Here is a 72,089-nt window from a genome sequence, read left to right as displayed (position 1 = left end):
GTTCTGTTCAGTGGAGTCTCCCAGTTAGTCTATATGTATGTCTTGAGTTGTTTCAGTTTTGTATTGTAGTTTATTTGCCGGAGAAATGCTCCGTGTATCTGTAGTGATATTTGGTTGCTCTTGTGATGTCCTGAGTTGACTCTGTGATATTTATGATCTGGTGAGTAATTGGTAAGTGTTAATTCTGTTTAATTCTGGCCAGTGCGGCTATAGGTTGTTGACTTTGGTTTTGTTTTTAATGACTCTAGTTGTATATTTTGATATAAATTGATGTTTGATTTTTCGGGATGTCCTACTTACGGGGAGGTCATGCCGAATTTTTTTAGGCCCTGAGGTCCGTTTTAAAGTATTTTAAACATTTTTCCGCTGTATTTTTAAATCAAACCATTATTGTTTGATCATTAATTGTCGTTAGAGTAAATGGCCTCACAACTAGAGTGTCTTAGTGACCTTTCTTTATTACTAGCAGTTTATTTTCCCATTGTTGCTATATTATTTCAATCAGTACGATTTGTTTTCATTCAGTAATATTTGTTTCCATTTAGTATTCCTCTATATTCAAAAATTAATAAAGTTATGTTTCTTTATTAATTTCTGTCGTTCCGGCATAACTTATTCGTTCTAACTTATCGTTATGAACAAAAAATTCTTAGAAACATTTAAATTGTATGAAATGGCTGGTAGACCTCCAAGACAAAACCGCAACCCCCGCTATGCTAACAACAATAATGCCAACGAAGGAGATAATGGACCACCACCTGGGTTCAGTCTTAACCAAGCAGGCCTGATGGCTATAGCCATGATCGTGGCAACGACATTGCAAGGGTTAGTGAACCCGAACGCCAATCAGCCACCACCACCTCCACCACAGCACGAAGTCAAGTTCCACTATGAATCACTTTGCAAGAACAGGTGTCCAACCTTCAGTGGAGCTGCCGACCCTGAAGTTGGTCAGAGTTGGCTGAAAAGCGTAGAGACTCAGCTGCGACTGTTGGAAGTCCCTGAGGCACTGAAAGTGGACGTGATAGTGCCTTTCTTGGAGGATAAAGCAGGCAAGTGGTGGGAAGCAATCTCGCCAGCCATTACAGCTGCAGGACCAATCACTTGGCAGCATTTTAGAAAAGCTTTTCTGAAACAGTATTATCCAGCCGAGGTCAGACTGTAAAAACTGAGTGAGTTTGAAAATTTCAGCCAAGCTCCAGATATGTCAGTTGTGGAGTACACCTCCCAGTTCAATGCCCTTGGATCATATGCTCCAGCAATCATGATGGATGAAGTTATGAAATTGCACCGCTTTAAGAAGGGATTGAACAGCATGATCCAATCAGCTCTAGCAGTCTACCAACCTGCAAAATTTTCAGACCTGATGGGGGCGGCTACCGAGCCGAAGCTAATATTCGTCGAATAGAAAGGGAAAATAGGAACAAGCGAGCCCCTAGTAGCCAGCCTTCTCAGGGAAAACCAATGTTCAAGAGGCCCAATCAGTCAGGTGGACCTCCCTTAGGGCAATCCCTCGCCACTAACTATCAAGGACTCAAGCCATGTCCAACTTGAGGCTTCAGACACGCCAGGGAATGCCGAAGGGCCAGCGGTGTATGCTTTGGATGTGGAAAATCGAGGCACAGAATTGAAGAATGTCCTACCGCCGCCAACTGACCAGCAGGGCCGAACAGAGGAACTGGGCCAAATGCGGGAGCATACCCTAGTAAACCAAATGAGGACAAACCTAACGCTAGGGTCTTTGCCATGACTCAGTAAGAGGCAGACAACGCCAATGAAGTCGTGTCAAGTACCATACTTATTCAGCAAGTACCTGCTTATGGATTATTTGACTGTGGTGCTACCCATTCTTTTATATCTAAGATATTTGCTAAAAAGTTAGGATGTAAGCCCGAGAAACTAACTGAGCCCTTTCGTATAGCCACACCTACAAGTAGAAACGTAGAAACTCACGAAATCTACAGAGATTTGTAAAATCAATATCAGTAATCGGACTTTTAGCTCCGACTTGATACAGTTAATCATGGTCAATTTTGACATCATCTTAGGGATGGATTGGTTAGCAAGAAACAGTGCGATAATAGATTGTAAGAGAAAGAGAGTCAAACTCCGAACCCCGATCAGGACGAAGTCGTGTTCCACGGTAAATCCAAGGAACGGAAATCGATGCTTCCGCATTTCAAGCTTGGAGAACCATGAAATCCACAAAAGACATCTACCTAGCAATGATCGGTGAAATTAAAGAAGAAGTCGATCTGAAAATGGAGGAAATCCCGATAGTGAGAGAGTTCCCAGATGTTTGTCCAGAAGAACTCTCGGGGATGGTCCTGAACCGCGAAGTAGAGTTCGAGATCAATCTGGTTCCCAGTGCTGCACCAATCTCTAAAGCACCTTACAGAATAGCACCAGCCAAACTCAAGGAGCTGAAAGAACAACTCCACGAATTGGCATAAAAGGCAAATTCGACCTAGTGTGTCTCTGTGGAGAGCTCCAGTACTCTTCGTGAAAAAGAAATACGGGAGTATGAGATTGTGCATCGATTATAGAGAACTGAACAAGATCATGATCAAGAACATGTGCCCTCTACCTCGGATAGACGATTTGTTTGATCAGCTTAAAGGAGCCGCCGTCTTTTCTAAACTGGATCTGAGGACAGGTTACCACCAGTTGAAGGTCGGGGCTAAAGATATCCCCAAAACAGCCTTTCGAAACAGATATGGACATTATGAATTCATAGTGATGCCTTTTGGTCTTACAAACGCACCGGCAGCATTCATAGACCTGATGAACAGAGTATTCAAGCCATTCCTAGATCAGTTCATAGTGGTATTTATCGACGATATCCTCGTCTATTCTCCCGACGAGACGAGCCACGAAGAGCACATTCACCTTGCTCTGCAAATCTTAAGAGAGAATAAGCTTTATGCTAAGTTTAACAACTGTGAATTCTGGCTAAGGAGTGTGTCATTTCTAGGACACGTGATCTCGAGAGCAAGAGTGTCAGTGGATCCAAGGAAAGTAGAGGCAATTACAGAGTGGCCGAATCCTAAGAACGCCACCGACATCAGAAGCTTTCTTGGATTGGCATGTTACTATCGGAAGTTTGTCGAAGGGTTCTCCTCGATAGGCGTGCCACTGACTAAACTCACACAAAAGAATTCTAAATTCATCTGGAGTGAGGATTGTGAGAAGAGTTTCCAGACATTGAAAGAGAAACTCGCGTCCACGCAAGTGTTGATCTTGCCCGCAGAGAATAAAGATTTCACTAACTACAGTGACGCCTCTAAGGAAGGTTTAGGATGCATACTCATGCAGGAAGGAAGAATGATCGCCTACGCATCAAGGCAGTTGAAACCGCATGAGTAGAACTACCCTACTCATGATCTGGAACTAGCAGCGGTTATCTTCGCCTTAAAGATTTGGAGACACTGCCTCTATAGTGCTAAATGTGAAATCTTCATATACTATCAGAGCATCAAATACTTGTTCACCCAAAATTTGCTGAATATGAGGTAAAGACGATGGATCAAAGTTCTGAAGGACTATGACTTGACCATAATCTATCATCCGGGTAAAGAAAACAAAGTGGCTGATGCGCTAAGTCGGAAGGGCCCAGGCAAGGTGACTCTAGCTTCTCTCTCGGCCCAGCCATGTCTGCAGGAGACCGTCAAATTAAACCAAGATCGAGACCCGGTACTTACCAAACTTAAGGATCAAGTCAGAGAAGGGAAGTCTCAGGATCTTCAAATTCATAACAGGGGAATCTTATGGATAAAAGGAAGTCTGTGTGTGCCTGACAGTGATAACCTTCGCCAAGAGATAATGACAGAGGCGCACAAGTCTAAGTTCTCAGTCCATCCAGACAGTACAAAAATGTACATGGATCTCAAAAATAACTTTCTGGTGGAATGGCATGAAAAGAGATGTAGCGGAATTCGTTTCCAGATGTCAGATATGTTAGCAAGTCAAAGCAGAACACCAGCGACCTGGAGGATTACTGCAACCTCTGGAAAATCACGAATGGAAGTGGAAGCATATTTCCATGGGATTTGTGATAGGATTGCCAAAGTCCAGGCAAAGCCATGACAGTATATGGGTGATCGTAGACAGACTCACGACGACCGCACACTTCCTACCCGTCCGCATGAATTACAATCTCGACAAGTTGGCTTCACTATACATGGACAACATTGTGAGGTTGCATGGAGTGCCAGTGAGAATCTTATCTGATAGAGACCCGAGGTTCGTCTCGCGCTTTTGGAAGAGCTTTTAAGAGGCCATGAGAACGAAAGTAACCCTAAGTATGACCTATCATCCTCAAACCGATGGACAAACTGAGAGAACCATACAAACCTTAGAAGATATGCTGAGAGCATGCGCCCTTGAACTCAGTAGCAACTGGAGCACTTATCTACCCTTAGTTGAGTTTGTATACAACAATATCTATCACAGCAGCATCGAAATGGCTCCATACGAATCTTTTTATGGAAGGAAATGTCGATCACCACTTTATTGGGATGAAGTGGGAGAAAAAGCCGTGGTGGGACCCGAGCTAGTACAAATGACCGTGGACAAGGTTAAACTCGTTCGGGAAAAACTCAAAGCAGCTCAAGACCGACAGAAGAGCTAGGCAGATCTTAAAAGAAGGCCTGTAGAGTTCAATGTGGGTGAGAAGGCTTATGTTAAGGTCTCACCTATGAGAGGAGTTGTCCGATTCAGTAAAGCCGGGAAACTGAACCCTCGATATGTTGGGACATTAGAAATCTTGGAAAACGTGGGCACGCTAGCATGCAGACTGGCACTACACCAAGCATGTCAAGAATCCACAATGTGTTCCACGTATCCCAACTAAAGAGATACATTCCCGACCCAAGTCACGTGTTGGAAGTAGAACCACTCTTGACCGAAGGAAACTTGGGAGAAGAACTGAAATACAAAGAAGTCTCCATCAGAATTGTGGACACCAAAGAACAAGTTCTTAGAGAACGTATTATTCTCTACGTCAAGGTACAGTGGTCCAGGCTTTTTTTTAAAATATTATAAATTTTAAAAATCTTTATAAAAATATTGCAAATTGAGATTGTTTATAAAACTAGTACAATCCGTATTTCACTGCACCGGATTCTAACAGCGACGGTTTAACACCCGTCGCCAATAGTGACGGTTTATTAATCCGTCGCTATTTGCGACGGTAAAACCGTCGCTATTGGCGACGGGTGTTAAACCGTCGCTGTTAGATTCTCCGTGCCCCCTTTCTTTTTTATTTTTTTAATTTTTTTTAAATAAGTCTGAATCCGGTGCAATGAAATTTTTTTTTTTAAAATAAGTCTGAATCTGGTGCAGTAAAATGCGGATTGTACTAGTTTTATAAACTCTTTCATTTTACAACATTTTTGTAATGTTTTATTTAGTTTATAATATTTTTAAAAAAAGCCGACAAAATATTGCATTATATTACTGTAAATAATAATATTGACGGCGTGCGATTAAAGTACTCCTTTAATGTCTAGACACAATTTTTTTTTAAATCTTTTACTATTGACAACAGCGCATATAAACATGCACACTGTTAATAATACTATTAACGGCGTGTCTTTATTGTGCGCTGCGAAAATTGCATATGTTATTAACAGCACACATAAATGCATTTTGCGGATATTACTATCCGCAGCGTGCTTTTAATGCAGTGAAATACGGTAACGGAGTACATTAATCGCACGCCGTCAATATTATTATTTACAGTAATATCATGCAATATTTTATCGGCTTTTTTAAAAAATATTATAAATTAAATAAAACATTATAAAAATGTTGTAAAATGAAAGTGTTTATAAAACTAGCACAATCAAAAAAATTCACTGCACCGGATTCAGATTTATTTAAAAAAAAATAAAAAAAAATAAGAAGGAAAGGGGGCACGGAGAATCCGTGCTAGACTGCACCGTATTCTAACAGCGACGGTTTTACACCCGTCGCCACTAGCGACGGTTTATAGTTTTATAAACGATCTCAATTTGCAATATTTTTATAAAGATTTTTTAAATTTATAATATTTTTTAAAAAAAGCCCAGTGGTCCAACCACACAGAGCGAGAAGAAACTTGGGAAGTTGAATAGAAGATGCGAAAGGAATATCCCTAACTATTTGGAGATCAAGCCGACTCCAGTTTCGAGGACAAAACTTCTCATAAGGAGGGAGGGGTGTGAGAACCGAAATTCTTCAAACTTTTTTTGATCTTTTATTAATCATGTGTAAGGAAATGTAAGGGCTTAGGATCTTGGATTATTAAGTGGGAAATATATTGGAAATCCTTGTATTGGGAATCTTAAATCTGAAATATCAAGTCAATCAAATTAGGGCCAAGACATGCAAATTTCGAAAATATGGGAAGAGGATTTACAAGATTGAGATATCCTATAAAATCTAGAAGATTGAAGCATCATATTGCAAGCAATTTTCGAAATCCTACAAGATTATATGACTAATTATTGTGATGGGTAGATACATGATTAATTGGAAGCAAATCATCAAAGATTTCTCAAAATCCTTCCCATCTAGCAACCATATTTTCGAGCCAAATCAAGAGAAATGGATTAGGGAATAAAACCTCACAACCTAGGTAGCTCAATTTTCGAAGAAAGGCAAGGATATTGGAGTCAAAATTGATGAGATTGGGCATGATTTTTGGTAAGATTTGAATACCAAGTTTAGCTCCCTTCTCCTCTCTTATAAATACCACATCAAGCCTAGCATTCCCTACACCCTAAATTTCGAATTTCTTGCTGAAAAGTCACGAAATTTAGCAGCTTCTCCGTAGCCAAACTATGCTCGAAAATCGTCCCAAAGTCCTCCAAGAATTCAAGACGAAGTGCTGCCGATCGAAAAACAAAAAGTGATCCAAGTCTAGCATCGTGCACTCCACGTTTTTAGCAATTAAAAATATTGTAAATGGTTTGTTTTAAAGAATTAATTTCGATTATGCATTACTCGTGTGTTTTTTAAAATATGGTCGAGTACATGTTCTTTTCTATTCATTTTCTTGTGTCGAATTGTCATACTGTTATAAACACTGTGAGGAGTCGACTGTATATGGGTGGGAATCCCAACCATGACGTACCCTTACGCGGTGGGGGATATAACTGCTATACAGCCTCGCCCCCTTAGAGGAGTAAAAATTAGGGACTGACGTCAGTAAAACAGAGAAAGTAGATAAATCACAGTGGGTGGTCAATGTTATGCATGTGTTATGAAGTATGTATGCAAGTCATGAAAATCTCGAAATTTATGCATGTTGTTTTATTGTGCTCGATATGCCCCCACTTGCTGAGTATTCCCAAATACTCACCCCCATTACAACCCTTCCCAGATAAGTTTGAAGAAGAACTCAATGAAGAATAACCTGATCAATTCTGGGCATGGTGAACATGCAAGAATTTAGATTAAGTTTATTATAGTTATTCAGTTTTACGTTTCCGTATTAAACTTTGTCGTTTTTTAGATTTCGGTTTTGTGAAGACAATTGTTATTTTATTTGAGATTATGATATATAAACTGGTTTCGGTTTACATTGTGCTACAAATGTTTGTTGTTTCGATTGTGTGATGGTTAAACAACGCCGGTATCAACCTTGAGATTCGGGGCGTGACATAAAACATAAGAGAAAGACAGATGAATAGAGAGTGTTCATAAGATAAGAGAAAATTACTCATGTGAAATTTTCATTGTATTGAATACTCCTATTTATAGGAAAAAATTACAACATACAATTCTTTACATATATATTATCTTTCCATATTTATCTTGATCACAAATATCTTAAATCTAAGCAAATAAGAATATCATCTACAACAAAGAATATATGGAAAAAATTACAACATACATTTCTTTACATATATTATATTTTCATATTTATCTCGATCATAAATATATCAAATCTAAGCAAATAAGAATACTCACCTATAACAAGAATATATTTATAACACTCCCTTAGATAATAATTTGCATAGCAAAAGATTCGTCGAAAATATCCACTTGGTAGGATGGATGCTTGGTAAATTCTTCGGGATTCAAATTTTGTCTCGTTAAAATATTGACAGTAAAATTATGAGGAAAAAATCTAAGTGAAGGAAAAAAAATCATAACAATAAATATTTATTTGAATGTCCTCCTAATGATGGATATTCCTAGTTAAAACCTTATTAGGAAAAAAATCGTAACAATAAATATTTATTGATAATTATCATTGTGTTACTTCTAGAACATCAAATAATATATCATAAATTTAAGTATTGAGAGCACAACACGTTGTGCTTCTCATATGGGTCAACATAATGAGATTTATTGTAAGGCTTGAGATTTATTAGTCTTCATTGATGTGATATTCGAAGATATGAAAATGCATGACATGTAATGAGAGGTACTAGATTTATTAGTCTTCATTGACGTGATATTCAAAGATATGAGTATGCATGACATGTAATGAGAGGCACTAAGTGAGATGAGATTATGGAATATGGCAAGTAATGAAGACCGCACCCGCGCTAAGGAAGCTACCGCACCTGCGGTTGTTGGACAAAGAGTTGGGACATTTTTACAGTAGACACACCGCACCCGCGGTGCAGCTACAGTAGGGTCACCGCACCTGCGGTAAGAACAGGACCCACCCGCGGTCGACATTTATGAATTTTTGGAAGGCATGCCGAAGCTTGAACTCACCTGCGGTGGAAAGAGACCGAACCCGCGGTGCTGCATGCGAGAAATCCACCTTTGTTTCTTATGATGTCACATGGCATATATATAAGAATTGCGCTGAGTCTTCATTTTTGAGCATTCCATCAGATCAGCAACGAGAGAGAAAGGGGTTTCCAAGCTTTCCTTCCAGCTTTACTACTTGGTTGTGTAAGATTTATCCATCCAAAGTTTAATCCAAGTTGAGATTCTTGTTCCTCTTGACAAAGGCTTCAAAAGGGTATACTTTTGATATCTTTTCAGCATGATCGAGATCCCATGTGTGGGAAGAAATTACAATATGATGGTTATATTATGTTCTTAACATATTGAGCATAGTATATTCGCAACCATATCGATTATCGGATGTCGTATGCTATTGATATGAATTTCAGCATATATTGTATATAAGATTATACAGATTTCAGAAGTTAGGTATGATTTTGATGAAGATTATGAGTTATAGATATTGATTATGTTGTTATTGAGTTATCAATATCACAAGATTATGCCGTTGTATTGTCGAGGGGTATAGAGATTGATTATTGATGCATATATGTGTTGAATGGAGTTGTAACTTGATAAAGTACATATATACATTGCCATTTCAGATTTGATTGACGGACTTGATATTCGACTTCGAGATCTCGATTGATTCCAACGACAAGAAGGTATAATTCATGTGAATTCGGGAGATATGACTCGAATCAGAATTGGTTGGAGTTTCCCAAAATCACATACTAGATTGTTGTTTATATTTGATTTCGATTATGTCTTGTTTATAGATTTATATTCAAGCATTGAGATAGGAGTCATTGGCAGACTTGCCACACTAGACGTTCGGTGGTGTTGACGCATAGGAGAATATTGACTTCGATTGTAGACATTCGATACAGACAGGGCCGAAGTCTAGGAATAAGACGTACCGTTACCCCGATTGGGAGGGTAGGTAACAGACAGTGACGTCTTATTCACACCGGGATCCCTAGAGTTAGAGTTCGAGTCGAGTCAAGATATGAATTGATTTGAATTGCATGCTTATATTGCTTTGGTTTCATAGATTATGGAACTCATTGCTATTGCTCTTATTCATGTTAGTGTACTTCATGATTTATATTGCGTATATGCATGTATAACATGTTTTATACTGAGATTCGTTCTCACCGGAGTTTCCGGCTGTTGTTATGTCTGTATGTGTGCATGGCAACATGTGGGACATGATCTGGGTCTCGATGAGGATGAGAGATTGATAGAGTGGTGATCACGGGCATGGAAGAAGAACTAGTGGTCTAGATGTTTGGACACTGTTAATACTAGTTTGTATATAAATGTTGAAACAAGACATGTTTGTATTTATGTTTGTTGAAATAAAATAGAGACATCTTGCTTTATATATACATTTGATTTAATGTTCAAAGCAAAAATTTGACCCACATTTTTAGAAAAGATCCAATAAATCCCAAACAGAATTGATTTAGAGTTCGGGTCCCCATATTTATCTTAATTCTCAAATTTGTTACAATATCGTGCTAATAACATATAAATCGTAAGAGAAATAGAGATAAATATATAAAATTCATAAGAGAATTCATATAAATCAATAATATTCATGTTCAATTTTCATTAAACTCAATCTCCATATTTATAAAAAAAATTATATCATACAAATATTTATAGATATTATTTTTTCATATTTATTTTGATAAAAGGTATCTAAAATATAAACAAATAAAAATAATAATCCAAGTCAACAATATATTAATAACAATAAATTATGTATAATGTCTCCCAATAAAATTGGAACGTATTATTGTTATTATTATTATTTAAAAAATATTTATCGAGAAATTGGCAAATACGCAGTAATTGCTATTTTAGTGAACGGATAAGATTTGAGAGATCTTCGTCTAGGCTGCCGCGTGTTACGCCATTAAAATCCTTAAATCACTCGACGCAGTGTGGAAACTCCGTATCCCATTTTCTACTACGACCTTCTAGATTTCCCATTATTTATCTAATTAGAATCCCCACTGCCGCTTCAGTTTCCCTTCCCCCACTACGAAAACCGCGTTTATGTTACCATTTTACCTCTACTCTTGAAAAATCTACACGTAATCCCTTTTTCCTCGAAATTTCTAGTTTTTCTTCTCGATATATACCATACCTTCTGTTTCTTGTTTTTCCCAGCAATCCCATTTCGTAAAGTTAGCTTCTTTATTTGTTTAATTAATTAATTAATAATAATAATTTGATCTAGTTTCGGATTTCTTGATTTTTTGGGTGGAATTTTTGAGGAATGGAGAGCAACCAGTCTACCTTCTGGCAGTTCAGCGATAATCTTCGTCGTCATACTGATAATTTGTCGAATCTGTCTCTTAATGATTCGATTTGGAGTAATGGTTATGCAGCTAAGCGGGAGCGCCGGAACTTTGATTTCCGAAACGGTGGTGACGCGGGGTCGGTGAGCTCGCCTTTGGAGCTTGTCAACGATATTGAATCGGATCTGGAAAGGTTGAATCTTGGGTTCATTAACGAGGGGTGGAAGGCTCCAGCTCCGGCTCCGATTAAGGACAACGTTTCCGGGTTTGGAACTCCGAGGAACAACTTCGGGTTCACGAACGACTGGAAATCGCCGATCAATGCCGATCTTCCCCGGTTGAGGTTCAATGACACCATTTCCGGGTACGGGTTCGGCAACGATGTGTGGAAAGCTCCCCTCAAAGACGACTTATCAGGGTTCGGATCCAAACCCGCTCTACACGGCGGGTTGAACAAGGGGATTTATCCGATCACCCCATCTCTGAATATCAAGAGTTACAACAGAGGGAAAGGTCATTTTATCAACAACGTTGCGGTGAATAAGTCTGGGGTGAAGAACGAAGAGGAGATAGCTTACGGCGGCGCCGGAAAAAATGGGAAGAAGAACAAAGTTAATAAGGAGAATGTTGGGAATGGTAACGGGGAAAACAAGAATGGTTTGGATAAAAGATTCAAGACGCTGCCGCCGGCCGAGGCTTTGTCAAGAAATGAAACCATTGGAGGGTATATCTTCGTGTGCAACAATGATACCATGGCTGAGAATCTTAGAAGGCAACTCTTCGGTATGTTGTTAAATTTTATTTGCAGGATCTTCAGTATCTAATTTTCGGATTGTGGAAAGGGATCCCTTCGAGTTCCGTTAACTGGTGATGGTTTAGTTTCTTTAGGTGAAAATTATTTGTGAACTTTAAATTGGCTTTATACGAGTGATTCAGATAAAAAGATCTTTGGAATTTGAATGGAGTTTGCTTTGGCTTCATACTGTCGAAACTTCTTTCATTTGCAAAATTGTTCTTGAAATGAAACAATGTTTCTTACTTCTCTAAATGTGTCACACGATCTTGTTTTCAGGTTTGCCTCCCCGCTACCGCGACTCGGTCCGTGCGATAACACCAGGATTACCCCTCTTCCTGTACAACTACTCGACCCATCAACTCCATGGAATCTTCGAGGTTCGTGTCCTCTCTGATCTATGATAAGTCTGGATCCACTGATGGGTTTTCTTATTTATTGTGGCCTGACTTGTGGATTATTTGTGCAGGCCGCAACATTTGGTGGATCTAACATCGACCCAACAGCTTGGGAGGACAAGAAAAACCCTGCCGAATCACGATTTCCTGCTCAGGTTCGGTCCTACAGCACACACCATTCCAAAGAAACATAGCAAACTCATGTTTATCTAGGGAAAACTCAAACGTTATATTCACGTGCAGGTTCGAGTGATCACGAGGAAGATTTGTGAGCCTTTGGAGGAGGATTCATTCAGGCCAATCCTCCATCACTACGATGGTCCTAAGTTCCGTCTTGAACTGACCGTGCCAGAGGTGAGTGAATATACTCTTTCCCTTTCCATAGCGAGTGGGTAGATTATTCGAAAAGTTTGTATAAACTGGCCTAACATTCATACGGTTTGAACCTGCAGGCACTATCCCTCTTAGACATTTTTGCAGAAATCGATGCTTGAAAATGCAATAGACCTCCTACGATGAAAATAAACGAAGATCGGAGTCTTGAGTTAGAGAGATTGCGAGACGAAATTAGTAGGATACGGCAGTTTCTGTGAATATGAAATACAACGTTGCTGCAATGTGGGGATGGAATATGACACATCTCCCCTATAGTACTATAATGTATTAAGTTATATTTGTGTAATGTAATACATGAGGAAACGTTATATGTCTAGCTATATCCGCTCGTTACGGTTGCATCTTTTGTGATTTTGTGTATCTTAATTTATTAGTAGTTTTCCTGCTATTAGACGGACAACAAATATATAAGTTTGAGACGAGATATTGAATCCGAGATCTTAAGTAAATATTCATATTTGATGTTGGGATTGGATAAAGAAAAAGTAGGCTATTTTGATGATAAAAAACACGTGACTTTGTTATGAGTTGGATATTTTTTTGGGCAAATTCCTTCATTTAGATGGTTGTTAAATCAAATTTGTGTGTGTGTGTGTGTGTTTTTGTTTTTTTTTTTGGGTTTTAATAAATTTCTATTTTGCTAATAAATCGACACAACTGAAATTTGATTTTAAAATGATTTCTTTATTTCTTAGATAAGATCATATCTTTTGATTATTATGTAAAGACAAAAATTTGTGTTAAACGGTATCACGAATCATATTTTGTTAGAAGGATTTCTTATTTTGGTCATGTATGAAAAAATATTATTTTTTATACTAATAGTATTACCGATATATTAATATCTCACAGATAAAAATTCGTGAGATTATTTCACAAGAGATCTACTCTTATGCAACTTATTTTTTTTTTCTTTTGAATAAAAAACTATTGCGGGCATTTTTGAATTTTTTTTTTTTTTTTTTTTTTTATTGAGATAAGAGGTGAAAATCACCCTATGCGGCAAAATTACAAGTAACCCTAAGTATAAAGTGATGTGTAAACCCCAATTTTAATTTAAATATATAATTGTACAATAATTACCCAAAAGTCAAGGGGCGGGTCATCTCAAGAAATTAATTCAAAGGGAAGTTAAACGAGAGTGGGGGACAGTTGGTATTTCGATAAGGACGTGTTTGGTGGCACGTATTGTTTCTCACCATCTACCACGGGGATACTTTATAATATATTATATTATATAATATAATATAATAAATAATGTTCAAATTTTGAAAAGATCAACGATTAATTGTCACAAGGTAAAGATGATCCCTGGACTTGGTCCAAACAAAAATATTAACAAGTAGGTTAAAAGAATAAGTGCTCGCTTCAAAATATAAAAATCTTTCTATTTTTATATAATTTTTTGTATAATTTACTAAAAATTATAACAAGTAATAAATGTACAATTTAAATATTTTAAATAATATAACAATTTAAACACTATGTTTTAATTATTATTTCGAAGACAGAGACAATTGTCATATCTCAATTTTCTTCCCTTTCCTTTAAATATACTTTACTATAATATATAGATTTTTTCATTACAATTTTTTATTTTACATAATATACCAGCCCGTTATGGAATTGGCATATAATTTTTTTGTACTTGTGAACTCACTAAAAAATTTTGATTGAGAATTTATCACCTAATCAACTAATGTTACCAAGTTATAATAAAGAAAGCCACTTGCATTATAATTTCTAACCTACCCTAATTAATTTCCACACCAAATCCAATGGCCAATTAATTTCCACACCAAGTCTTTGTATTTTGCACCTTAATAATTAATCCAGTCATCAACCCATTAGTTTCCTCCTCATTTATTTGTTTGTTTATACAATATTTGTGAATTTAAAATAACTGGTAAATTGTTCAAAAATACTCAAAAGCAAACAAAAATGTGTTTTTAGTCTTCATTTCACTCCTTTCTTGAATAAAAAACTACACAAAATATTAAAAATATGATACTGATATATATCTGAAAAAACTGATATTTAAATATCAATATCATATCTTCTGTGTTTCGTACCGATTTTCAACCGAAAACACAAATATATAATTAAAATCAGTATAATTAAACAGTGGTCTCGCAAAACAGTCAGATAAAAGTGTGCACCCTTTAATCTGAGAAGATGTTGGCATAAAACTCAAACAAATTGTACATCACTTCTATAGTGCATGTTTCCAGTACACGATATCTACGTCAGTGATGGGCATGACATCTATATTAACCCCCAAATAAGTGAAACTTCTTGTATGATGATTGTGGTCTCGCCCACTGTAAAGTGAAATATATGTTTCGTGACGTCATATCTCAACTATGGTTCTAAGCAAGTGATTATCAAAAATTTAACGGGACCACACTGAATGACGTCGTCGAAACTCACGCGTGCTAGACGTAGGTGAACAGGAAGATGAATTCCTGCATAGTACAATCTACATAGATATTTATCCGACCGACATGGAGGTATGAGTGCATCCATATATTCGACAATGATATTATTCGAAATGTGTCTACCCTGCAAATAAAACATTTCGAGTCCAACTGGATTAGTCTCTTTTGAAACCACACTTGGATCGACCTAACTGGCCGAACACCCTTTTTGTTTTGATAGCTATTGTCCAAAAGTGTGTGTGTGAGCTCAGTGTACTAGAAACAAAATGTTGTTTCATTTTCCTGAATTCATTGGTCAGCCTGTATCTCTACTAAACAGGCGTACTTTTATGCTATCAGTAAGTCTTACCCTTCATGGGTTTTTTAGAAAAATAATTTAAATTTTAAAATTAATTTCAAAACTAATTTAAAAAAAAAGTGTTACAAAACTAATGCAATCCGCGCTTACGGAGCAGGTTTGAAAAAGGATCTTAGAGTGTCTAGGGTTGCGGATTCTTCCCTCAACTAACGAAGGGATCTTGGCTGCACAGGTGGAGCCACGTCTGCGCGATTGAATTTTTAGCGACAGAATATATTCAAAAAAACGTCGCCAAAATCAAATCTGCGACGGTTTTTTCCAACCGTCGCTCATTAAATTTGCGACGATTTTATTACCATCGCTAAATTTTGCGACTGTTTAGAACCGTCGCTAAATGGCAAACACCGTCGCTAATATTAGCGACAGTTTATAAACCGTCGCAGTTTCGAAATTTTGGAATTTTATTTAAGGTGGTACATTGCACGCTACAGATAATTGTATTAACAGCGTGCATATGTATACCGCAGATAATAGTATTAACAGCGTGCACATGTTCGCCGCGGATAATCTTGAACTTTCAACGGCTTGCATCTTTGCAGCATGCAATGTGCGCTGCGAAAATGAATTTGCGCGCTGCGAAAAACCATTTTTGTAGTAGTGAAAAGAGAGAGAAAAACAAAGAAAAATTCATCACGGTTTTTTTTTTTTCAGGAACCTCTACTATTCAACTTGGTTCTTTCAGTGATTCAGGGATGACTGAATTTCTTGTCTGTTTTTTTCTATGTTGAAAATACCAGTTTGAATAGTAGAGCTTTCTTTTATTTTATTTTCTCAAAAAAAAGATTAATTCGATGATAAAAACGATTGTATTTCGAAGGTAATTATTCTATAGATATAAGATATAATTTCATATTTAAAAACTTAAAATTTTTTTAAGTAATAATAATAAGAAACATAATAAAGTTCGTGCATAATATCTCTAGAGTAGGTTCTTGTGAGACGGTCTCACGAATCTTTATCTGTGAGACGCGTCAACCCTATCGATATTTACAATAAAAAATAATACTATTAGCATAAAGAATAATATTTTTTATTTTTAATTGATGACCCAAATAAGATAGATGTCTCCGAAAATAAGACTCGTGAGACTGTTTCACACGAATTTTTGTCATATCTCGGAAAATAAGACTCGTGAGACTGTTTCACATAAATTAATAATATAAATATATTGTAAAATATAATATGTTAACTTTTTACGTGTTTTCTTAATGAAATATTTAAATATAATGTCTAAATTAATTAAACAAAGAAAATACCAAAATTTCGAAATCGCGACGGTTTGTAAACCGTCGCTAATATTTGCGACGTTCGCAAATTCAATTTTAGCGACTGTTTGTACAAACCGTCGCGGATTTGATTTTAGTGACGGTTTTTGAAATATATTTTGTCGCTAAAAATTCCGTCGCGCAGCCATGGCTCCACCTGTGCAGCGTCTGCGCTTCGTAAGCGCGGATTGCATTAGTTTTGCAACACTTTTTTTTTAAAATGAGTTTTGAAATTAATTTTAAAATTTAAATTATTTTTTAAGAAAAAAAACTACCCTTCATAGAGTTGTATCATACTGAACTAAATTGGTGACCAGACTAGTTGGGCTTTTCATGCGCAGTCTCTGATGTATACCATATACCGAACTTCCGGCCCTTGTTCATTTGTTCGACATGATTCTCAACAGGACTCTTTGATTCAGAAGAATTAGACTCAGATTCAACCCACTTACTCTTACTCTATTCCGCCACCAACACCTTATGATCTCTTTTATTCTTGAATGACTTTTTGCATTTCTTTAATCTCTTCTTCTTATCATGAGATCTCATGTTCTTATTATTTGACCTCTTGCCACCCTTGTTCGATTTGGCATAGTCTCCTATGAAGTGGTTAGTTCTCGTGCAATTGTAACATGCATTGTTCTCATTAGTGGACTCCTTGTGATGATTTGTCCTGCCAGAGCTCTTGAAGTTTCCCCGATTCTTCATCAGAAACTTCACAAATTTAATGACATTGAATCATTAATACTTAGTTTTTTAGCAGACTTCTCTTTGGAAACTGATGGTTCGATTGTTGCAGCAACTAGTGCTTTGGTTATTTTCGAAGTGGATCATCATCAGTCTTAGATTCCAAATCAAACTCATAAGCTTTAACGAAATAAACAGGTACATCAGATAGTGCGAATGAAATCTTACATTTTTAACGAAATAAAAAGATGAAAGGTACAAAGGATATTCATCGGGCTTTTTAACAGTTTACAGCATATTGTAAAAGGTTAATAAAATAAGGTAAAAAAAAAGATTTAGCAAACTAATGTGTCACGCCTCTTGAAGAGGCGTGACTTTCAATTTTTTTTTTTTTAAAAACAAGTCACGCCATCTGAGATGGCTCAGATGGCGTGACTTGCTGACTTAATTTTTTTTTTTTTGAAAATGCAAGTCATGCCATCTGAGATTGCGTGACTTGCTTATTTTATTTTTTTAAAAGCAAGTCTCGCCATCTCCAATGGCGAGACTTGCTTCATTTTAATTTTTTTTTTAAAGTAACGCCTATTTAATAGGTGTGACTTACTGAATTTTTTTAAAATAATTGTTGGACGTTTGTGGTAAAGACCTCTGTCATGTGAAAGACAGACGATCCCTACACTCAATAATGCATGCATCTTTCTTTTCTTTTACAAAGAAGACGATAAAAAAAAATTGAATTAAAATTTGCGTGTTAAAGTGATGTGATGTAACACTGATCAGTACTAACATGGTGTGTTTTTTATTTAAAAAATTTCTTATATATGTTTGCCCTCGTTTCAAATGTATTATTCTTGTGCTTTTATCATTCTTCATTTCTCTGTATTTAAAATCGTTATTCTTCATTCATGTGGAATTTCGTTCGACGTTTGATCAAGTAATTGCAGCACATGAGGTCTGTATGTTTTAAATTAAGTTTATCCTTCAATGTTTGATTAAAACCGTTAATTTAGTTATTTGTGATTATATATTTGCAGATAAAATTTTGATTTTGAACTTCTATTTGAGATAAGCGTTGATATAAATTAATTTACTTGACTATTCGAATATAAATTATGAATTTATCATAATCTTACGTTTTTGAGTTTATGATTAAAATGTTTAATTATGTTTATATGTATTATTAGTTATTCTTATTATTTTATATTATGCAAATGATAATAACAATACTTATTGTTGTTGTTTTATAGGTAGTATAAAAAGAGTTTGAGTGACACATTAGTTTGATAAATTTTTTTTTAACCTTATTTTATTAAACTTTTACAAATTGTGCTGTAAACGGTTAAAAAGCCTGATATCGTCAGCTAGGATATGATCCTTAAAAATTCTTCTGTATAATCTTCAGAGTCTGTCCAATAAGTTGCTAACTGATTCAGTTCTGAAATGTTATACGGTGGACCATATGAATCAATGGCCTTCAACTGTATTAACTCTATCTTCTTTATTCAATTCTATTACAGTAAAAACTCGAATCACTTTTTTTATTATATTATCATCAATACATGAAAAATTCTTTTACATTATTTTATATATACATCCGTTATATTACCATGTGTTTCTTCTCTTGTTATTTTATTGTTGTCACAAAATTATTTATTAATATACTCTGGTATGACTCAGACTTAATGTTTTTTCTTTGTTTTATTTTTATTTTTCGCTACAAATACAAATACTTTGGTGTTAGATTGACTATATCTAAAAATAAATTTTATATTTATTATAATTAAAAATTATATAACTTGAAAATTTGGAAAACGTTTAAAACTAATAATTAGATATGCATGTTTCAGTTGTATAATTTTATCATTAATTTTATTTTAAAAATTAGACAAACTGAAAAAATAATCAATTCGTGAATCGTGCATTGAACAATATACGCTGTTCTGAATTTCTAATAGCAATTATTAATTGTCTTATCAATTTTTTTTAAAAAATGAGTAAAATAGTCATTTTTGAGATATAACTCAAAACACAAAATTATTTATTAATATACTCTGGTATGACTCAGACTTAATGTTTTTTCTTTGTTTTATTTTTATTTTTCGCTACAAATACAAATACTTTGGTGTTAGATTGACTATATCTAAAAATAAATTTTATATTTATTATAATTAAAAATTATATAACTTGAAAATTTGGAAAACGTTTAAAACTAATAATTAGATATGCATGTTTCAGTTGTATAATTTTATCATTAATTTTATTTTAAAAATTAGACAAACTGAAAAAATAATCAATTCGTGAATCGTGCATTGAACAATATACGCTGTTCTGAATTTCTAATAGCAATTATTAATTGTCTTATCAATTTTTTTTAAAAAATGAGTAAAATAGTCATTTTTGAGATATAACTCAATAATGCATGCATCTTTCTTTTCTTTTACAAAGAAGACGATAAAAAAAAATTGAATTAAAATTTGCGTGTTAAAGTGATGTGATGTAACACTGATCAGTACTAACATGGTGTGTTTTTTATTTAAAAAATTTCTTATATATGTTTGCCATCGTTTCAAATGTATTATTCTTGTGCTTTTATCATTCTTCATTTCTCTGTATTTAAAATCGTTATTCTTCATTCATGTGGAATTTCGTTCGACGTTTGATCAAGTAATTGCAGCACATGAGGTCTGTATGTTTTAAATTAAGTTTATCCTTCAATGTTTGATTAAAACCGTTAATTTAGTTATTTGTGATTATATATTTGCAGATAAAATTTTGATTTTGAACTTCTATTTGAGATAAGCGTTGATATAAATTAATTTACTTGACTATTCGAATATAAATTATGAATTTATCATAATCTTACGTTTTTGAATTTATGATTAAAATGTTTAATTATGTTTATATGTATCATTAGTTATTCTTATTATTTTATATTATGCAAATGATAATAACAATACTTATTGTTGTTGTTTTATAGGTAGTATAAAAAGAGTTTGAGTGACACATTAGTTTGATAAATTTTTTTTTAACCTTATTTTATTAAACTTTTACAAATTGTGCTGTAAACGGTTAAAAAGCCTGATATCGTCAGCTAGGATATGATCCTTAAAAATTCTTCTGTATAATCTTCAGAGTCTGTCCAATAAGTTGCTAACTGATTCAGTTCTGAAATGTTATACGGTGGACCTTATGAATCAATGGCCTTCAACTGTATTAACTCTATCTTCTTTATTCAATTCTATTACAGTAAAAACTCGAATCACTTTTTTTATTATATTATCATCAATACATGAAAAATTCTTTTACATTATTTTATATATACATCCGTTATATTACCATGTGTTTCTTCTCTTGTTATTTTATTGTTGTCACAAAATTATTTATTAATATACTCTGGTATGACTCAGACTTAATGTTTTTTCTTTGTTTTATTTTTATTTTTCGCTACAAATACAAATACTTTGGTGTTAGATTGACTATATCTAAAAATAAATTTTATATTTATTATAATTAAAAATTATATAACTTGAAAATTTGGAAAACGTTTAAAACTAATAATTAGATATGCATGTTTCAGTTGTATAATTTTATCATTAATTTTATTTTAAAAATTAGACAAACTGAAAAAATAATCAATTCGTGAATCGTGCATTGAACAATATACGCTGTTCTGAATTTCTAATAGCAATTATTAATTGTCTTATCAATTTTTTTAAAAAATGAGTAAAATAGTCATTTTTGAGATATAACTCAAAACACAAAATTATTTATTAATATACTCTGGTATGACTCAGACTTAATGTTTTTTCTTTGTTTTATTTTTATTTTTCGCTACAAATACAAATACTTTGGTGTTAGATTGACTATATCTAAAAATAAATTTTATATTTATTATAATTAAAAATTATATAACTTGAAAATTTGGAAAACGTTTAAAACTAATAATTAGATATGCATGTTTCAGTTGTATAATTTTATCATTAATTTTATTTTAAAAATTAGACAAACTGAAAAAATAATCAATTCGTGAATCGTGCATTGAACAATATACGCTGTTCTGAATTTCTAATAGCAATTATTAATTGTCTTATCAATTTTTTTTAAAAAATGAGTAAAATAGTCATTTTTGAGATATAACTCAATAATGCATGCATCTTTCTTTTCTTTTACAAAGAAGACGATAAAAAAAAATTGAATTAAAATTTGCGTGTTAAAGTGATGTGATGTAACACTGATCAGTACTAACATGGTGTGTTTTTTATTTAAAAAATTTCTTATATATGTTTGCCCTCGTTTCAAATGTATTATTCTTGTGCTTTTATCATTCTTCATTTCTCTGTATTTAAAATCGTTATTCTTCATTCATGTGGAATTTCGTTCGACGTTTGATCAAGTAATTGCAGCACATGAGGTCTGTATGTTTTAAATTAAGTTTATCCTTCAATGTTTGATTAAAACCGTTAATTTAGTTATTTGTGATTATATATTTGCAGATAAAATTTTGATTTTGAACTTCTATTTGAGATAAGCGTTGATATAAATTAATTTACTTGACTATTCGAATATAAATTATGAATTTATCATAATCTTACGTTTTTGAATTTATGATTAAAATGTTTAATTATGTTTATATGTATCATTAGTTATTCTTATTATTTTATATTATGCAAATGATAATAACAATACTTATTGTTGTTGTTTTATAGGTAGTATAAAAAGAGTTTGAGTGACACATTAGTTTGATAAATTTTTTTTTAACCTTATTTTATTAAACTTTTACAAATTGTGCTGTAAACGGTTAAAAAGCCTGATATCGTCAGCTAGGATATGATCCTTAAAAATTCTTCTGTATAATCTTCAGAGTCTGTCCAATAAGTTGCTAACTGATTCAGTTCTGAAATGTTATACGGTGGACCTTATGAATCAATGGCCTTCAACTGTATTAACTCTATCTTCTTTATTCAATTCTATTACAGTAAAAACTCGAATCACTTTTTTTATTATATTATCATCAATACATGAAAAATTCTTTTACATTATTTTATATATACATCCGTTATATTACCATGTGTTTCTTCTCTTGTTATTTTATTGTTGTCACAAAATTATTTATTAATATACTCTGGTATGACTCAGACTTAATGTTTTTTCTTTGTTTTATTTTTATTTTTCGCTACAAATACAAATACTTTGGTGTTAGATTGACTATATCTAAAAATAAATTTTATATTTATTATAATTAAAAATTATATAACTTGAAAATTTGGAAAACGTTTAAAACTAATAATTAGATATGCATGTTTCAGTTGTATAATTTTATCATTAATTTTATTTTAAAAATTAGACAAACTGAAAAAATAATCAATTCGTGAATCGTGCATTGAACAATATACGCTGTTCTGAATTTCTAATAGCAATTATTAATTGTCTTATCAATTTTTTTTAAAAAATGAGTAAAATAGTCATTTTTGAGATATAACTCAAAACACAAAATAGATGTTATTGACATTTGTAAAAATAAAATAAAATAAAAACATACAATTAGAAATTTTCAATATCAAATTTTATTGACTGAAATAAAATGTAATGTTAAATTTTGTTTACCTAAATTACCAGTTACTATGTCTATGATATCAAATTGAAAAAATAATAAATAATATAATTCTTTTTTGTAATTAGACGATAATATATATTTTTTTAAATAAAGTTATTTTATCTTTAAAATAATGGGTTCATATAGAAAGATAAATATTATATTTTACTTTATTTTCAATCTAATATTATTTTTTACGTTTATTTCAATCTAGTTAAAAAAATATATCATACTTGAAATATAAATTTTTTTGGGACCATTTGAAGTATTTCTAAGATTTCTATTATCAAAATCGCGCTAGAAGGGTCGAATCAAATGCCAACATATTTTTCTTTGAAAGAAAGGTTCAAATGCGGTCACGGACTCTTGCTTGGCGATGGTATGTATTAGGGATGTAAACGAACCAAACCGTTTGTGAGCTATTCGAAACTCGATTCGATAAAAGCTCGTTTGAGCTCGTTTAATGAGGCTCGTTAAGATAAACAAACCAAACTCAAGCTTTACAGTATTCGGTTCGTTAGCTCGTGAACATGTTCGTTGGTAAGTTAATGAATAATCTTTTAGATGAAAAATAATAGTTTTGATATGTGATTTATTAATTTTGCATATTATTTATGAAATATATAGAAAAATCTATTAAATTTATTTATTATAATAAATTTAAAATTTTAAATAAGAATAATATATATATTTTTAAATATATAATTTACTTTTTAATTAATTTAATGAAAATTTAAATGTATAATTCATATTTATTAAGCTTGTTTAGGCTTGAATAAGCTCGTGAGCCATGCATATATTCGTTAAATAAAGCTCAAGCTCGGCTCGATTATAAACGAACCAAGCTCAAACATTCAAGAGTTCGACTCGACTCGACTCGATTACATTCCTAGTACGTATGGACGTGCATGCTCTTAAAAGGGGTTAAGTCGATGCTATATGTGGGGGCGTTGTCCCCACATGGTTTGGATGGACAAGATACACAAACATATGTGATTTAAAAAAAATTACTAGACCCCATGTATATGTGGCTAAATTTGGGCTCTTGATTCTATCATGAAAGTAGTACCCCTATTTGTAGGATGAAACCCTTAAAAGGTGGATAAATTTTTGCTCCAATTTTATAGGCATGCCTCCTCTTTTAAATATTATAAAATTATAAATCTAGTTACGATTTTAGTTATATATGTTATCAATTTCAATTTTAGAATTTTTTCCTAATTTTAATCTTTTATCTATGTAGTATTGATGTATCTAGTATCACATAAAGACTTTCAGGTTCATTTCACCCTGTATTGTGAGGCACTGCCCCATGAGGTGATCAAAGGCCCAGATTTACACACATATACCCCATGAAGTGATCAAAGACCTAAATTTAATCACCATGTAAAATCAATGGCTGAGATCCTGTGAGGGCACTGCTCCCACAGGTAGCATCGACATTACCAGACTTTCATGTGAAAAGACTAACACCACGATTAAATTTTCAAAATTGTCAAAATCATTCTTATAAGATATCAGACTAAAATCTCAAAATGCTAAATATTAGAGATCGGAAAAAGTAAATTTCCTTATTTTATATATAATAGATGAAATTGCAGTTCATTACGTATATAGAGTGTAGAAATTTCATGTTAAACATATGATCTTTTCTCATGTGGTAATTTTATTTTCAATTTGATATCTCATAGATGAGCTCATTATCTCTGGCTCATTCTTAGCCCAAATGGAAGACGAGTTCATCACGGGCTCATATATTCTTCTATAAATATCATGTTCGTGTATATAACTCATTCATTCACGATATTATTTTTCATCAGCACCCTTAGTTGTTCCTTTTTATATCTTCAGTCTCTGAGTTGAGTGTCACGCCCCGAAACTCGGGACTTGACACCGGCGTCGTTTACAATCACACAATTGAAACAACAAGCCTTCTCGCAGCACAGTGTAAACCGAACCAGTTTATATCATAAATTCAAACGAAATAAACAATTGTCTTTTACATCCGAAAATCAACAAATGACAGAATTAAGTGCGAAAACGTCTTACAACTTATTAAATCATAAATTCGAACTATACTACTACTAGTACGGGTCGCGTGGATCACCATCCCCAAAACTGTTCGGACTCTTCGTCCTCAACCTGTTCTTCGGACGACTTATCTGGGAAGGTTGTAAGGGGTGAGTATTTGGGAATACTCAGCAAGTGGGGGATATCGAGCACAATATAAATCAACATGTAAAATTTCGAATTAATCATATGACTTGCATAACATTTTCGTACCACATGCATAAACATATATCAAGCACTGCAATTTATCGACCTTCTATGGTTTACTGACGTCAGTCCCTCATTTTTACTCCTCTAAGGGGGCGAGGCCGTATAGCGGTTATATCCCCCACCGCGTAAGGGTACGTCATGGTTGGGATTCCCACCCATATACGGTTGACTCCTCACAGTGCGTTTAAAATCGTATAACAATGCAAGAAAGGTAGAAAGAAGATTGTACTCGACTATTTATTTTCTTTTAAAATTGAAAACATGCATACTCGAATCTGAAATTTTAAAGTTTGAAAATAGCCCACTTACAGTATATATTGATTGCTAAAACGTGGGTACTCGGCTTCAGGATTTGGATCGCTACTCGTTCTTCGATCGGGCGGTGCCTCGGCTTAAATTTTTGGACGGTTTAGAGACGATTTTTCAGCAGGGTTTCGCCTTGGTTTTCAGCTCAAATTTCGAGAATTTGAAGGGTGGGGAATGAGTGGGGTGATGGGGTATTTATAGGTGGAGGGAAGGGTGTTAAATATGGTGTTCAAATCATACCATAATTTGCATAATCTCTCAATATTTGACTCTCATTCCCTTGCCATAGATGTTGATTCATCTTCCATATTTCGAAAATATATCTACTTAAGTTAGGAGATTCACACTCTAATCCAATGGTCTAGATTAATTCGAAAAATCTAGGTTACCCGATCCAACGGCTGTGGTGCAATGTCTTGATGATTCTTGTCCAAGTTAACCAAGCATATAATCCTCACCAATCTTGGCATTTATCCTAGGGAAATTTTCGAAATTCTTGTATCATATTATACCTTAATTCTTCAACTTATGTAATATTCAACTCTTGCAAGAAAATCTCCTTCCTAATTTTCGAAAATTGTATGCTTAATCACAATATATCACTATAATATTGCATGTCCAATAGTATCTCCACATATCCCATAAAATATTCTCCCATGCACAAAATAAAATCTCATGCTAACATTTTCTTACAATTATTTAATTATAATGTGGATAAAATCCGGTCCTCACATCCCTCCCTCCTTATGAGAAGTTTCGTCCTCGAAACTTGAGTCGGCTTGGTCTCCAAACAGATAAGGATATTCCTTTCGCATCTTCTCTTCAACTTCCCAAGTTGCTTCTCTCTCTGTGTGGTTAGACCACTGCACTTTGACGTAGGGAATGATACGTCGCCTAAGCACTTGTTCCTTGGTGTCCACAATTCTGATAGGAACTTCTTCGTATTTCAGTTCTTTTCCCAAGTTTCCTTCCATTATGAGTGGTTCTACTTCCAGGATGTGGCTTGGGTCTGGGACGTATCTCCTTAGTTGAGAAACATGGAATACGTTGTGGATCCTTGACATGTTCGGTGGCAATGCCAGTCTGCATGCTAGTGTGCCCACTTTTTCCAAGATTTCAAAGGGTCCAACATAGCGAGGGTTCAGTTTTCCGGCCTTACTGAATCGGACAACTCCTCTCATAGGCGAGACTTTCACATACGCCTTCTCGCCCACGTTGAACTCTACCGGCCTTCTTTTCAGATCTGCCCAGCTCTTTTGTCGGTCCTGAGCTGCTTTGAGTTTCTCTCGGACAATTTTAACCTTGTCTACTGTCATCTGTACTAGCTCGGGTCCCACTATAGCTTTCTCTCCCACTTCATCCCAGTAAAGTGGTGATCGACATTTTCTGCCATACAGGGCTTCGTATGGAGCCATTCCGATGCTGCTGTGATAGCTGTTGTTGTAAGCAAACTCAATTAGGGGTAAATGAGTGCTCCAGTTGCTATTGAATTCCAGAGCGCATGCTCGCAGCATATCCTCTAAAGTTTGTATGGTCCTCTCCGTTTGCCCATCGGTTTGGGGGTGATAGGCAGTACTTAGGGTTACTTTCGTCCCCATGGCCTCTTGAAAGCTCTTCCAAAAGCGCGAGACGAACCTCGGATCTCTATCAGATAAGATGCTCACTGGTACTCCATGAAGTCTGACAATGTTGTCCATATACAGTGAAGCCAACTTGTCGAGATTGTAATTCATGCGGACGGGTAGGAAGTGTGCAGTCTTGGTGAGTCTGTCCACGATTACCCATATACCGTCGTGGCTTTGCCTAGACTTTGGCAATCCTACCACGAAATCCATGGAGATATGCTCCCATTTCCACTCGGGGATTTCCAAAGGTTGCAGTAATCCTCCAGGTCGCTGATGTTCTGCTTTGACCTGCTGGCATACCTGACATCTAGAGACGAATTCAGCTACATCTCTCTTCATGCCATTCCACCAGAAGCTATTCTTGAGATCCCTGTACATCTTCGTACTGCCTGGATGGACTGAGAATTTTGACTTGTGCGCTTCTGTCATTATCTCTCGGCGAAGGTTATCACTGTCTGGCACACACAGTCTTCCTTTCATCCATAAGATTCCCTTGTCATCAATTTGATGATCCTGAGACTTCCCTTCTCTGACCTGCTCCTTAATTTTAGTCAGTACCGGGTCTTGATCTTGGTTTAACTTGACGGTCTCCTGCAGACATGGCCGGGCCGAGAGGGAAGCTAGAGTCATTTTTCCTGGGCCCTTCCGACTTAGCGCATCAGCCACTTTGTTTGCTTTACCCGGATGGTAACTGATGGTCAAGTCATAATCTTTCAGAAGTTCGATCCATCGCCTTTGCCTCATATTAAGTTCCTTTTGGGTGAACAAGTACTTGAGGCTCTGATGGTCTGTGAAGATTTCACATTTAGCACCATAGAGATAGTGCCTCCAAATCTTTAAGGCGAAGACAACCGCTGCTAGTTCCAGGTCATGAGTAGGATAATTCTGCTCGTGCGGTTTCAACTGTCTAGACGCATAGGCGATCACTCTTCCTTCTTGCATTAGTACGCATCCTAGACCGTCCTTAGAGGCGTCACTGTAAATCGTGAAATCCTTATTCTCTGCGGGCAAGATCAGCACTGGTGTGGATGCGAGTTTCTCTTTCAGCGTCTGGAAACTTTTCTCGCAATCCTCACTCCAGGTGAATTTTGAATTTTTCTGTGTGAGCTTCGTCAGTGGCACGGCTATCGAGGAGAACCCTTCAACGAATTTTCGGTAATATCCTGCCAATCCAAGAAAGCTTCTGATATCAGTGGCGTTCTTCGGTCTCGGCCACTCTGTAATTGCCTCTACTTTCCTTGGATCCACTGACACTCCTGTTCTCGAGATCACGTGTCCTAGAAATGACACACTTCTTAGCCAGAATTCACACTTGCTAAACTTAGCATAGAGCTTATTCTCTCTTAAGATTTGCAGAGCAAGGTGAAGGTGCTCTTCGTGGCTTGCCTCGTCAGGAGAATAGACGAGAATGTCGTCGATGAATACCACTGTGAACTGATCCAGAAATGGCTTGAATACTCTGTTCATAAGGTCCATGAATGCTGCTGGTGCGTTGGTCAGACCAAAGGGCATCACTGTGAATTCGTAGTGCCCGTATCTGGTTCGAAAGGCTGTCTTGGGAATATCTTCAGCCCTGACCTTTAACTGATGATAACCAGTCCTCAGGTCCAGTTTAGAAAAGACGGCGTGTAGTGACCCGTTCCAGAATCACCTACTAATTGAAAACTAAGCATGCAATTAACTTAATAATTACTAATCAGAGATAATAGCGGAAAAGTCAACAAAATAATGGTTATACAACCCAATCGAAGTCTAGAACAACTCAAAATAAGGTAAAGAATATCTGGTACAACCATATCGAATCAAATGATACCGAAACTAAACCAACCGGCTACTCAACGTCCTCCTCCTGCTCCTCCGGAACCATCCAACCTGAGACCTGCCCCGAGGGAATGGGGTGTCCAAGATAAACAAAACCGAGGACGTGAGCGATAAGAACGCCCAGTACAAAAGTATGAGTATACAGACCTATATGAAATGCACATGCTATGATCATGATACCGGGGTAGTCAAGAAACAGGAATCACAAAAGGATCTCAACAATGCTCAGTCTAGAGGCGCCAAGTGGATAGTGCCGCGCGGTCCAACCTCTGGGTCACTGCATCCACTACAAGACAGACGTGGACCTAAAATGTCCCGGACCACCGAAGCCCTCCCGACCCGTCGGCCACTGTGTACTCTCGGTGTCCATGCGTCCACAAGACAGGGCTGAGCGGCCCCAAGATATAGCTTATCTCGAAAGAGATACAGCTCAACAGCAAAGGCTATCTCGAAGGAGATACGGCTCAACATGAAATGCAACGTGCAGTAATAAACGTGACATAATAGCATGCATCATATGACATATATCAATGCACCACATAATCATGCAACACATATATGAATGTATACTCAACCAGGATATCTCGGATAGTACTTTCGTACCTCTATCACAGCAATCCTAATCCACTGGAACAACCAGACAACAGGTCTAATCCAAGCCTATTCATCAAGTGAAAACCATCACTAAACTTATCTACCAGACTTAACTAGATAATCCTGAGATAAATACTGATAAAATTCCAAACCTTCGTCCGTCGCTAGCCCGCTGATGCCGCTAGCTCCCAACTAGAGCACAGCTCTGCTACAAGACCAGCAGCTCCCCGCTAGTGCCCAAATCTCGGAACAAGACTAGAACCTGTCAGAAACGACTGAAATGCTATGGAACTCTCTGAATTGGCGAGTCAAAATGAGGAAATCCGACCACTATTTATAGGCCATGTTCGGATCCTCCGAACACCACTTCGGAACGTCCGAACGCTACGTGTCCACTGGCTCTTGACAGCTCATGATCGGATCCTCCGATCATACACTTCGGACCGTCCGAACATGCACGTGTCCAGCTGCTCTTGACACCTCATGATCGGATCCACCGAACCTACACTTCGGAACGTCCGAACTCCCACGTGTCGATCAACTCTTGACACCTAATGATCGGATCCTCCGATCTCACTTCGGACCTTCCGAACTCTTCGGTGCTTCCGAACCATCTTCGGACCTTCCGATCATGATTAATCACCATTAATCCGTTAATTACCCAATTCGGCATTCGGGCTACTACATTCTCCCCCCCTTAAAAGATTTCGTCCTCGAAATCAGGCTTAGAGAATGAACAAAACGAAATAACAACATCGCTATTATATCTCAATTGTTGTTGAATACAACTGATATCTCGATTACAATTGAAAAACACAAACATATACAAAGCAAAACTCAAAAGAGCTCTGGATGTTCTGAACGCATACGACTCTCTAACTCCCAAGTGGCTTCTTCAGTGCCTCTGCGCTGCCACTGTACTAAGACAAGAGGAATGATCTTATTCCGCAACACCTTGTCTTTGCGATCGAGAATCTGAACTGGTCGCTCCACGTAAGACAAATCTGATTCAAGTTGAACTTCAGAGGGATGCAAGATGTGAGACTCATCTGCTACGTATCGTCTCAACAAAGATACGTGGAACACATCATGAATACCGGACAAATACGGAGGTAATGCTAACCTGTAAGCTAAATCTCCCACACATTCTAGAATCTCAAAAGGACCAATGAATCTCGGAGATAGCTTACCCTTGAGACCAAATCTCAAAATCCTGCGAAAAGGCGAAACTCGGAGAAACACTTTCTCACCTGGCTGAAAATAAAGAGGTCGCCGCTTGGTGTTCGCATAACTAGCCTGTCGATCCTGGGCAATCTTAATCCTCTTCTTGATTACTGCAACTTTATCAATAGCCTGCTGGACTAACTCCGGTCCCTCAACATGTCGTTCACCAACTTCGTCCCAGAATAAAGGAGTACGACAACGTCGCCCATACAACGCCTCAAATGGTGCCATACCAATACTACGATGGTAGCTGTTGTTGTACGCGAACTCAATCAAAGGCAAATGATCCTGCCAAGCGGGTCCGAAATCCATAACACAGGCTCGCAACATATCCTCAAGCGTACGGATAGTCCTCTCTGACTGACCGTCAGTCTCCGGATGATAAGCAGTACTCAGACTCAGTGTAGTACCCAAAACTGACTGGAAACTACCCCAAAACCGTGAGGTAAAACGAGGATCTCTGTCACTGACAATACTGACAGGCACTCCATGCAAACGTACAATCTCCTGAATGTACAATCGAGCCATACGATCGAAAGTGAAATCCCGGTTATAAGACAGAAAATGAGCAGACTTGGTGAGTCGATCCACCACTACCCAAATAGCGTCACTATTCCTCGACGATAATGGCAAGTGAGTAATGAAATCCATCGCGATATGCTCCCACTTCCATTCAGGAATAGGTAGATTCAACAATAATCCTCCAGGTCGACGGTGCTCTGCCTTAACCTGTTGACAAACAAGACACTTGGAAACAAACTGATAAACACTGCGCTTCATCCCTTTCCACCAAAATCGTGTCCTCAAGTCTTTATACATCTTATTACTTCCTGGATGAATACTCAACTTACTTCGATGAGCATGAGATAAGATCTCCTCCCTCAAATTATCATCTTCTGGTACTACAACTCGATTAGACAAACACAGAAGACCATTAGACTGATAATGGAAACTGCTATCTCCACCCGCTAACCGAGCTAATCTCTGAGTCTTGAGATCAGACATCTGAGCATCTCGAATCCGAGCGAACAAGGCTGGCTCAGATAAAATGGTAGCAACACGAATGCTCTCCATACCTTTCCGATGTTTGAAATTAAATCCCAACGAACAACAATCCTGAATAGTACTAATCATAGCACTGGTCTGAAGTGCAGAAACTCTCACTTTGCGACTAAGAGCATCAGCTGTGAGATTTGCAGATCCTGGATGGTACTTGATCTTGCAGTCATAATCTTTCAGCAAATCCATCCAACGACGTTGCCTCATGTTCAACTCAGCCTGAGTGAACAGATATTTCAGACTCTTATGATCAGTAAAGATTTCAAACTTAACCCCGTACAAGTAATGACGCCAAATCTTCAGCGCGAACACAATAGCTGCCAACTCTAGATCATGAGTAGGATACTTCTCCTCGTGAGATTTCAGCTGTCTGGAAGCATAAGCAATCACATGACCGTTTTGCGTCAACACACACCCTAAGCCTTGAGAAGAGGCATCGGTGTAAACACTGAAACCATCAGATCCTGACGGTAACGCCAAAACAGGTGCAGAAGTCAGAAGTCGACGAAGCTCTCTGAAACTATCTTCGCACTCAGATGACCACTCAAATGGAACATCCTTCCGAGTAAGTTGCGTCAAAGGTCTAGCTACCTGGGAGAAATTCACGATGAAGCGACGATAATACCCTGCTAGACCTAGAAAACTACGGATCTCAGCCACCGTCGTAGGTCGTGACCAATTTAGCACTGCCTCAATCTTGCTGGGATCCACAGAAATTCCTTCCTTGGAAATCACATGACCAAGGAATACTACACGATCAATCCAGAACTCGCACTTACTCAGCTTAGCATACAATTGCTTCTCGCGAAGAATCTGCAACACAATCCTCAAGTGCTGGACATGCTCTTCCACACTATGAGAATAGATCAAGATATCGTCAATGAAAACCACCACAAACTGATCCAGAAAATCTCGGAAGACTCGGTTCATCAGATTCATGAACACCGCTGGCGCATTCGTCAATCCGAATGGCATAACTAGAAACTCGTAATGCCCATAACGAGTACGAAATGCAGTCTTGGAAATATCATCATCTCTGACTCTCATCTGATGATAACCTGATCGCAAGTCGATCTTGGAGTAAACAGAAGTACCCTGAAGCTGATCGAACAAGTCATCAATACGGGGTAATGGGTACTTGTTTTTGATCGTCACCCGATTCAGCTGGCGATAATCAATGCACAACCGCATCGATCCATCCTTCTTCTTGACAAACAAGACTGGAGCTCCCCAAGGCGAAACACTCGGGCGAATATAACCTTTATCAAGAAGATCCTGCAATTGCTGCTTCAGCTCTCTCATCTCTGACGGAGCCAGACGATAGGGGGCACGAGAAATCGGTGCAGTCCCTGGCATTAATTCAATGCCAAACTCCACCTCTCTAACCGGAGGAAAACCAGGAATCTCTTCTGGAAATACATCAGGAAATTCACAAACCACTGGAATATCCTCTATACCAACACTACCTGTGGACGTATCAATTGTATAGATGAGGTAGCCTTCCCCGCCCGCCTCTAAAGCACGACAGGCTTTCAGAGCAGATACTACTGGCATCGGAGGTCGCGCTCCCTCACCATAGAAAAACCAACTAGAGCTCTCAGTCGTACGAAACTGAACAAGCTTCTGGTAACAATCCACAGTAGCTCGGTAGGTAGTCAAAATGTCTATACCCAAAATACAATCAAAATCTTCCATCTCCAGAATCATAAGATTCGCAGTCAACTCGTTACCCTCAAAATCTAAAGGACAACCCATCACTAGACGCTTGGCTAAAACCGAATGACCCATCGGGGTAGAAACAGAAAGAATGACATCTAGAGAAACATGCGGTAACTTATGACGTTTAACGAATCGTGCAGAAATGAATGAATGAGATGCTCCGGTATCTATAAGAACAAAAGCAGGAATACCGCATAAACAAAAAGTACCTGCTATGACTCTCTCGGTCTCGTCTGCAGCCTGATCCTGGTTCAACGCAAAAACTTGACCTTGGGCACGAGGTCGAAGATTCGAACTACCCACTGCCTGACCCTGCCTCCTCTGCTGAACAGTCGCCTGAGATCCAGAACCAGATCCTGCTCCACCTCGCAACTGAGGACAATTCTTCTTAATATGCCCCATCTCTCCGCACTGATAACAAGCTCCTGCGGCTACTCGGCATTGCTCCGATGGATGGTTCTTCCCACAATGCGCACAAGACTCCTTCTTCTTACCAAAGCGGAAAACACCGCTAGATCGAGATCTAGATCCAGAAGAAGACGAACCAGATTTCTTGAACGACTGAGATCGAGGCCTCAAAGTACTCGGAGGTCTAGAAGAAAGAATAGCCCTACCACGCTGGAGACTGATCTCTGCTTGACGACACCGGTTCACCAACCCATCGTACGAAGTAGGATTATCACAGACAGTGACTCGATCAAAGATCTCCTGATTAAGGCCCTGGAGGAAATGATCATACTTGGCCTCAGAACTGCCACTGATATGAGGAGCGAAGGGTAATAACTCAAAGAATTTCTGCTGATACTCATCAACAGACATACTCCCCTGCTTCAGGTTCAAGAGCTCAATCGTCTTGGCCTGGCGAAGGGCTGGAGGAAAGTACAGCTGCATGAACGCTGCACGGAAATCGGCCCAAGTCGCTCTACCCTGAGACTGAACTATCGGCGCAGAAGTCGATCGCCACCACCTGCGAGCACGGCCCTCAAGAAGAAAACTAAGGGTCTCCATCTTCTGCTCATCGGTGCACTGGAATGCGCGGAAACAACTCTCCATGCGCTCTAACCAATCCTCCGCATCATCGGGAGTCTCACCGCCAACTAAAGGCTTAGGCCCCATCTGCATGAAACGATGCATATCGAAACGCCTAGGACCATCCCGACGATGACGATGCTCATGGTGACGCCTAAGATCATCCTGGTCACCCCATCGACCTACACTCCCCTGACTACTCCCGTCATCAAAATGGTCAGCCATCGCTACAAGATAGAATAGGGAAAAATGGTCAACGGAAATCCCAAAACAAAATCTATATCCCAAAATCATACGCATGCTCTGATACCATAAATGTAGTGACCCGTTCCAGAATCACCTACTAATTGAAAACTAAGCATGCAATTAACTTAATAATTACTAATCAGAGATAATAGCGGAAAAGTCAACAAAATAATGGTTATACAACCCAATCGAAGTCTAGAACAACTCAAAATAAGGTAAAGAATATCTGGTACAACCATATCGAATCAAATGATACCGAAACTAAACCAACCGGCTACTCAACGTCCTCCTCCTGCTCCTCCGGAACCATCCAACCTGAGACCTGCCCCGAGGGAATGGGGTGTCCAAGATAAACAAAACCGAGGACGTGAGCGATAAGAACGCCCAGTACAAAAGTATGAGTATACAGACCTATATGAAATGCACATGCTATGATCATGATACCGGGGTAGTCAAGAAACAGGAATCACAAAAGGATCTCAACAATGCTCAGTCTAGAGGCGCCAAGTGGATAGTGCCGCGCGGTCCAACCTCTGGGTCACTGCATCCACTACAAGACAGACGTGGACCTAAAATGTCCCGGACCACCGAAGCCCTCCCGACCCGTCGGCCACTGTGTACTCTCGGTGTCCATGCGTCCACAAGACAGGGCTGAGCGGCCCCAAGATATAGCTTATCTCGAAAGAGATACAGCTCAACAGCAAAGGCTATCTCGAAGGAGATACGGCTCAACATGAAATGCAACGTGCAGTAATAAACGTGACATAATAGCATGCATCATATGACATATATCAATGCACCACATAATCATGCAACACATATATGAATGTATACTCAACCAGGATATCTCGGATAGTACTTTCGTACCTCTATCACAGCAATCCTAATCCACTGGAACAACCAGACAACAGGTCTAATCCAAGCCTATTCATCAAGTGAAAACCATCACTAAACTTATCTACCAGACTTAACTAGATAATCCTGAGATAAATACTGATAAAATTCCAAACCTTCGTCCGTCGCTAGCCCGCTGATGCCGCTAGCTCCCAACTAGAGCACAGCTCTGCTACAAGACCAGCAGCTCCCCGCTAGTGCCCAAATCTCGGAACAAGACTAGAACCTGTCAGAAACGACTGAAATGCTATGGAACTCTCTGAATTGGCGAGTCAAAATGAGGAAATCCGACCACTATTTATAGGCCATGTTCGGATCCTCCGAACACCACTTCGGAACGTCCGAACGCTACGTGTCCACTGGCTCTTGACAGCTCATGATCGGATCCTCCGATCATACACTTCGGACCGTCCGAACATGCACGTGTCCAGCTGCTCTTGACACCTCATGATCGGATCCACCGAACCTACACTTCGGAACGTCCGAACTCCCACGTGTCGATCAACTCTTGACACCTAATGATCGGATCCTCCGATCTCACTTCGGACCTTCCGAACTCTTCGGTGCTTCCGAACCATCTTCGGACCTTCCGATCATGATTAATCACCATTAATCCGTTAATTACCCAATTCGGCATTCGGGCTACTACACGGCGGCTCCTTTAAGCTGATCGAACAGATCGTCTATCCGAGGTAGAGGGTACCTGTTCTTGATTGTGATCTTGTTCAATTCCCTGTAGTCGATGCATAATCTCATACTACCGTCCTTCTTCTTTACGAAGAGTACTGGAGCTCCCCACGGGGACACACTTGGTTGAATCTGCCTTTTATCTAGCAATTCTTGGAGTTGTTCCTTCAGCTCCTTGAGTTCGGCTGGTGCCATTCTGTATGGTGCCTTAGAGATTGGTGCCGCACCGGGAACCAGGTTGATCTCGAACTCCACCTCGCGGTCCGGGACTGTCCCTGAGAGTTCTTCTGGAAAAACATCGGGGAACTCTCTCACTATCGGGATGTCTTCCAGTTTCAGCTCGACTTCTTCTGTTACCTCACTGATCATTGCTAGGTAGATATCTTCTCCGGATTTCATGGCTTTCCAAGCTTGAGAGGCTGACAATAGTGATTTACGTCCCTTGGATTTACCGTGAAACACGACTTCTTCCTGATTTGGGGTTCGGAGTTTGACTTCCTTTCCCTTACAATCTACTATTGCACTGTTTCTCGCTAACCAATCCATCCCTAAGATGATGTCGAAATCGACCATGATCAACTGTATCAAGTCGGCGCTAAAAGTCTGATTATTAATACTGATCTCACAATCTCTGTAAATCTCCTCAGTTTCTATAGCTCTACTCGTAGGTGTGGCTATTCGGAATGGTTCGGTTAGCTTATCAGGCCTACGTCCTAACTTCTTAGCAAATCTCTTAGACATAAAGGAATGGGTAGCACCGCAGTCAAATAATGCATAGGCAGGTACTGATTGAATTAGAATGGTACCTGACACGACTTCAGTTGCGTCATCAGCCTCTTCCTGAGTCATGGCAAAGATCCTAGCATTGGGTTTATCCTCTTTTGGTTTACTAGGGCCTGCTCCCGGATTTGGCCCAGTTCCTCTGTTTGGCCCTGCTGGTCGGTTGGCAGCGGTAGGACATTCTGCAATTCGGTGCCCCGCTTTCCCACATCCAAAACACACACCACTTGCCCTTCGGCATTCCCCCGAGTGCTTGAAGCCACATGTTGAGCATGGCTTGAGTCTTTGGTAGTTATTGGCAGGGAATTTCCCTGAGGGAGGTCCACCTGATTGATTGGGCCTCTTGAACACTGGTTTTCCCTGGGAAGGCTGGCTGACAGGGGGTCGCTTGTTCCTGTTTTCCCCTTCTCTCCGACGAATATCAGCTTCGGCTCGGATAGCCGCCCCCATCAAGTCTGAAAAGTTGGTAGGTTGGTAGACTGCCAGAGCGGATTGGATTCTGCTGTTCAACCCCTTCTTAAATCGGTGTAATTTCAGAACTTCATCCGCCATAATTGCAGGAGCATAAGAACCCAGGGCATTGAACTGAGAGGTGTATTCCACTACTGACATATCTGGGGCCTGACTGAGATTCTCAAACTCACTTAACTTCTGCAGTCTAACTTCTGCCGGGTAGTACTGTTTCAGAAATGTTTCTCGGAAGATACGCCATGTGATTGGCCCCGCAGCGGTCATGGCTGGCGAGGCTGCTTCCCACCATTTAGCTGCCTTGTCTTCCAGGAAAGGTACTACCACGTCCACCTTTAGGGCATCTGGGACTTCCAATAGTCTTAACTGAGTTTCCACACTCTTTAGCCAGTTCTGGCTAACTTCAGGATCGGCAGCGCCACTGAAAGTTGGGCACCTATTCTTGCGCAAAGACTCATAATGAAACTTGACCCCATGCTGTGGTGGAGGTGGGGGCTGCTGATTAGCATTGGGGTTCACCAACCCCTGAAGTGTAGTTGCCACGATCGTGGCTATAGCCATTAAGTCTGCCTGGTTGAGGTTGAACTGGGGTGGAGGCCCGTTGCCTTCTTCATTAGTGTTGTCGTTGTTGTTGTTGTTGTTAGCATAACGGGGGTTGCGGTTCTGTCTCGGTGGTCTACCGGCCATTTCCTACAAGTTAAACGCTTCTAAGAATTTGTTGTATAAATCAACAAGATTGAATAGATAAGTTATTGAAAATAAGCAACAAGATTGAATAGATAAGTTAAACGCTTCTAAGAATTATGCTGGAACAACTGAGTAAATAAGCAAACATAATTTGAATATCAAAGCACGACTGAGATAAATAATAATCATACTTTATTAATTTTTGAATTCGAAGAAACAACTGACTGAACAAATTGTACTGAATGGAAATAAGTACTGCTGACTGAAAATAAAATAGCAACAATGGAAGGATAAACTCCTAGTAATAAGGAAAAGTCACTAAGATGATCTAATCGTCTAACTCTCCATCTCCTACTGCAGCTATCGGCTCATCTATCTCAATAGGCTCCTCTTCTTCTGGCTCTTCCTCCGGCTCTTCCTCCGGCTCTTCCTCCTGCAGTACCTCAACCATGTGAGTAAGATTGGCGTTTTCTGTACTGAGCTGTGCGTTTGCTGCGTTGAGCTGGGCCACCTGCATCTTCCACTCATGAGCATTTGCCTCTGCCTCGTCCAACAGATCTACGGTACTCTGGTAGCGTAGCTCGTAACCCTCCTTATTTTCCTTGATCTTATTCTTTAGAGCTTCAGCTTGCTGGACCAAGCGCTGGTTCACATATAATGTCACGCCCCGAAACTCGGGACTTGACACCGGCGTCGTTTACAATCACACAATTGAAACAACAAGCCTTCTCGCAGCACAGTGTAAACCGAACCAGTTTATATCATAAATTCAAACGAAATAAACAATTGTCTTTTACATCCGAAAATCAACAAATGACAGAATTAAGTGCGAAAACGTCTTACAACTTATTAAATCATAAATTCGAACTATACTACTACTAGTACGGGTCGCGTGGATCACCATCCCCAAAACTGTTCGGACTCTTCGTCCTCAACCTGTTCTTCGCACGACTTATCTGGGAAGGTTGTAAGGGGTGAGTATTTGGGAATACTCAGCAAGTGGGGGATATCGAGCACAATATAAATCAACATGTAAAATTTCGAATTAATCATATGACTTGCATAACATTTTCGTACCACATGCATAAACATATATCAAGCACTGCAATTTATCGACCTTCTATGGTTTACTGACGTCAGTCCCTCATTTTTACTCCTCTAAGGGGGCGAGGCCGTATAGCGGTTATATCCCCCACCGCGTAAGGGTACGTCATGGTTGGGATTCCCACCCATATACGGTTGACTCCTCACAGTGCGTTTAAAATCGTATAACAATGCAAGAAAGGTAGAAAGAAGATTGTACTCGACTATTTATTTTCTTTTAAAATTGAAAACATGCATACTCGAATCTGAAATTTTAAAGTTTGAAAATAGCCCACTTACATTATATATTGATTGCTAAAACGTGGGTACTCGGCTTCAGGATTTGGATCGCTACTCGTTCTTCGATCGGGAGGTGCCTCGGCTTAAATTTTTGGACGGTTTAGAGACGATTTTTCAGCAGGGTTTCGCCTTGGTTTTCAGCTCAAATTTCGAGAATTTGAAGGGTGGGGAATGAGTGGGGTGATGGGGTATTTATAGGTGGAGGGAAGGGTGTTAAATATGGTGTTCAAATCATACCATAATTTGCATAATCTCTCAATATTTGACTCTCATTCCCTTGCCATAGATGTTGATTCATCTTCCATATTTCGAAAATATATCTACTTAAGTTAGGAGATTCACACTCTAATCCAATGGTCTAGATTAATTCGAAAAATCTAGGTTACCCGATCCAACGGCTGTGGTGCAATGTCTTGATGATTCTTGTCCAAGTTAACCAAGCATATAATCCTCACCAATCTTGGCATTTATCCTAGGGAAATTTTCGAAATTCTTGTATCATATTATACCTTAATTCTTCAACTTATGTAATATTCAACTCTTGCAAGAAAATCTCCTTCCTAATTTTCGAAAATTGTATGCTTAATCACAATATATCACTATAATATTGCATGTCCAATAGTATCTCCACATATCCCATAAAATATTCTCCCATGCACAAAATAAAATCTCATGCTAACATTTTCTTACAATTATTTAATTATAATGTGGATAAAATCCGGTCCTCACATTGAGCGTCGGAAAGGCTACGCAGGGACACCCTCCTGGTTCATCTTCCAACGGTCTTCTTCGTGATTTCAGGGTCAGGGAAAATTTGAAACCTGCGTTGGATTAGTGTCATTTGCTGGAGTCAGACCCTAATTTTCAATGTGTATAACAATTCTAACATTTATCCTATTCACGGACTAAATTGTCATTTATAATAATTTCTTCCTAATGGGATCATTTCAACCACAAAAAAATTGAAGCCAGAAATGATACAAGATGCGAAATTCCCACCAATAACAAACAAGATCATGAACCCAACCACGTCAAGAAACACAGTATCCTCTCTTTCATCCACTCTCCCATTATATCTCCATGCACAAAACAGAATCTAGTTCTCCTCGATTTCAGTTTCTGCTACAATGGGGTGCACTTCATCCAAGAGAATCGAGGACACAGTGGTGGTACCCTACCGTCCATCGCCAGCAAGCTTCTCCATCTTCGACGTCTATGCAATCGAGGAGCCATGGCTTAATCATCCCGAGACAGACAATGAGAAGAAGCCCTCTCACGTGCCGGCTCCCATTCTTGAGAAGCTCAACGCCTTCGAAGAGTCCCCCCGCACGTGGGACGAAGTCAGCAAGGTGTTGGAAGACCTGAAGCCTAAACTCAGCACCACACTGCTACCGCCACCCCCAGTGCCGCAGAAGATACAGGAAACCCGTCCCTCCGCACCGAGGGCACGGCCGCTCCGGCGCAAGAGCTTTTCCTTCCACACGCTGGAGGAGCTCGAGGCCAGAGCTAATTCTTCCAAATCAACCACGCAGACACCAAAATTTGAGTTCGAGAAATCCAAGACACCAAAAACCTATTCCCAAAACGGTGTCATAGCAGCGGGCGTGCCTAGATCCTTGAATGAAAACATGTTCATCGTCAGAGACAAATTCGAGAAAGAACAAGAAAGGAAATCATCCGGCTCCGTGAAGCGCTAAAACTTGAGCAACTTCCCGGCAATCCCCCCCTCCCGGCCGACCCGGCGCCGGGGGCGGAACTTAGAAATTTCGTTAAGAGGGACTATAAAGTTTACCTGAAAAAATGTATCGATACAAAATTAATGGACGAACTTCGCTCCAATATTATGTTAATACTTTAGTATTTTAATCTATATATCTTATAAGTTTTGTTTTTTGTTTTTTTGAAAAAAAAATCGATACCAATATTGTTAATAATAATAATAAAAAAAATTTGTTATATTTGTTTCCTATGTTTTATTATGTTAATTCTATCTAAGTTCAACGTAGATAAGTTATATTTTATAATAATCAAATCTTAATTACTTTGAAATTGGGTTAATGAATAATTTGTCTTACTTTTAAACTAGAATTTTCAAAATCTAGTTTAAAATCGTTTTATGTATGTATGTATGTGTATATATAAGCGTCAAAAATAGGGCAGTCTAGCCTAGATATATGGATCCACCACTGCCGACACGGTGGACGTACAAGGACTAGCACAAGTTCCGGTAGTTGACGGAAACTCACCAGGGCGATCATGTTCGACTAGTGAGCGAGGGTGGAGGAGGTGATGAAGTTTATCGAAACAGGTCAATTAGTTCGCATATTGAACTGGGCACGAGTCGAGAGAGGATCGGGTCAAGTCGAGTCGGGTGTTGAGAGCAAGATTTGTGACATGGTTGAAGTGTGGAGGTATGGTTGGGGACAAGAAAGAGAGGTGTGGAGAGTGTAAATAAAATGGATTGGCTAATTTTGCATGTGTGATATCCAAGATGGATGTATGATCAAATTAATATCAGGTTTGAAAGTCTCGCTATTCATTCAATATATTGACTTTTAGCAGCATTCTTAGCTGCTCTCTCATTCAACTCGTAGTATCTGACTTGAGCATCGGAGGGGCTACGCCAGAACATCCTCCTGACTCCTTTCTAATGGTCTCCTTCGTGATTTCAGACCTAGAGCGAATTCGAGATCTGCATTCGGGCTAGCGTCACATGTAGGAACCAAATCCTAAATTTTCAGTGAATATCACTTGAAGCCATATGTGAGAAGACTTGAGCTGAGACGTACAGATGGTAGGCCGAAGAGGAAGCAGAAAAACTAACTCAGCATCGTCACATCCGCAGACGAGACCCAACAATCTCATCCTGAGACGAGACATGAGCAACCTCGTCCTGAGACGAGAGCCAAACGAGGTCCTGAGACGGAAGCCGAACAACCTCGTCCTAATGAGCATGTGGGGAACCCGATCTTGGAACAGTTAGGCAAATTCATTAACAAAACAGTAGACGAGGCCATGAATAGGAACCAAGAGTCTATGTTTGCCGAAGAACATGTCAGTCGCCAGGAACGAGAGGAGAATGTTGAGGGCTATCATAGCAGGGTTGAAGAGACGCGACCCCTCCCAAGTGGGGAGAATCCGGAGATGGAGGATATGTGGAGGGAGATAAGAATGTTGAGGAAAACAATGGGAAACAGAGCTCCAACGCCCAAGAAAGAGAGTCTTTTTTCCCCGCCATTCTGGAGGAAGGCTTCTCCCAAGTTTTCGATAATCAAGCGTGGGAGAGTACGAAGGGCGTACTGACCCAGAATAACACTTGAGAAGATTTGAGAATGCAGCTTTGCTACATTCAAATGGTGTTAGGTGCAGGGTGTTTTTGGGTACGTTGGTGAGGTCATCTCAACAATGGTTTACTACACTGCAACCCAACTCCATACGGGCTTTCGAGAATTTTTCCAGAGCCTCCTTGCACCAATTTGCTAGTAGCAAGAGGTATCAAAAAAATTACCTAAGCCTGTTAGTGATGAGGCAACATGAAACAGAAACTTTGCGAGAGTTTATCCAGCGTTTCAACAATCCAGCGCTGGAGATACCAGCGACTACTCCTGATATTATGATCAGTGTCTTTACCCAAGGATTGAGAGGAGGAGAATTCTTCAAATCACTAGTCAAGAAACTTCTGTTGAGCTATGATGATCTTTTAGCTCGGACAGAAAATTACGTGAATCTAGAGGATGCAGAACGGCACAAGAGGATGGAGCAGGAACTTAGGGGAAGTAGGGTTGAGAGAACGGATGAAGAAGATAGGAAGAGAGGTGCGGGTGAGAGAGAAGAGGATAAAACTAGAGGTAAAGGACAATTATCATCTCACGTTACTTTGAATAGGAATGGAGATAAGGTGATAGAGGTGGGGGAGACAGAAGGGCAGGTAGGAAAAATCGTAGGGGGTTGAAAATGTGCTAGATTGTCTTAGCTTGATAGACGAGAAGGATACTCATCCAGGAGTCACCCAAGGTCTCGCCCGTCCCCTAGGCGAGGTCAAGGCCTTCCCTGGATAAACCATGGGGTAGTAGAGCTGAGAAAAATGTCCCTCGAGAGCCTGCCGATCCAAGGAGGAGAATTAACGAGTATAACTCTCTTACGAGACGAATGATTCATATGATCTCGGGAGGTGCTACCGATGGAAACTCCGGGCGAGCTCGGAAAGCACACAAAAAAAGGTTGGAGAACTTTGAGATATCCAAGGATGCAGAATTACCACAAGATTTCATCATCGTTTTGGACCGGAAGACCTCCGAGGCATTGTAGCTCTACATAATGATGCCTTGGTGGTAGCGGCCATCATTTCCCATTACGGCGTGGTAAGGATCTTTATTTAAAATGGAAGTTCTGTGAATATCTTGTTCAAGGAACGTTGGATCAGATGAAAGTGGAAGGATTTGAGTTTGATCCAGTCTCTACCCCTCTGTATGGGTTCGTGGGACAGGTCATTCAGCCATTGAGTCAAATTGTTCTTCCCTTATCCATGGGGAGTGATCCTCGGCGGGTAACCAAAAAGATGATAATTCCTTTACAGTGGTAGACACTCCATCATCGTGTAATGGAATCTTGGGACGGCCAGCCCTAAAGGATTATAGAGCCGTAGCTTTCACTTATCATCATAAGCTTAAGTTTCTCGTGGGAAAAGAAGTTGGAGAAAAGTCGCACGTCGGTGTTATGAAAGGGTAGTGATAGAGGAGGGAAAAAGAATGCTTGTGGAGGTTAACATGATTAGGAAAGGAAGAAGCGGGTGACTAGGTCTTGAGGAAGGTATAAGAAGAGCAGAGAGGAAAATTGGACCCAAAGTTGGAGGGTCCTTTCAAAGTGGTCGAGAAGCTTAATTATGGAGCCTATTACTTGGAAAATGCGCAAGGCAAGGCTTTAAAGAGGCCTGCATTGCTTACCACCTAGAAAATATCATTCTTGATTTATTTTTGATGTATTTCATTTTTGAATATGTCCTATGTAATCAGTTAAAATTCAATAAAACTGTTATAAGAAAAGCCTTTTTGCGTTGATACAAAATTCACCAAATGAAAAACAATGAAAACGATTTCACGGTGAAAGATTGAAGAAGAATGAAGAAATCAGAGAAGCTTTCATTATCACGAAGGAAGTGAGAATTATACAGTAGGTCCTCTATTTATTGCATGTGTTCCCTTGCCTTTCACAAGTCAATAGAAGAATTAGTTTTTGGCCTAACTAATTCTCCTAACACTCGTTGGTTACAGTTAGGTGGTTGGCTTCCTTTATTGACTCTTCATCAAGTCTCTTGTGCCTTTAAAATCTCGGCCACCACCTCAACAATTCTCCACCTTGGCTAGATTTTTCCATTTTCCAAATGCAGCAGCTTCACACAGTGCTTGAACTTTGTTCCTGACAAAGTTTTGGTCATCATGTCCGCGGGGTTTTCATTTGTTGATACCTTCTCCAACTTCACTCTTCCTTTTGCAATTATCTCTCTTACAAAATAGAGTTTAATATCAATGTGTTTGGTTCTTTCATGGTAGACTTGATTCTTTGCTAGATGGATTCCACTTTGACTATCACAGAATACTCTTGGGATCACACCTTTGTCTTCCAAATCAGTGACCATCCCATTCATCTAAATAACTTCTTTGATAGCCTCTGTGACTGCAATGAATTCAGCCTCCGTGGTTGATAGTGACACTGCATGCTGTAGGTTACATTTCCAGCTAACCACATTCCCATGGTATTTAAACACATATCCAGTTAGAGATCTCCTTGTATCGAGACTCCCCGCGTAATCTGCATCCACAAAGCCCTTCACTGTTTCTGAGTTTCCTTCCTTTCTTTTATACAACAATCCCATTTTTGATGTTCCCCTGAGATACCTGAAGATCCATTTCACAGCCTTCCAATGTTTCTTCCCTGGTTTGCTCATGTAACGACTTACCAAGCTTACTGCATAAGCTAGATCCGGGCGTGTGCAAACCATGGCATACATGAGGCTCCCTACAGCATTGGAGTATGGAATCCTTTCCATATACCGCACTTCCTCTTCAGTCTCAGGTGAGTCTTTATGTGACAGTTTGAAGTGTGGTGCAGATGGAGTTAATACTGACTTCGATTTGTCCATATTGAATCTCTTCAAGACTTTCTCAATATCACCACTTTGAGAAATGAAGATTCTTCCAACATGTCGATCTCTGTTAATTTCCATCCCTAGTATCTTACTAGCATGCCCCATATCCTTCATTTCAAACTCACTTTTCAGCAACTCTTTCACCATCTTAGTATCAGATTTGCTCTTTGATGCAATTAGTATATCGTCGACATAAAGTAATAAATAAATTTCAGTGTGCTTATCACTTCTTTTATGATAAACGCAGATGTCATGTTCACTTCTTTTGAAGCCTATTTTTAGCATAAAAGTATCAAATCTTGCAGACGCCATTCTTGATGAAATCAGATGATTGAAGCGGATGATCGTAACCTGGCTCTTGATGCCAATTGTTATAAGAAAAGCCTTTTTACGTTGATACAAAATTCGCCAAATGAAAAACAATGAAAACGATTTCACGGTGAAAGATTGAAGAAGAATGAAGAAATCAGAGAAGCTTTCATTATCACGAAGGAAGTGAGAATTATACAGTAGGTCCTCTATTTATTGCATGTGTTCCCTTGCCTTTCACAAGTCAACAGAAAAATAGTTTTTGGCCTAACTAATTCTCCTAACACTCGTTGGTTACAGTTAGGTGGTTGGCTTCCTTTATTGACTCTTCAACAAGTCTCTTGTGCCTTTAAAATCTCGGCCACCACCTCAACAAAAACTAAGTTCTTCTATTAAGTTCATGGATGCTGTTGTATTATGAGTGTGATATGAATTAAATTTTACCTACTTGGTCTACGCTTAGTAGAAGAGAAAGGTGGAGGAGATTGAAAATTAAATTTTACCTGCTTAGGGCACGCCTAATAGAGGAGAAGGTTTGAGGAGACTGAAAATTAAATTTATCTACTGAGGCTAAGCCCAGTAGAGGAAAAGAGGAGGAGAGATTGAAAATTAAATTTTACCTACTAGCTAGGGCTGAGTCTAGTGTGGAGAAGAGTTTAGGAGATTGAAAATTAAATTTACCTATTTAGATTGCACCTAATAGAGGAGAGGGGTTGAGGACACTGAAAATTAAAATTTACATATTGATACTGAGCCTAGTAGAGGAAAAGAGGTGGTGAGATTGAAAATTAAATTTTACCTACTTAGGCATCAATCTCCTCAATCCATCTCCTCTACTAGGCGTGCTTAGTAGAGGAGAAGATTTGAAGAGATTATAATTTATTATTTTTCGGCTAAGGCATCGCCTAGCAGAAGAGTCAGAAGGTGAGGAAGCGGAAATTTATTATTTTTATTCTAAGGCATTGCCTAGCAGACAAGTCAGAGGGTGAGGAGATAAAAGTTTTATTTTTTTGTTAAGGCATCCCTAGCAGAGAAGTCAGGAGTGAGGAGGTGAAACTTTTATTTTCTTGCTAAGACATCATCTAGCAGAGGATTCATGGGGTGAGGATGTGAAACTTTTAATATCCGGGCTATGCCTAGTAAAGGAAAAAATTTTGAGAGATTGAAAATTATATTTTACCTACCTAGGTTGCGACTAGTAGATGAGAAAGGTTGAGGAGATTAAAAATAAAGTTTACCTATTTAGGCTGCACCTAGTAGAAGAGAAGGGTTGAGGAGATTGAAAATTAAATTTTACCTAAGTAGGCTGCGCATAGTATAGGAGAATGGTTGAGTAGATTGAAAATTAAATTTTACCTACTTAGGCTACGCTTAGTAGAAGAAAAGAGTTGACGAGACTGAAAATTAAATTTTACATACTTGGGCTATGCCTAGTAGAGAAAAAATGTGAGGAGATTAAAAATTAAGTTTTATCTATTAGGGCTATGCCTAGTAGAGGAGAAGAAGTGTGGAGATTAAAAATTAAATTTTACCTACTTGGGCTATGTCTAGTATATGAGAAGAGTTGAGGTGATGAAAGTGAAATTTATATTTCTCCTACCATGGCTTGGCCTAGATAGAGGAGCTTGAAGTGAAGAGGGTGAGTGTTAATAATTTTACTACTAAGGCTGAAGCCTAGTTGTGAGGCCTGGGGTCAAATTGGTTGGGGGTGATCACCGGTGCCATGAGGTTGCACAGACAATGAGCGGCTCCCGATAGACTTCTAAGAGAAATGAAGATGAATGAATATCGGAAGGAGATGAAATCCAAAAATTTTAGTTGTAGTATCACTGGTACTACATTCACAAAATCTTATTGCAAAAATAAGATGAATGAACATGAATGAACCTCATGTTGCTAGCTGAATATTGAAATAATTTCTGCGGCTTGTTACACAAACAGTCGCACAAAATTTTAGTTGTAGTATCACTGGTACTACATTCACAACTAGGCTTCACAAAATGGCTCATTCACAAAATCTTATTGCAAAAATAACATGAATGAAATATGAGGTTCATTCATTCTTATTACAAAATCTTATTGCAAAAATAACAAGCCTAAGTCAATAATGAATGAAATAACATGGCTCATTCACAACTAGACATTATTTTGCTAGCTGAATCTGATGCAAATAATAAGAAGGCAATTAAGACTTCGAGTCAGCCAGCCTCTAAGATCTAAGCTGAACCATCTGTTGACCAGTCAGGGTTGAAAAACCAATCGGAACCACAACCATCTATGGCAGTAACAGCTCATCAACCACCCTCATTTTCTGTTTCAAAACCTGTTACGGAATCCCCTCATCAACCAAGTTTTCAAACCACTAGAGATATTCCTTCAGTTGAGACCTTAATGAATTCTCTCCCTCAACAAACTCAAGCACTTGCTTCTCCTAAATGTTGATGTGGTTTTGAAAACTCAAGCACTTGTTAAAATACCCGACGTTGACAAAACGGGGAAGCTGGTCAGAAAAAGGATTCGGTATTTAAGGAGGATGTCACGCCCCGGGACGGGGGTTGGTTGACACCGGCGTTGCTCTCAAATTTACATTCGAAAACAACAAGCCTCGGAGTACAGAATTCATAAACCAGTCTTTTATTCATAATACGAAGTAAATCAATTGTCTCTTACAACCCTGATACTGATGTTTTACAGCGGAAATGTAAAACTAGACATCATAACATTGCCTTAACTGATACAGCGGAACTAACATAACATAACATAAACTGAAAACAATAATCTTCTTCACCAGCCCCAGAACTGGATCTGCTCCTCTTCTTCTAGCCTTTCTTCATCGTTCTTATCTGGAATGGTTTGGTGGGTGAGTGATATGGTTGTCACTCAGTAAGCGGGGGCGGGAATAACTCCCAGTTTTCGAACATCATTTTAATACAGAAACCGTAATACAGTAATATACAGAAAAACTCGTATTTCATAACATAAATCAGAATTCAGAAACTTCAGGTTTCATATCAAAAATCAGAATTGGTAAGCACTGAACACGTTAGTTAATTTCATGGCTAAACTGATATCAGTCCCCTATATGTTCTCTCCTCTAAGGGGTGAGGCCAGAATCAGAATCAGAATTCAGAAATGTTCAGAATATATATTCCTACCATTAGTTCACTAGGAAGTTTCAGTGCTTCAAAATCATATATCAGAAATCATGCAGAAACTGAACTTTAAAACAGAATTATCAAACAGATTTCAAGATATTTATATATAAGCCCGGTTACAGTAAATTGCTAGAGTTTCGGTTGAAGTCTACTGAAATCTGCTTGCCTCGCTACTGGATTTTATTGCTTCGAAATTGCACTCTCTTAGCTCTAATTTCAGGTGATAACTCAAGGTTTTGGTAAACCAATTCAGGTGTTTGAGAGTGATATTTATAGGCAATGTTTCTGACTGTTAGACTCTCAATTAATGGCCATAATCTGCCATTAACAGCCTTTATTCCATGTTAATGCTTCAGTTACAAGTCTAAGCTGAATCAGTAACTGACTGCTGCTTCTTTCTCGCTCTTCTGCTGCTGCTGATTTTTCGTTCTTCTACTGCTGCTGCTGGAAAAATACATGTCTGCTGGAAAAATACCAGCTTCTGAATATTATCTTCTGCTGGAAATTTTGCATTGCATGCTGAAATGCTTTTGCTGGAAATTCGGGTTCTCACATCCCTCCCTCCTTATGAAAAGTTTCGTCCTCGAAACTTGGCTATACTTGATCTTCAAAGAGATAAGGGTATTGTTCTCGCATCTTTTCTTCCAACTCCCAAGTAGCTTCTCTTTCGGTGTTATTGGACCATTGTACCTTGACATATGGAATAGTTCGTCGCCTCAGTACTTGGTCTTTGCTATCCACAATTCGAATCGGAATTTCTTCATACTTCAGCTCTTCATTTAGATTGCTCTCAACCAGAAGTGGTCCAGCTTCCAGTATATGACTTGGATCAGGAATATATCTCCTCAGCTGCGAGACGTGGAATACATTATGAATTCTTGACATGTCGGGTGGAAGTGCTAATCTATAAGCAAGCGTTCCCACTTTCTCAAGAATTTCAAATGGTCCGACGTATTTAGGATTCAATTTCCCAGCCTTATTGAATCGGATTACACCCTTCATGGGTGACACTTTCACATATGCCTTCTCTCCAACTTCGAATTCAACAGGTCTTCTTTTCAAGTCAGCCCAACTTTTCTGTCGATCTTGTGCAGCTTTTAGTCGCTCTTTGATCATAGCAACTTTATTCACTGTTTCTTGGATCAGTTCAGGTCCAACGATGGCTTTTTCTCCTACTTCATCCCAATACAGTGGTGATCGACATTTTCGTCCATACAGAGCTTCGTATGGTGCCATTTCAATGCTGCTGTGGTAACTATTATTGTATGCGAACTCGATTAAGGGCAGATGTTCGCTCCAATTGCCACTGAAGTCTAGAGCACAAGCTCTCAGCATATCCTCAAGGGTTTGAATGGTCCTCTCAGTTTGGCCATCGGTTTGAGGGTGATAAGCCGTACTAAGGGTAACCTTGGTTCCCATAGCTTGTTGAAAGCTCTTCCAAAATCGAGATGTAAATCTAGGGTCTCTGTCTGATAATATGCTAGCTGGTACTCCATGTAACCGCACGATCTCATTCATGTACAATGTGGCTAGCTTGTCCAAATTATAATTCATGCGGACAGGTAAGAAATGTGCAGATTTTGTGAGTCTATCCACGATTACCCATATTCCGTCATGACTTTGTCTCGACTTTGGTAAACCAACTACAAAATCCATGGAAATATGTTCCCATTTCCATTCCGGGATTTCTAATGGTTGAAGAAGTCCACCAGGTCTTTGGTGCTCTGCCTTGACTTGCTGACACACGTGACACTTGGAAACGAATATTGCCACGTCTTTCTTCATTCCACTCCACCAAAAATTTCTCCAAATCTCTGTACATCTTGGTACTGCCCGGATGGACTGAAAATTTCGACTTATGTGCCTCAGACATTACTTCTTGTCGAAGATTATCGATGTCTGGTACGCACAATCGTCCTTTCATCCACAAGGTTCCTTTGTTATCCATCTCGAAATCTGGTAATTTCCGTTCTTTAACTTGCTCTTTTAGTTTCACCAAAGCGGGATCTCTATCTTGACTCATCTTGATTGTCTCTCGAAGACATGGTTGTGCTGAAAGTGATGTCAGGATCACCTTACTCATATTCTTTCGACTTAAAGCATCTGCTACTTTGTTGGCTTTGCCTGGATGGTAGCTTATTGTCAAGTCGTAATCCTTCATGAGTTCGATCCATCGTCTTTGTCTCATATTTAGTTCTTTCTGAGTGAACAAATATTTGAGACTTTGGTGATCGGTGAAAATTTCACACTTGGCTCCATAAAGATAGTGTCTCCAAATCTTTAGTGCGAATACCACTGCAGCTAGTTCAAGGTCATGCGTGGGGTAATTTTGTTCATACGGCTTCAACTGCCTTGATGCGTATGCAATCACCCTTCCCTCCTGCATGAGTACACATCCTAAACTTCTTTGGATGCATCACTGTAGACGGTGTAGTCCTTACCCTCCATTGGTAATACTAGCACTGGTGTGGACGTAAGCTTCTTCTTCAAAGTCTCGAAGCTTTGCTCACATTTTTCACTCCATTGAAACTTAGAGTTCTTCTGTGTGAGCTTGGTGAGAGGTATGGCTATTGAGGAAAATCCTTCAACAAATTTTCGGTAATAGCCTGCTAGTCCCAAGAAGCTTCGTACCTCTGTCACATTCTTTGGTGTAGGCCAATCCGAGATTGCCTCCACTTTCTTAGGGTCCACAGATACTCCTGCTGCTGATATTATGTGTCCCAAGAATGCGACACTCTCTAGCCAGAATTCGCATTTCTTGAACTTGGCGTATAGTTCCTTTTCTCTCAACTTCTGTAGGGTGAGACGAAGATGTTCTTTGTGGTCTTCTTCACTTGACGAATATAGTAGAATATCGTCGATGAATACCACAACAAACTTGTCTAGAAATGGTTTAAACACTCTGTTCATGAGATCCATGAATACTGCCGGAGCGTTTGTTAATCCGAACGGCATCACTGTGAACTCATAGTGTCCATACCTTGTTCTGAAGGCTGTCTTCGGAATGTCGTCTGTCTTGATCTTGAGTTGGTGATAGCCTGACCTTAAGTCGAGCTTGGAAAAGACTGAAGCTCCTTTGAGTTGGTCAAACAAGTCATCTATCCTTGGAAGCGGATACTTGTTTTTGATTGTGATCTTGTTCAGCTCTCGGTAGTCGATACACATCCTCATGCTTCCGTCCTTCTTCTTTACAAATAGGACAGGAGCTCCCCACGGAGATGCGCTTGGTCGGATTTGCTTCTTGTCCAACAACTCTTGAAGTTGCTCTTTGAGTTCTTTCAACTCTGCTGGAGCCATTCGGTATGGTGCTTTTGAGACTGGTGTAGCATTGGGCGCTAAGTTAATCTCAAATTCCACTTCGCGATCGGGAAGTTCGCCCGGGAGTTCTTCAGGAAAGACATCCAGGAATTCTTGCACTACCGGAATCTCTTCTAGTGTAGGTGCAGTTTCTTGTTTTACCTCGCTTAACATGGCTAGGTAAACTTCTTCTCCACTTTTCATGGCTTTCCAAGTTTGAGAAGTAGAAAGAAGAGTCTTTCGTTCTTTGGTCTTGCCATGAAATAAAATTTTCTCTTGGTGTGGAGCTTGGATGGTTACCGTCTTTCCGTGACAGTCCACTAAAGCATGATTCTTGGCTAACCAATCCATTCCAAGAATTACATCGAATTCCACCATGTTTAGTTGAATCAGGTTTGCCTTGAATTTCTGATCTTCTATGAGAACACTAATATCCTGATATAGAGTGCGAGTTTCTAAAATTCGATTTGCAGGAATGGCTACTCTATATGGTTCTTCTAAGTTATCAGGCTTAGCTCCTAACCTCTTGGCAAATCTCTTAGACATGAATGAATGCGTAGCACCACAATCAAATAACACATAGGCAGGTATATTATTGATTAGAATGGTACCGGCTACGACATCATTGGAGTTGTCAGCCTCTTCTTGAGTTATAGCATAGACTCGAGCATTGGGCTTGTTCTCCTTAGGTTTATTCGGAGTTGTTCCACCTGCTGGACCATTCCTTGGATCTGGCATAGGACATTGAGCAATGCGATGGTCCATCTTTCCACAACGGAAACAAGCTCCAGAATTCCTACGACATTCACCAGTGTGTGTGAATCCGCAAGTTTGGCACTTGACTCCTTCTTTGTTTGATTGAGAAGAAGTGATTCCTTTGGATGGAGTACTGGTGAATTGGTTGCTTGAAAACCTAGGCCTCTTGAATTGCTGGCCTGATTGGTACTGGCTTGGCTGAGGACGTTTGAGTTTGTTCTCGCCTTCACGCCTCTTGATGTCGTTCTCAGCTCTGATGGCGGCTCCCATCAATTCATCAAAACTATTGGGCTCGATAACGGCAAGAGCAGATTGAATACGGCTGTTCAATCCCTTCTTGAAGCGATGCATCTTCAAGGCCTCGTCTCCCATTATGGTTGGGGAATAAGTTCCCAATGAGTGGAACTTGGACGAATACTCCACCACTGTCATGTTTGGTTCTTGAACCAAGCTTTCAAATTCTGACAGCTTTTGCACTCGAACTGCTGTTGGAAAGTACTGCCTCAGGAATGCTTCTCGGAACCTTTGCCAAGTGATAGGTCCCGCCTCTATCATAGCTGGTGAGACTCCTTCCCACCATTTGGCAGCTTTATCGACAAGAAAAGGTGTAATCACCTCTACTCTGATCCTTTGGGGAACCTCAAGTAGTCGAAGATGATTTTCCACCTCTTTCATCCAATTCTGTCCGACCTCTGGATCGGTGCTTCCATCAAAGTTTGGAACCCTTGCTCTTCTGAGAGCCTCATAGTGCTGCTTCGTTCCATTCTGAGCTGGAGGTGGTGGTGGTGGCTGATTCGCATTTGGGTTGACAAACCCTTGCAGCGTAGTTGCCACAATCGTGGCTATGGCCATCAAATCGGCCTGACTGAGTCCAACCGCTGGTGGTGGTTGTTGGGGTTGTTGTTGTGCATCCTCATCATTTTGGTTATTGTTGCGGTTGCCATAGCGAGGATTGCGATTGTTTCTAACTGGTCGTCCGTCCATTTCCTACAATTAAGAAAGTTCTAAGGTTGATGGCAGAATAGAGACTAAATAATTGAAGCACGATGATAGAGTAATTGCTCAAAGTTTAAATATGAAACCAATGGATAAAAATAACTTTTATTGATTTCCCAAGAAGTGCAATTACAACTGAATTTCGAAATGAAAACAGAAATGCAAGTGGGACAAGTGTTATTACAACTCCTACTACTGGTATTCTAGTCTATCACTCTCCCAAATCTAAATCCATATGATCCTCTTCAACTTCCTCTTCTTCTTCTTCGGGATCCTCCTCGGGTTCATCTTCATGGTTGACTATGACTGCTTCTAGATGTTCCACATGACCATGCAGAACTGCATTCTGGTCGCTAAGAACTTCGACAGTGTCTTGCAACTCATGAATCTGAGCATCCGTCTGCTCACAATACTGGTTATGCTGATGCACAAGTTGGTGATTCTGATCCTTAAGCACTTGGATCTTCTCAACCAAGGTATCACGTAACATGATGAATTCTGCGACAGTCTCTTGGGATGTTTCAAACTCTTCTTGAGCTTTCCTACTCCTCTCTTCTGCTTCATGCAGATAATGAGCATAACGTTGAACATCACCCTCTAAGTGTTCTGCTCGACGCTCCAACTCGTCCTTGTCCAGCTTTAGGCAGTAGTTATGCCCCTTTAGTTTCTCTAGCTTCCTCTCTAAGTTCTTAACGTAGCTACTTTGGTCAGCTATATCCTACATCCAAAACATGAGAGTAAAGGTTCAGAATTGATATCAAGAATATGGATTAAGTTATAGACAAGTACTGGAATGAATAGAATCAGTAAGCCTATAACATTCGATAGTAGAAAATAGTTCAAAAGTTTTCGGTCTCAGAATGGCGTGAAAAATTTATTAAAAATCTTTCACATCAAGAATATGAATGGTACCAAGTTTGGTGCAAAAATACTAAGCCATTTGGAAATGAAAATTCCTCAAAGCTTCAAAATTTTGGAAAATTTTACGGAAATGATGATATCCCTATATAAACGATGGATTTTAGGCTTTGTCGGTGGTGCTAGAACGATAAGTAGTTCTAGGTTAGGTTCTCCTCGTCGAGAGCTTTCCAACGCCTACTTTTAATGGTAAAAATTCCTCCTGGATCAAAAGTTATGGTCGTTTGAAGTTTGCGCGAAAAACACCTCAACTTCTATGTCATTTTGCGAGGTCTACTGCATTTGCTTGCTGGAATTCACTTGCTACTGCAATTCTGATGCTACTGCATTCAGTCTGCTGCTTTTCCAGCATTGTCTGCTGCATTCCGAGTCTACTGACTCCGTCTTCTGCATTCAGATCTACTGGTTTCCTTCTACTGGTTCTGGTTTCAGACTACTGGTCTGATACTACTGGTCTCCATCTACTGGTTCTGGTTTCAGATCTACTGGTCTACTGATTTGTTTTCCTACTGATTTTCTTAACTGTACGTATTCAGTCTATCATTTCAGTAGTCTATTACAGTAGCTTATTTTCAGTAGTCTATTTCAGTAACCTTCAGAACTTATTCTCAGAAGTCTATAAGAACTTATTATTTCTAGTTCCTCCTCCCCAGATTATGAAACCCGGTTCTGCTCTGATACCACTTCAATGTCACGCCCCGGGACGGGGGTTGGTTGACACCGGCGTTGCTCTCAAATTTACATTCGAAAACAACAAGCCTCGGAGTACAGAATTCATAAACCAGTCTTTTATTCATAATACGAAGTAAATCAATTGTCTCTTACAACCCTGATACTGATGTTTTACAGCGGAAATGTAAAACTAGACATCATAACATTGCCTTAACAGATACAGCGGAACTAACATAACATAACATAAACTGAAAACAATAATCTTCTTCACCAGCCCCAGAACTGGATCTGCTCCTCTTCTTCTAGCCTTTCTTCATCGTTCTTATCTGGAATGGTTTGGTGGGTGAGTGATATGGTTGTCACTCAGTAAGCGGGGGCGGGAATAACTCCCAGTTTTCGAACATCATTTTAATACAGAAACCGTAATACAGTAATATACAGAAAAACTCGTATTTCATAACATAAATCAGAATTCAGAAACTTCAGGTTTCAGATCAGAAATCAGAATTGGTAAGCACTGAACACGTTAGTGAATTTCATGGCTAAATTGATATCAGTCCCCTATATGTTCTCTCCTCTAAGGGGTGAGGCCAGAATCAGAATCAGAATTCAGAAATGTTCAGAATATATATTCCTACCATTAGTTCACTAGGGAGTTTCAGTGCTTCAAAATCATATGTCAGAAATCATGCAGAAACTGAACTTTAAAACAGAATTATCAAACAGATTTCAAGATATTTATATATAAGCCCACTTACAGTAAATTGCTAGAGTTTCGGTTGAAGTCTACTGAAATCTGCTTGCCTCGCTATTGGATTTTATAGCTTCGAAATTGCACTCTCTTAGCTCTAATTTCAGGTGATAACTCAAGGTTTTGGTAAACCAATTCAGGTGTTTGAGAGTGATATTTATAGGCAATGTTTCTGACTGTTAGACTCTCAATTAATGGCCATAATCTGCCATTAACAGCCTTTATTCATGTTAATGCTTCAGTTACAAGTCTAAGCTGAATCAGTAACTGACTGCTGCTTCTTTCTCGCTCTTCTGCTGCTGCTGATTTTTCGTTCTTCTACTGCTGCTGCTGGAAAAATACATGTCTGCTGGAAAAATACCAGCTTCTGAATATTATCTTCTGCTGTAAATTTTGCATTGCATGCTGAAATGCTTTTGCTGGAAATTCGGGTTCTCACAGAGGAGCCTCCACGGAATAAAAAACACTCTAAGCCTTCTGATTCAAGCAAAAAGTCTAAGTCTAATAGAGACTAAGTCACAAAATAATGTCTAGTCAGTTTCAGTTTTGGCTTTGCAGAAATAACTTTGAAGTTACTTTAGTTCATTTTACATTAAATGAATTAAGTGTTTTTTTTATACTACATGCATATTTTGTCAATCAACAAAAAACGAAAATTGTGGGATCTATTAGATTTTGGTTATTTAACAAAAGGCTACTGATTTTTAATATGAACATTTAATAGAGACTATCCAGACTGAATTCATAAGCGAAAACCTGAAAATTCATGCCAAAATTCTTTCTCAAACCTAACTGATATTTAGCATAACCAATTCCTCAAGCAAATTGAATATCAAATGTCACTGATTCACAATGTCTATCGAAGACATTACAGAACTGAATTAGTCAAAAAATATAACGGATAGACTTTGAAGATTATCCAGAACATTCTCTTTAAGGATCAGAGCCTAGCCAATTATATCAAATAAATATCCTTTGTACCTTAACAACTTTTTAGTCCGTTAAAAATTCCATATTTCATACGCACTACTAGAGTATATGTTGTCAGAAAGGACGATGACGTGACAAGACATTTACTCTATATGTAGCGGCTATTTGATTCAAAATGTTTTTGTTGGATCTTTGCCTATAAATAAATCATTTGAGTGGACATTCAGACTTTACAATTCTTTACACAAGCTTTATTTTGTGATTCACGTTTTCATAGCCTTATTGATCAAGCACAAGCTTTATTTTGTGATTCACGTTTTCATAGCCTTACTGATCAAGCATAATTTGAATCACATGCTTAAATGTTTATTGCAGATCATTTAAGGATAATTTGTGCTAGTGTATTTTGTTAAAAAAATACATGTAAATGACAGTAAAAGTCTTACTTATTTTAGTTAGTCGGTTGGATGACCAAAATTGAAAAGAACGGAAAAAAAAAGTTCAAATGCCAAAATTTAAATAAATAAATATATATTTCCTCATTATGATTGCAGTTAGGTTTCAAATTAATGAAATTTCACATAAAATGCCACTTTCATTCCAAACCCGTGACTCCTTTAAATATTTCCCATGCATAAATACATACTTGCCTAGACATGCACTAGCTCACATGAAGAATTAAAGAAACACACATCATGGGAAATTGCATCCTCAAAGTAGTCGCAGACGTAGCACACGAGCTCGAATCGATCAAGATCACGCCATACTTCAACCAACTTCGCGTAGATGGAAGCCGGAAATCTGTCAAAGTGTTGCCTCCTAAGGAGGGTGTGTGGAGAGTGAAGTTGGTGATTGATCCCAAGGATTTGGAGGAGATCATGTCGAAGCAAGTGAACATTGAAGCATTAATAGAGCAAATGCGGATCGCTGCCATCTCTACTCCTCGACGAGAAAAGGGATCCCGACGGGCTTTAAGTTAAGCCACCTCCAGTGAGGCCCCGTCGTCACTTATTTTGCTTTGTTTTTTTATACGGGGCATACTGATCATGATCAATCAAGAATATCAAAACAAATTTGAACGAAAACAAGTCAATGGAAAAATAACTAGAAAAAAAAAAGTGCCAACTATTCTTACAGGAAGAAATACCCTTTTTATTAGAAGCTCGAATTATCAATGTGGGATTCCTCGTTTTATTTTAATTAGTTAAAATATGCCAACTATAACCGAAGAGAGTGAAACTGCCTGCTTTAGTAAAAGAGTTAACAAAATTGATAGCTGCAAAAATCGGTTAGTGGAAAATTTCGACCTTCAAAGCAAGATTAATCGATCGTAATTATAATGAGTTTATAATTAATTATTTAGTAAATTTAGAATATACTGATTAAATAATAAATTAGTATTAGTGATTACTAAGTATAAGATTCTCATTGAATATTATAAAGGAGTTAAAATTAATTAACTAATTAATTGATTACGTAATTAAATATTATTTAATTATACAATATCATGTATGTTTGACAAAAGTTGATACTTATTTAATTAATTATGGTATTATCAAAAGTTGAATATATAACATGAGATCATGACTCATCTATGCATTAAATGATAGGATTGGAGAATCCTAACACAACTCTAAATTCCCAGTTAGATCATGAAACCTATTAGAGTTTTGACAAATAAATATATACAAATTAGAATACTAATAGAATTCTAACTTGGTATTAATGAGATTCTAATTCAAGATACATGGTATGATTCTAAGTTAATCCACGAAATCTATAAATATGACATTTGATGTCATATTTTAGATGCTAGAATTTTCCTCTCCCTCACAATACAAAAATCGGCCCCTCCCTCTTGTTAAACAAGCCTCAGCCGTGACACCACCAGCCAATCACCACTACGCTGCCGCATCGTTACTGTTTCTTGAAAAATTCTAGCAATCATCTCGACATAAATTACTCCTAGTTTTCTAGTGCAATCTAGGAAAAATGAAATTTCTGATAAGAAGGTTGAAGAATTAAATACGCAAAAATAAATCAAATCTAAACGTCCTATGAATGGTTTTAAATCAGACGCCGCCCAGAAACGTTTTGAATATCAAAACAAAATATTTAAAACTTCGGCTGCATATTATGGTAAGAAAACGGTATACCAACAAATTCTTGAAAGATTCAAATTCATAAACTCGTCCTCCCACTATCATCTCAATAATCTTAACTTCTTTCACAGCTCAAGACTTTCGAGCTAGTGACATTCTATCAACATGGACAGCGCCATAGTTGCGTGATTATAAATAAACTCCACGATTATAGACATTACTCAAATCACCACACATCTTGAATAAGGGCAGTGTCTGCAAGAAGCTGATGAGTGTATTTGAAGATCCGTCCATCCTTTCATCTCAAACAAGATGTATGCTGCAATTTTCTAGCACAACCATTAGTTCTTTGCAATATAGATATCAATAACGCGGAAAAACTAGCATATTTACCTTTCATGGTGATGCTTTGTTGGCTGCAGTTACTGTCAAAGAGATAAAGTCGCTCAACAAGCTATTTAGGAAACCTAGCAGCACTTTAGTTGATGATGGTTTCCTAAACAGAGTAATCCATCAGTCATGACTTACTAGCTCTTTTGTTAAGGTTCATTTCCCTCTTCGTGTCTATAGTTACAACGGTCAAAACGACAAAGAACTCAGCTGCCTCCGAACTTTATCAAGATGTTGTCATACGAGGAGTTTATGCTTGGACTGTTCGGAAATAGAAAGAGGTAAGACGCTTGCTATTAACATTTGCAAAGTTCAATTCAGGATGGACCTACAGATGCCCCCAAAACCGGAAAAAACGACAAATTTTGTACTCAAATATAAGAAAATGAAGCCAATCACTAAATCCAAATCTTGGTTACAGACACCCCCAAAACCGAAAAAAGCCATAAATTTTGTACTCAAATATAAGAAAATGAAGCCAATCACTAACTCCAAATCTTGGTTTAGAGTTGTTTTTCTCCTTGGAACCGAGGAAGTCATTGCCAATCGCTCTCCTTTTTTCTCTCTTTTGTATATTTATGTTGTTTTAGTAATTGCGGGTTATAATCTTGTTTCTGACTCGGCAGATCATTGATTTATTTGACCTGAAACATGAGGGAGCAATAGATTTTGGGGATTTCGCCAGATCTATGAACACATTTCATCCTGCTACGCCTCAAGAAGAGAAAGCGATTTGTACTAATGAATCACTCTTTATGTCTAAATTCCTATTGCTAGCCATTCTTTGAAGCACATTGCTTTCTCATATTACAGTCACGAGTGGGTCTCATGTGAGACCGTCTCACGGATCTTAATCTGTGAGACGAATCAACCATATCCATATTCACAATAAAGAGTAATAATCTAAGCATAAAAAATAATACTTTTTCATGGATGACCCAAATAAGAGATCCGTCTCACAAATACGACCTGTGAGACCGTCTCACACAAGTTTTTGCCTACAGTCACAATTATTGTACGGTATATGGCAGACTGGATGGCGAGGTAATAATAATAAAATTATTCAAAGATTTGTACAGGTAAATCAGATACTTTTAACTAACTTGGTTCAAGGTAAAGGAAATTATCAAGAAATTTCTTGATGAATCAAACTTGATCCTGTCTGATGGTACTATAGAAGGTATAACAGAAAAGTTGCGGAAAATGCAGACATTCTTACTTACTCTGCTAATTTTAACAGTTGATGTTAATACTTGCTTTTGTATACGCAGACATTCGATGAAGCAGCTTACAAGAGAGATGGGAAGATAGACATAGCAGAGTGGAAAGACCTTGTTACTTGGAAACCATCCTTCTTAAAGAACATGACAATTCCTTACTTGAAGTAATTTTTTATCTTAACCATATTTCTCCGATTTTTTACAGCTCCCGGTCAAAAAGTTAACACCAAAACCATTTACAATCCAAGATTCAAAACTAGGCTAAGTTCGTGAAGTTCAGAAATATAACAGGTACATTTCCTAATTTCGTGTCGAGATCAGAAAGAGGAGAAATTGCTAACTAGTGTCTATGAAAGGTCTATGGACTACTTATGGTATGAAACTCGAAAACTTTCCCCAGCGAGCACATACATAAATAAAACACAAGTTTTCAAGGAAGTAAAATCCACATAATAAAATATGTAAAAAGCATTATTATGATCTCCGTTCTCGTTCTATATGTCTACGTAATTCAGTGGTTATTGGTATTGAGAAATCAGATTTTACTATGGTCATGCTGCCTTTTGGGATTAGTCTTGCATTTTACTTTAGCATGTCTAGAAAATTCACGAGGTAGAATTGCACTGGCAGCATCAGAGTAATGAAACTGGTTGCCAATTGTGACTCGAAGCATGACTACAAGCCATGTTAAGAGAAATGCAATTTATACATTTTCTCTTTGTCCCAACAGCATGGAACAGTCTGAGACATTAAGTCTTAACAGATGACAGAAACATAGCACTAGACAAAAATGTGAGCATAACACACGTACATACTTTGAAATGATATCAGGAGCCAAAATTCTGAACAGAACAGTTCTTATTCTTTATAATGCTTGAAATGCATCACAAAAGATTATGTTGGCTTCATTCTGGAGATCTCTTATCATCACATTTATCATACATTCTCGGTTTTTGCGTTGAAGTTTGATATTCATACAATCACGAGTAAATAAGGAGCAGATCCTGAAGGAGCCTGCTTGATCCCAGTCGATTTACTGACCTTTGTGATATATAGGTTTTGCAACATGCATAAGGCTATAGGCTAGCCGATTTATGGGAAGCTCTACAATTTTTTTATAAATAATTCAAGGTTACATTCATATGGGAACCAAAATCGAAACTATTTTACATAATAGAACCGATAACACTTGGTTCCAAAACCGGAACCAAAACCAAAGACTAGCAATTCAGCTCCAATCCTTTAAAACAAGAAATTCGAAATGAAAAGGTGTGAAATTGTATCTAAAACAATGATTGATCTTAAGATTTAAGACCTTGAAATATGCAGAGAGTTTATTTCGTATAACTTAAACCACTACTTCATAAAAATTAAGCTCAAGTCCTATCGTTATTTCTTCTTGTAATACAAAACATTCATAAAATTCAATAACTTAATGATCAGACGATGAACTTGAATCAGTATAATAACCTCATCAGCTGTGTCATTATTTAAACGACGAACTTTGGTTCAAACGAGGCAGGAACTGCACCGTGCTCAACTGGTTCGATTTCGCTTCCACCTTTTAGGGAAATGGGAACCGCCGATTTTCGATGGCCGTGAGTGAAGAAGATGCATTGCTTCAGTAGAAGAACTCGTAAGTTTTACATAATAATAATAACTACACAATTTTGCAGTGAATCATATAATGGAAGTCACGCTACCTTACAACATAGAACAATTCACTCGAAGGGAACAGTACACTTAACTAATTTTAAGAATGTTACTGGTTTGAAGATTAGAGCCGAGAATCAAGTAGAACAAAATGGATGTTTTGATGCCATGGAGAAGAAATCAACGCAGCTCAAAGGAAGAAAAAAGGGACGAAAACCAAGGATCTTTACCTCAGATGCAATAATCATCTATTTTCCACCCTTGAAGAACATTGTTGCAGCCCAATATCAAGAAAATGAATCCCATCCGATGCAGGAAACAAGTTTTCACCTCCCCGCATCATCGTCAAATTCAAGCAGGAAAAAAAAACTATTTGGAAATATTACATTCAGAAAAATAGGCCCTGATCAAGGAAAAATCACCAGCAAACAGAATCTTTTTCGAAGATGGAAAAGAAGCGGAACTTTCTCGAGCACACACAAAACTGAAGCGGAAAAAATTGGAGGTGCGGGGAATCGAACCCCGTGCCTCTCGCATGCGAAGCGAGCGCTCTACCATATGAGCTACACCCCCATCGACCTTCGAGAGGCTTATTGATATGTATTAAAAAGCTTTAGGTCCTTTCGGTTTTAGCTATTTGTTTTTTAATCTTCAGTAAATTTTTTTTCTTTAAAGTTTAATCAATTGATACATATAATGAAAAACATATGATATTTAAAAATTTTAGTTAATATTTTAACAAGCCACCTTGGTATTTAAAAGTTCGGGTTGAATTTCGATAAGTGGATTTGATTTGAAGCTCTCCACTTGAGTGTTTCTTATTAAAAATCACTGAATTTAATATATATTTGATTTGAAATTCATTGGATTTTGTCAATGTCAAACAAGTCTAGGACTTGTAATCTATCAATGAAATACACTCCTACATTACATTTTTTTAATGATTGGATTGTTGGTCTCACATGCGACAACTTGAGACAATAAATATGAAAATAAAGAATAAATTAGACATCGAGATTTACGTGGAAAACCTTTAAAAATTATTAGGGTAAAAATCACGGGTAAAATGAAAAGAACTTCACTACAATATTTTATGATGTACAACTCACTCACTTTGTTTCCAAAGAAGACACGCATTCTCTTAATACAAGAGAACAAAACACCTCACAGATATTGTAGAACTAAGCACGCAAATGCTATAAGATGAGAGAAAACTCAAAAACTGAAAAATTTCAAAATGAGGGGAGGGATCTCCCGCGTATTGTGGAATGCGTTTCAATCTTTCCCCAACAAATTATTCCCCGACCGCTACAAATTATTTGGCCGAAATACAATTAATATGGCTGACATTTCTCTCACTTGGAGATTTGATTGAGAATCAAACACATCTTCACAATCTTTTCAATCTTGTCATTCTCTGCTATTTACGTTTCTGCTAGGCCACTTGACGATCTGCAACACTCAAACTTATCGATGTTTACTAGCTTGGTCAGAACATTAGCTATGTTATCTTTTGTATGGATCTTCTGCACATTCACGCTTCCTTCTTCTACTACTTCTCGCACAAAGTGAAATTGGACTCCAATGTATTTAGTTCTGAAATGAAAGGCTGGATTCCTTGCGATGTGCAAGGCACTTTGACTGTTAAAAATCAAATGAACATTCTCTTGTTTGTGCCCGATCTCCTCCAATAACCTTTTACTCCATATTACCTCCTTGCAAACTTGAGTATCTGCCATGTATTTTGCCCCTGTTGTAGATAACGTCACAAATGTTTGCAGTTTTAAAACCCAGCTTACAGCTTCCACTGCAAGTGTAAACATATAACCAATAGTAGATTTTCTCTTATAACACATAACTGAATCGACATAGACTCTGAGTGTAAATTCTGATCCTTCATAACATAATGCAGCATTTGAGGTACCCTTAACATATCTAAGGATCCTCTTAACAGTGCTCCAATGCTCTCGTCCAGGATTCGCCATATACCACTAACTACTCCCACTACTTGAGAAATGTCCGGTCTTGTACAGATCATGACGAACATCAAACTTTCCACTGCTGATGCATATGGTACGCGAGACATCTCCTGAAACGACCTCTATTTTTTTTCTAATCTTAAATCATAAATTATAAATTACTAAATAAAATAATTTAACATAATCAACCATCATAATAATTTAGCATATGAAATCTCAAGTACATAAAATAAATCCTAAATCATCTCCTAACCAAACTTCCTAAATCGACCTTTGAAAAGATCACTAACAATAAAAATAAAACATAAGAATATCTCTAGATAAAATCATGAACATAAATCTGTAAATCATAAATCTAATAAGCTAGTGTGGAAACATAAAGGTCCTCGGGTGTGTACTGTTGTGCTCGATCCCCTCAATCGTCACCGCCTCCCATAATCATCAAGTCTTGCATCATACAAACCTAGTGAGTCTAAAGACTCAGCACGTTCTAAACATAGATAACATAATACATATACAATCACATGCATTAAAAATCATATTTGTACATAAAATAGCTTTTGGACAATAATAAACAATTTCAAAAAAAATCATTTAAGCATAATTAAATCGTACATAATAAAATCATTTTAAAATAACTTTAAGCATATATAAATCATTTAAAAATCATTAAGCATAAATCATATATCATAATTTCATTTTAATCGTAAGTTTTCTATCATATATCATTTTAGGGGAAGTTTGATCCTTGAAAATGACTAGCTTTTATCATTTGGTAAACTGCAGTCTTAGCTCCACATGGCCTATGGGGGTGTGTACTAGGCTCCACCGTGGAAATACGATCGTTGGGGTTCCCACGGGGGCCTTTTCCCATAGACAGGTTCTCTCTGGGGTCTTTTCCGATAAATGGGTTCCCCCAGGCCTCCCATAAATGGGTTCCCTCGGGGTCCTTTTCCCGTAAATGGGTTCCCTTTGGGGCCTTTTCTCCTCACGTTATCCCCACAAAATCATATACCATAAATCATATATTTAGTCACAGTCAATTCACATCCCTCAAAATATTTTTATTTTTCTTTAAAACATAAAATAGCATACCTTTCCAAAAACATCAATTTAAACATTAAATATTGCACAGCTTTACCATGAATCTAAAAAATACATATTATCATCAAAATCATCATTTTAAATCATATAATATCATTTAACAAGCATTATGATCCTTCGGGACGCTGCCAAGAATTTTCGTATTTTCCTAAGTGTAAAATGATTGTTTTGCCCCTGGACGTAAAAATTCTCGAGTTTATCTTTTTCTCACATGTAATGACATGAAAATATTCTAAATAAATATTTAAGCTTACATGAATTTTCTCATATTTTTATTTGATTTAAATCGATGACTTTTAAATTAATCTTTAAATAAGACATATTAACGCATTTTAATCACGAATTAAATCAAACCTTTATAAAATTTCCAAATTAAAAACTTAGACTTTTAATAATTATTTAAGCTTAAAACTAATTTTCCATAATTTTATGGAGCTTAAAACTAGGCTTTTCAATTTATTCTTTAGTTAGCGTTTCGTGTGGCGATTAAATCTCGGAATATTCCAAAACTCGTTATTTTGATCCCAAATTTTAAACATAACATTTTTAGTATTTATTCTACCATTAGGAACCATGAACCGCACCCGTGGACCCATGGTTCTATTTTTTATTCTAAAATTAAAAATATTGACACCTAATCGAAACCACCGATCCATCTCCCGATTTACTCGAGCTGCGCCCGAGCCACCTTGAGCCAAACCCTAGCCAACCCACCTAGGCACCATCCTCACCAACCCTGACCCAAAGGACTGTCGGCAAAATGGGGCCAATGATATTAAAAGTTGGTTGAATTTTAAACGTGGTGGTTGGCTAACATTTCAGAAGACGGAAGACGTGTTTTATGCGTATAAAACGTGTGTTCACACGGACAAGAGGCTCTATAGATAGAGCTCTCCCTTCATTCTGAAATCATTCCTTCTTCGAGTTTTATCTCATTCTATAGTATTTGAGTGATTAGTTCTATAATATTTGTGATGTGTTTGTTCTCCTGTATTAAGAGAGTGTATGTTCTATTTCGAAACATAGTGAGTGAGTTGTACACCACAAAATATTATAGTGGAAATTCTTTTCATCTTGCCCGTGGTTTTTACCCTAATAATTTTTAGGGGTTTTCCACGTAAATCTCGGTGTCCAGCTTATTCTTTATTTTCAGGTTTTATTATCTAAAATTCCGCACGTGAGACCAAAAAGTGGTATCAGAGCCCTGGTTTAAAATTTCTTAAAATTCTGAGTATGCTCTGTGGTTGCATCCTAGACTGATCTTCCACATCAGAAAATATTTTTTGAGATTTTTTATGTAAGGCGAGATTATTTTGTCTAGACTACTAGATTGTTGTAGACATAATGATGGGTGGGTACGAAATAGCAAAATTCAACAGAAGCAATTTTATGCTGTGGAAAATAAAGATACAAGCAGTTTTAAGAAATGAGAATGGCTTGGCGGCTATTGTAGATAGACCGGTAGAGATTACGGATGATGGAAAGTGGAATGAGATGAATGATAATGTTGTTGCCAATTTACACTTGGCTATAGCAGACGAAGTTTTATCAAGTATCTATGAAATAAAAACAGTCAAAGTTATCTGGGATACTCTGACAAAGATGTACGAGATCAAGTCGTTACACAACATGATTTTCCTAAAGAGAAGGCTTAATACTCTTCGGATGGCAGAATCCTCATCGATGACCGACCATATCAATACACTAAATACTCTATTTGCCCAATTCACTTCCATGGGGCATAAAATAGGGTAAAATGAACGTGCAGAGCTTCTACTTTAAAGTCTACCCGATTCATATGATCAACTTATCATCAACATAACCAACAATATTCTTATGGGCTTTCTAATATTCTACGATGTCTTAACTGCGGTTCTCTGTGAAGAAATCCGGTGCAAGAATAAGGAAGATAGGTTGGTAACCTCGAAGTAGGCAGAGGCTTTACCGATGATAAGAGGAAGATTCATGGATCGTGACTCCAGTGGGAGCCAAAGAAGAGGTAGATCAAATTCGAGAAGTAAGGAGAAAAATATTTACTGCTTTAAATGTACGGTAAAGGGCACTTCAAGAAAGAGTATACGAGTATCGAGAAAAGTTCTCAAGGAAATGTGGCCAGTACTTCAGGCGGTAGTAAAATATTATTCAGCGAAGCAGCAACTGTTGCAGAAGGTAGGCACAAATTTTGTGACACATGGATTATGGATTCAAGAACGACGTGACACATGACGTCTCGGAGAGAATGGTTTGACCATTATGAACCAATCTCAGGAGGATCTGTATTCATGAGAAATGATAATGCCTTGGAAATCTCTGGGGTCATTACTATCAAAATTAAAATGTTTGATGGCACCATTCGCGTCATACAGGAGGTGTGACATGTGAAAGGACTGACAAAAAATCTTTTGTCCTTGGGGCAATTGGATGACATCGGGTGTAAACTCGTATCGAGAACGGGATCATGAAAATAGTGAAGGGTGCGCTTGTGGTTATGAAGACGGAAAAAGTTGCTGCAAATCTGTATGTACTTTGGGAGAAACACACATGGAGGTAGAACTAGTTGTTGCATCAAATGGTTCAGAAGAAGAATTAGCAGTGTTATGGCATAGAAATCTCGGGCATATGTCAGAACGAGGGTTGAAAATTCTCTCAGAACGGAAGCTATTGCCGGGACTTACAAAAGTGTCATTACCCTTTTGTGAGCACTGTGTTACCAGTAAACAACACAGATTAAAGTTTGGCACTAATACTGCCAGGATAAATTATATTGGAGCTGATTCATTCGGATGTTTGGCAAGCACCGGTTGTATCCCTAGGAGGAGCGAGATACTTTGTCTCGTTCATTGATGATTTCTCTAGGAGATGTTGGGTGTATCCAATCAAGAAGAAATCAGACGCTTTCCAGATCTTCAAAGATTTCAAAGCGCGGGTTGAACTTTATTCAGAAAAGAAAATCAAATGCCTGAGGACTGACAATGGAAGAGAATATACCAATGACGAATTTGATGCATATTGTCAACATGAAGGCATCAAAATACAGTTCACGACGGCTTACACACCTCAACAGAATGGAGTGGCGGAGTGGATGAACAGAACCTTGTTGGACAGAACAAGAGCTATGTTGAGGACTGCGGGTCTAGACAAGTCATTTTGGGCGGAAGCAGTCAAAACCGCTTGTTATGTTATCAATCGTTCTCCTTTAGTGGCGATTGATCTGAAGACTCCTATGGAGATGTGGATGGGGAAGCCGACAGATTATTCTCATTTGCATACATTTGGAAGTCCGGTGTACGTTCTGTACAATGAGCAAGAAATATCAAAGTTAGATTCGAAATCCAGAAAATGTATCTTCTTGGGTTATGGTGGTGGATTAAAGGGGTTTTGCTTGTGGGATCCTACTGTTCACAAGCTTTTCATCAGCAGAGATGTTATCTTCGAGGAAGATAAAGTAAAAGGAGACAAAGACACATCGGATTCAGAAACTAGTATTTTTCGGTGGAAAATAAGACGGATGAATGTCAAGTTTCTTGTGAAGCAGTACCAGAGCACGAAGAACAAGAACATGTTGAGTCTGAGGTTTCCAATGTGAGGCAGTCAACTCGAGACAGAAACCACCAGGTTGGCTTTCAGATTATGACACTGAAAGCAATATTGCATATGATCTATTATCAGAGGATGGTGAGCCATCGAGTTTCCACGAGGCTACTCAAAGCTTGGATGTATCCTTGTGAATGATAGGAATGCAAGAAAAGTTGGAGGCATTAGACAGGAATAAAACTTGGGATCTTGTTACATTACCACAAGGGAGGAAAGCTATTGGAAACAGATGGGTCTATAAGATCAAGCGTGATGGCAATAACCAAGTGGAGCGGTATCGTGCTAGATTGGTGGTAAAAAGGTATGCTCAGAAAGAAGGCATTGACTTCAATGAGATATTTTCTCCTGTGGTTCGGCTTACAACAGTCAGAGTGGTGCTGACATTGTGTGCCTTGTTTGAACTACATCTAGAACAGCTAGATGTAAAAACTGCGTTTTTCATGGAGATCTTGAAGAAGAAATCTATATGCTCCAGCCAGAAGGTTTTGCGGAAAAAGGCAAAGAGAACTTGGTTTGCAGGTGGAACAAATATCTGTACGGTCTCAAACAGGGGCCGATGTATTGGTACAAGAGATTTGATTCCTATATCATGAGCCTTGGATACAACAGACTAAGTGCAGACCCTTGTACGTATTTCAAGAGGTCTGGTAATGATTATATCATTTTTCTGTTGTATGTGGACGACATGTTGGTAGCAGGCCCCAACAAAGATCAGGTCCAAGCCGCCAACTAGCCCTGGCCATCCCCCAAGCCCCATGAAAAAGGAACGAACCACTAGAACCCCAACAAGCATACACACACTTATTCAAAAAAAACTATCGGCCCAATCTCTGAAATTTAGCCGACAATTCCAGCCTTGTTTTCTCTATTATTATGTCATGTTTTGGCTATAAATCTTTCATATTTTATCATGTATTGGCATAGTGTCCATTGGATTCAAAAGTCGTTTTAAAAATAAGCATAAAATTGTTAAACTTTGAAAATACGCAACTTACCGTAAAATAATCGAACCCACATATTTTTCATGCATAAAGAATTAAATCAAGTATATTATGATTTTTATGATGTTAAAAGATTTTAAGAAACATGGCTTTGCGTTTTAGAACGCTCGAATAAACGATTTTCGGCGAGGGTACGATGTTGGATGACCGGACGACGAAGAACACATGCTTTACTTCTCCTTGACATTCTCCAACATCTGAATTGTGTGTGGGAGGTGTATTTCGGCTGATTGGTGCAAGAAATTGTGGTGTTTTCAAAACCTAAATCACTTATTTATAATTAATTTAACATGTTAATGGCCTTTGGTTTTGGGCTTGCTAGTTTAAGGGTAATTAGGCCTACTTAAATTAATTTAATTGGGCCTAATAACACTTATTTAATTAAAATATAAAATTTTATAAAATAAGTTTTCATAAAAAAATATTTTTGATATTTTAAAACTCCTTGTTTGCCCAAAACCGGCTTCCCGGGAAAAATCGAGCTCGACTCGTAAAATAATCCGAACTCCAATATTTTTAGAAAAATTAAATCATTTTTAAATCATAATAGAATCTTGCCAAAATTACATATCCTTATCTTGGTCGTACCCGGTCTCCTTTCTCCTGCCTATTATCGAATATTGCGGTAAAATCCTTAATTTCATGAAATCATGTCATATTATCATTTAATCATGCAATCATGTCATGTAATCATATAATATATATGATGCTCGCATATAAAATTAATTAAATAAAACAATTAAGCAATTTAAATAATTTTGCATGCATGTGGTTTACGTGGACTAATTTTTTCGGACGTTACATCTCCATCCTCTCTACTTCACTGCTGGGACACATCTTAGAGGATAACTTGAATTTAACAGGAAGAGGGGTCGAAATTGGCTTACAATCTTGCATGTTAAAGCATTGCAAGACTTTCTTCAAATAATTTTTCTAGGAAAACCAAATCTTTCTGTTACTTCTGTCTCGGCGAACTTGCGTTCCTAGAATATTGTTTGATGATCCCAAGTCCTTCAAATCAAATTCTCTAGCTAACTGTATATTCAATCCTTGGACCTGATCTTTGTTGGAGCCTACTACCAACATGTCGTCCACATACAACAGCAAAATAATATAATCATCACCAGACCTCTTGAAATATGTATAAGGGTATGCACTCAGTCTGTTATATCCAAGGCTAGTTATATAGGAATCAAATCTCTTGTATAACACATCGGCGTCTTTTTGAAACCGTACAGAGATTTGTAAAACATGCAAACCAAGTTCTCTTTGCCTTTTTCTGTAAAACCTTCTGGGTGAAGCATGTAGATTCTTCTTCAAGATCTCCATGAAGAAATGTCGT

At 38.1% G+C, this 72,089-nt stretch overlaps 3 protein-coding genes, 1 long non-coding RNA gene and 1 other non-coding gene across 6 annotated transcripts; 2 read left to right on the top strand and 3 right to left on the bottom strand.

The window, feature by feature from the left end:
- Positions 1-10,738: 10,738 nt before the first annotated feature.
- Positions 10,739-13,087, top strand: LOC140813910 (DCD domain-containing protein NRP-B-like). Of its 2 annotated transcripts, XR_012114041.1 has the most exons (6): positions 10,739-11,828; positions 12,118-12,218; positions 12,308-12,391; positions 12,480-12,590; positions 12,689-12,912; positions 12,950-13,087. XR_012114041.1 is itself a non-coding variant. In XM_073172722.1 (5 exons), the coding sequence occupies exons 1-5, from the start codon at positions 11,024-11,026 to the stop codon at positions 12,728-12,730; spliced, it is 1,143 nt and encodes a 380-aa protein (XP_073028823.1). In that variant the 5' UTR covers positions 10,739-11,023; the 3' UTR covers positions 12,731-12,973. The 2 variants fall into 2 exon arrangements, 1 of the variants encoding a protein (XP_073028823.1); XM_073172722.1 differs by having other exon boundaries at positions 12,689-12,973.
- A 4,065-nt stretch (positions 13,088-17,152) lies between these two features.
- On the bottom strand, positions 17,153-38,392 carry LOC140815608 (uncharacterized). The gene is made up of 4 exons (XM_073174684.1): positions 36,578-38,392; positions 28,037-28,768; positions 27,485-27,964; positions 17,153-17,407 (listed from the first exon to the last, which is right to left on the bottom strand). The coding sequence occupies exons 1-4, from the start codon at positions 38,390-38,392 to the stop codon at positions 17,153-17,155; spliced, it is 3,282 nt and encodes a 1,093-aa protein (XP_073030785.1).
- Positions 38,393-40,902: 2,510 nt separating this feature from the next.
- Positions 40,903-41,472, top strand: LOC140815607 (uncharacterized). The gene has a single exon (XM_073174683.1). It carries the CDS (start codon positions 40,903-40,905, stop codon positions 41,470-41,472), a length of 570 nt encoding a protein of 189 aa, XP_073030784.1.
- A 17,757-nt stretch (positions 41,473-59,229) lies between these two features.
- LOC140815261 (uncharacterized) lies at positions 59,230-63,598 on the bottom strand. Its single transcript, XR_012114314.1, has 3 exons — positions 63,300-63,598; positions 62,887-63,035; positions 59,230-60,457 (listed from the first exon to the last, which is right to left on the bottom strand). It is a non-coding gene; the product is annotated as an uncharacterized lncRNA (long non-coding RNA).
- TRNAA-CGC (transfer RNA alanine (anticodon CGC)) lies at positions 63,570-63,642 on the bottom strand. The gene has a single exon. It is a non-coding gene; the product is annotated as a tRNA-Ala (tRNA).
- Positions 63,643-72,089: the final 8,447 nt, after the last annotated feature.

The sequence above is a fragment of the Primulina eburnea genome, chromosome 15, assembly GCF_022965805.1.
Source record: "Primulina eburnea isolate SZY01 chromosome 15, ASM2296580v1, whole genome shotgun sequence".
Classification (NCBI taxonomy): Eukaryota; Viridiplantae; Streptophyta; class Magnoliopsida; order Lamiales; family Gesneriaceae; genus Primulina; species Primulina eburnea.
This window is presented reverse-complemented; position numbering and strand designations above follow the sequence as displayed.

Coding starts and splice junctions, on each gene's coding strand:
- LOC140815608 (XM_073174684.1), bottom strand. CDS start 38,392: ATGGCCGGTAGACCACCGAGACAGAACCGCAACCCCCGTTATGCTAAC. Junction 28,769..36,577: donor AAAGGCAGATTCAACCAAGT/GTGTCCCCGTGG, acceptor GGTTATCATCAG/TTAAAGGTCAGGGCTGAAGA. Junction 17,408..27,484: donor AATTCGTCTCTAGATGTCAG/GTATGCCAGCAG, acceptor AAATTTGTGAAG/TTTCTGATGAAGAATCGGGG.
- LOC140813910 (XM_073172722.1), top strand. CDS start 11,024: ATGGAGAGCAACCAGTCTACCTTCTGGCAGTTCAGCGATAATCTTCGT. Junction 11,829..12,117: donor TCTTAGAAGGCAACTCTTCG/GTATGTTGTTAA, acceptor TCTTGTTTTCAG/GTTTGCCTCCCCGCTACCGC. Junction 12,392..12,479: donor AATCACGATTTCCTGCTCAG/GTTCGGTCCTAC, acceptor ATTCACGTGCAG/GTTCGAGTGATCACGAGGAA.
- LOC140815607 (XM_073174683.1), top strand. CDS start 40,903: ATGGGGTGCACTTCATCCAAGAGAATCGAGGACACAGTGGTGGTACCC.